The 72,089-nt window shown below is 38.3% G+C and overlaps 3 protein-coding genes and 1 pseudogene across 4 annotated transcripts; all 4 read right to left on the reverse strand.

Moving 5' to 3' along the window:
* Positions 1-21,576: 21,576 nt before the first annotated feature.
* Positions 21,577-22,152, reverse strand: LOC309808954 (NXPE family member 2-like; annotated as a pseudogene). Its single transcript has one exon. The product of its transcript is annotated as an NXPE family member 2-like (transcript).
* A 5,919-nt stretch (positions 22,153-28,071) lies between these two features.
* On the reverse strand, positions 28,072-30,663 carry LOC309808955 (NXPE family member 4-like; the record flags this gene model as incomplete). The annotated part of the gene is given in 3 exon segments (XM_082629510.1): positions 28,072-28,645; positions 28,647-28,842; positions 30,650-30,663. Coding segments are annotated over 3 exon segments (621 nt in total). The 3' UTR covers positions 28,072-28,234.
* Positions 30,664-58,721: 28,058 nt separating this feature from the next.
* On the reverse strand, positions 58,722-71,910 carry NXPE4 (neurexophilin and PC-esterase domain family member 4). The gene is given in 7 exon segments (XM_082626888.1): positions 58,722-59,277; positions 59,280-59,288; positions 61,724-61,933; positions 64,172-64,233; positions 64,738-65,228; positions 65,230-65,469; positions 71,525-71,910. Coding segments are annotated over 7 exon segments (1,743 nt in total). The 5' UTR covers positions 71,732-71,910; the 3' UTR covers positions 58,722-58,753.
* LOC309807387 (large ribosomal subunit protein P1-like) lies at positions 62,323-62,974 on the reverse strand. Its single transcript, XM_082626889.1, has one exon. It carries the CDS (start codon positions 62,721-62,723, stop codon positions 62,379-62,381), a length of 345 nt encoding a protein of 114 aa, XP_082483015.1. The 5' UTR covers positions 62,724-62,974; the 3' UTR covers positions 62,323-62,378.
* Positions 71,911-72,089: the final 179 nt, after the last annotated feature.

Genomic DNA, 72,089 nt, shown 5'->3' on the forward strand with positions numbered 1-72,089 from the left:
TAAGTAAAGTAAGTCAGAAAGAGAAGACAAATACCATATGATATCACTTATATGTGGAATCTAAAATATGACACAAATGAACTTTTATGAAATAGAAGCAGACTCACAGACATAGACAATAGACTTGTTGCCAAGGGGAGGGGTTGGGGAAGGGATGGAGTGGGAGTTTGGGATTAGCAGATGCAAACTACTATATATAGAATGGATAAACAACAAGGTCCTGCTGTATTGCCCAGGGAACTATTAATATATTCAATATCCTGTGATAAACCATAATGGAAAAGAATATAAAAAATGTGTATATATGTATAACCAAATCACTTTGCTGTACAGCAGAAGTTAACACAACATTTTAAGTCAACTATATTTCAATAAAAAAATAAATAAGAAGCTTCTTTGCAGTAGGAAGTGTGGTTGTCTTATGAGAACTGAGCATGTACAATCCACAAGGATTTTTCAGCATTCTTTCTTGGGCTCCTACCCATTCCCTGAGCCAGTTGTTAGTTGTAATCTCGCATTGCTAGATTATAATAGTTAGGTTCCTCTCACTGTTCCCAATGTCCAGCTACCAGTAATTTTACTCCTTCCTATAGTTTGTCTTTCTTTCACCAAGTTTCTATTCATAAAACCTTGCTGAACTTATTTATATTCTGTTACCTTTTTATTCTTTCATTTCCCACTACCTTAATCTATGTATTTCCTAATTGGTATATTCCCTGTTTTCCATAGTGATACAAGAAAGAGTAATGTTTACATTTTCAATAAGTAGATTTGTTCAAATGGTTTGAAAATTATTCAAGAAATAGAAACTGGCGTATCTTGAGGCAGATTGCCTTGGTTCAAACCCCAGTTCTGCCTCTTGCTGGTTGGGTTAGTCATTTATTCTGTTTCTTTAAACATCCAAAGAGTGAGTGTAATAGTGGTACACAGGTTGTATTGAGAGGGTTCTGGCATTGGGTTCAAATCTTCACTGTCACTTATTTGCTGTCTAATGTTGGTCAAATTTACTTAACCTTTCTAAGTCACAATGTGCTCTTCTGCAGTTCAAGGGTAATGATAGCACCTGCCTCTTGGGATTATTGTATGGAATATGATATGCATGTAAAGCATTGAGCACAGTGCCTGGCACACTTTAAGTGCAGAAAAACATGTTAGATATTCTTAGGAAAAACACACAGCAGGGCCAAAGGTGATAAACTAAAACTCAGATATGTAAAATAGTATATAGCTTTCTAACTTTTTTTGTGACTGGATGAATATTGTTTCTGCTGTTGAGGGGACAAAAGTGAAATTTCCCTTCACAGGTCAATGTCTCTTCTAGTATCTTTCAGATAAATGGTATCTTTCAGGTTATTTCCCCATTTTGTTGGTAAATGGACAATCTTGGAGGATTCCTCTCCCTGCCATATTCCTCTTGATTGCCCTGTCTTCCTCATTCTTTACCTCCATCTGGGCACAGAGACACTTACATGACCTGGTAGAAGGAAAGATTTCTATCCTAAGAAAGGGCTTTCTCTGCTGGTTCCCACTGAACTCTGATCCATGCGTAACTTGTGCCACTTCATCTCTGAGAGTCTGCTTCTGTCTTTTCTGCAGCTGTTGTTGATGCTTTGTGGCCAATGTAGCTTGTGTTTTCTAGTCAAGGGAAATGCAAGATGACCCACTGATTCCTGAGCTCCCACTTGACTCCTACTGATGCTGATGCCCTTATGTGACCCAGCAACATTGCTCCCTTCTCCCCTCCCCTTTCATTTTCACTCTATTATATGTTGGCACAAGGTACCTGCCAGCCATTCTTTTATCAAAGTTCCAAATGGAAAAGGAAATTCAAGTCTCCTCTTTGCTTTTGGCGTGACCTCAAACTATCTGGAGTATTTTTATTGCAAACCTTACCCAAGGTTTGACAGTGGGAGATATGGGAGGCAGGGGGACAGAATTGAGGACTCTCCTTGATAACTTCTCTCTCTCTCCTCTCCCAGCTTCTTTTCCCAGTGGCCAAAGGGCTTTCTACTTTTCCTCTCTATGTGATGAGAATGCCATATCTTCTTTCTTGCCTGTTCTATGGATTTTGTAAGACTCTGATCAAGTTGGTCAGATTTGACTCTCTTGATATATGAAAGATATTAAATACACTTTTGAGGTATTGTCCCCTCAAAAAACAAACAACCAGACCTAGCTTTCAGATCTTTTCTTGTTCCTATGTGCTAGACTTCTGGTTTGAAGATCAAACCTGAGCAATACTTCTCTGTCTCCCCAAAATGTTGAATGGATGCTGTTGCTTAGGCAGGATAACACAACATATGGGAAATGAAACTTACATCAGTTTAATATTTCAAAAATATCATCCTTATTATTTCTGTTTGTTATAGAAAGGGATCATCACAAAGTAGAAAAAAAATCATTGGTAATCCCATCTCCAGGAAATAATCACAGTTAATAATGTTTTCTAGCTGGGTGCTAACTGGGTGACTTAGAGCAAGTTACTTTACTATCTGATGCTCAGTTTTCTCCTTTGCTAAATGGGAATAACCCCTTCTCTTCCTCCCAAGTGGGTTGTTTTGATTCAAGATGGCATTTTTATCACAGAGGGAAATTATTATATACAATTGGTTCTGATTCTTTCTTTCTGTTCCTGTTGTAATACTCTATTATTGTAATTTATGTATCTTTATAGTACATTTTAACACGTGGTAAAACAAATATTATACATCTTTTATTATCTTATTACACATCTTTTAAAATAATTTCTGCCAATTATAACTTGTTTATTCTTTTAAATGAACATTGGAATTATTGTGTTAACTTCTTAAACACTTTATTGGTATTTTCATTAAGATTACCTTAATGTTTATGACATTAAACATTCAAATAAACAGATTTTCTTTTCTGGACCTTGGTAAAGTTTGGTAGTTTTCGTCATATAAGGTGTTTCACATTTCTTTTTTTTTTTTTTTTTTTTTTTTTGCGGTACGCGGGCCTCTCACTGTTGTGGCCTCTCCTGTTGCGGAGCACAGGCTCCGGACGCGCAGGTTCAGCGGCCATGGCCCACGGGACCAGCCGCTCCACGGCATGTGGGATCTTCCTGGACAGGGGCATGAACCCGTGTCCCCTGCATCGGCAGGCGGACTCTCAACCACTGCGCCACCAGGGAAGCCCCACATTTCTTATTATTAAGTTTCCTAGGCCTTTTATATTTCTGATGGTTGTTTAAAATGAGACTTTTTTCTTGTTAAATTTCTTAACTGATTACTGGTGGTATATAGAAAAAAATAATCTTGACTTTTGTATATATGTATATATTTTTAACATCTTTATTGGAGTATAATTGCTTTACAATAGTGTGTTAGTTTCTGCTGTATAAGAAAGTGAATCAGCTATACATATACATATGTCCCCATTTCTCCTCCCTCTTGCGTCTCCCTCCCACCCTCCCTATCCCACCCCTCTAGGTGGACACAAAGCACCGAGCTGAACTCCCTGTGCTATGCGGCTGCTTCCCACTAGCTATCTGTTTTACATTTGGTAGTGTATATATGTCCATGCCACCCTCTCACTTCGTCCCAGCTTACTGTTCCCCCTCCCTGTGTCCTCAAGTCCATTCTCTACATTTGCATCTTTATTCCTGTCCTGCACCTAGGTTCACCAGAACCTTTTTTTGTTTTTATAAGATTCCATATATATGTGTTGGTATATGGTATTTGTTTTTCTCTTTCTGACTTATTTCACTCTGTCTCTAGGTCCATCCACCTCACTACAAATAACTCCATTTCATTTCTTTCTTTGGCTGAGTAATATTCCATTGTACATATGTGCCACATCTTCTTTATCCATTCATCTGTCGATGGATACTTAGGTTGCTTCCATGTCCTGGCTATTGTAAATAGTGCAATGAACATTGTGGTACATGACTCTTTTTGAATTATGATTTTCTCAGGGTTCATGACCAGTAGTGGGATTGCTGAGTCATATGGTAGTTCTATTTTTAGTTTTTAAGGAACCTCCATACTGTTCTCCATAGTGGCTGTATCAATTTACATTCCCACCAATAGTGCAAGAGGGTTCCCTTTTCTCCACACCTTCTCCAGCATTTATTGTTTGTAGATTTTTTGATGATGGCCATTCTGACTGGTGTGAGGTGATATCTCATTGTAGATTGGATTTGCATGTCTCTAATGATTAGTGATGTTGAGCAAATTTTCATGTGCCTCTTGGCCATGAAATGTCTTCTGTATGTCTTCTTGGGAGAAATGTCTATTTAGGTCTTCTGCCCATTTTTGGATTGGCTTGTTTTTTTAATATTGAGCTGCATGAGCTGCTTGTATATTTTGGAGATTAATCCTTTGTCAGTTGCTTCATTTGCAAATATTTTCTCCCATTCTCAGGGTTGTCTTTTTGTCTTGTTTATGGTTTCCTTTGCAGTTCAAAAGCTTTTAAGTTCCATTAGGTCCCATTTGTTTACTCTTGATTTTATTTCTATTACTCTGGGAGGTGGGTCAAAAAGGATCTTGCTGTGATTTATGTCATAGAGTGTTCTGCCTATGTTTTCCTCTAAGAGTTTTATAGTGTCTGGCCTTACATTTAGGTCTTTAATCCATTTTGAGTTTATTTTTGTGTATGGTGTTAGGGAGTGTTGTAATTTCATTCTTTTACATGTAGCTGGCCAGTTCTCCCAGCACCACTTATTGAAGAGTCTGTCTTTTCTCCATTGTGTACTCTTGCCTCTTTATCAAAGATAAGGTGACCACATGTGTGTGGGTTTATCTCTGGGCTTTCTATCCTGTTCCATTGATCTATATATCTGTTTGTGTGCCAGTATCATACTGTCTTGATTACTGTAGCTTTGTAGTATAAGCTGAAGTCAGGGAGCCTGATACCTCCAGCTCTGTTTTTCTTTCTCAAGGTTGCTTTGCCTATTCGGGGTGTTTTGTGTTTCCATACAAATTGTGAAATTTTTTGTTTTAGTTCTGTGAAAAATGCCATTGGTAGTTTGATAAGGATTGCATTGAATCTGTAGATTGCTTTGGGTAGTATAGTCATTTTCAGAATGTTGATTCTTCCAATCAAAGAACATGGTATACTTCTCCATCTGTTTGTATCATCTTTAATTTCTTTCATCAGTGTGTTATAGTTTTCTGCATACAGGTGTTTTGTCTCCTTAGGTAGGTTTATTCCTAGGTATTTTATTCTTTTTGTTGCATTGGTAAATGGGAGTGTTTCCTTAATTTCTCTTTCATATTTTTCATCATTAGTGTATAGGAATGCAAGAGATTTCTGTGCATTAATTTGTATTCTGCTACTTTACCAAATTCATTGATCACCTGTAGTAGTTTTCTGGTAGCATCTTTAGGATTCTCTATGTATAGTATCATGTCATCTGCAAACAGTGACAGTTTTACTTCTTTTCTGATTTGGACTCCTTTTATTTCTTTTTCTTCTATGATTGCTGTGGCTAAAACTTCCAAAACTATGTTGAATAATAGTGGTGAGAGTGGGCAACCTTGTCTTGTTCCTGATCTTAGTGGAAATGGTTTCATTTTTTCACCATTGAGAACGATGTTGGCTGTGGGTTTGTCATATATGGGTTTTATTATGTTGAGGTAAGTTCCCTCTATGCCTACTTTCTGGAGGGTGTTGAACTTTGTCGAAAGCTTTTTCAGAATCTATTAAGATGATCATATGGTTTTTATCATTCAGTTTGTTAATATGGTGTTTCACATTGATGGATTTGTGTGTGTTGAATAATCCTTGCATTCCTGGGATAAACCCCACTTGATCATGGTGTATGATTCCTTTAATGTGTTGTTGGATTCTGTTTGCTAGTATTTTGTTGAGGATTTTTGCATCTATGTTCATCAGTGATATTGGCCTGTAGCTTTCTTTTTCTGTGACATCTTTGTCTGGTTTTGGTATCAGGGTGATGGTGCCTCGTAGAATGAGTTTGGGAGTGTTCCTCCCTCTGCTATATTTTGGAAGAGTTTGAGAAGGATTGGTGTTAGCTCTTCTCTAAATGTTTGCTAGAATTCACCTGTGTATCCATCTGGTTCTGGGCTTTTGTTTGCTGGAAAATTTTTAATCACAGTTTCAATTTCAGTGCTTGTGATAGGTCTGTTTATATTTTCTATTTCTTCCTGGTTCAGTCTTGGTAGGTTGTGCTTTTCTAAGAATTTGTCCATTTCTTCCAGGTTGTTCATTTTATTGGCATATAGTTGCTCTTAGTAATGTCTCATGAACCTTTGTATTTCTGCCATGTCAATTGTTACTTCTCCTTTTTCATTTCTAATTCTATTGATTTGAGTCCTCTCCCTTTTTTTCTTTATGAGTCTGGCTAATGGTTTATCAGTTTTGTTTGTATTCTCAAAGAACCAGCTTTTAGTTCTACTGGTCTTTGCTCTCGTTTCCTTCATTGCTTTTTCATTTATTTCTGATCTGATCTTTATGATTTCTTTCCTTCTGCTAACTTTGGGGGTTTTTTTGTTCTCCTTTCTCTGACTGCTTTAAGTGTAAGGTTAGGTTGTTTATTTGAGGTATTTCTTTTTTCCTGACGTAGGATTGTATTGCTATAAACTTCCCTCTTAGAGCTGCTTTTGCTGCATCCTAAAGGTTTTGGGTCATTGTGTTTTCATTGTTATTTGTTTCTAGGTATTTTTTTATTTCCTCTTTGACTTCTTCAGTGATCTCTTGGTAATTTAGTAGTGTGTTGTTTAGCCTCCATGTGTTTGTATTTTTTACAGATCTTTTCCTGTAGTTGATATCTAGTCTCATAGCGTTGTGGTTGGAAAAGATACTTGAAACGATTTCAATTTTCTTAAATTTACCAAGGCTTGATTTTTGACCCAAGATATGATCTATCCTGGAGAATGTTCCATGAGCACTTGAGAAGAAAGTGTATTCTGTTGTTTTTGGATGGAATGTCCTATAAATATCAGTTAAGTCCATCTTGTTTAATGTATCATTTAAAGCTTGTGTTTCCTTATTTATTTTCATTTTGGATGATCTGTCCATTGTGAAAGTGGGGTGTTAAAGTACCCTAGTATGATTGTGTTACTGTCAATTTCCCCTTTTATGGCTGTTAGCATTTGCCTTATGTATTGCTCCTATGTTGGTGCATAAATATTTACAATGTTATATCTTCTTCTTGGATTGATCCCTTGATCAGTATGTAGTGTCCTTCTTTGTCTCTTGTAATAGTCTTTATTTTAAGGTCTATTTTGTCTGATATGAGAATTGCTACTCCAGCTTTCTTTTGATTTCCATTTGCATGGAATATCTTTTTCCATCCCCTCACTTTCAGTCTGTATGTGTCCTTAGGTCTGAATTGGGTCTCTTGTAGACAGCATATATACGGGTCTTGTTTTTGTATCCATTCAGCCAGTCTGTATGTCATTTGATTGGAGCATTTAATCCATTTACATTTAAGGTAATTATCGATATGTGTGCTCCTATTACCATTTTCTTAATTGTTTTTGGTTTGTTGTTTTAGGTCTGTTCCTTCTCTTGTGTTTCCTGACTAGAAGAAGTTCCTTTAGCATTTGTTGTAAAGCTGGTTTGGTGGTGCTGAATTCTCTTAGCTTTTGCTTGTCTGTAAATGTTTTAATTTCTCCATCGAATCTGAATGAGGTCCTTGCTGGGTAGAGTAATCTTGATTGTAGGTTTACCCTTTCATCACTTTAAATTTGTCATGCCACTCCCTTCTGGCTTGCAGAGTTTCTGCTGAAAGATCAGCTGATAACCTTATGGGGATTCCCTTGTATGTTATTTGTTGCTTTTCCCTTGCTGCTTTTAATATTTTTTCTTTGAATTTAATTTTTGAAAGTTTGGTTAATATGTGTCTTGGCATGTTTCTCCTTGGATTTATCCTGTATGGGACTCTCTATGCTTCCTGGGCTTGATTGAATACTTCCTTTCCCATATTAGGGATGTTTTCAACTATAATCTCATCAAATATTTTCTCAGTCTCTTTCTTTTTCTCTTCTTCTTCTGGGACCCCTATAATTCGAATGTTGGTGCATTTAATGTTGTCCCAGAGGTCTCTGTGACTGTCCTCAATTCTTTTCCTTCTTTTTTCTTTATTCTGCTCTGTGGTATTTATTTCCACTATTTTGTCTTCCAGGTCACTTATGCGTTCTTCTGCCTCAGTTATTCTGCTATTGATTCCTTCTGGGGAGCTTTTAATTTCATTTATTGTGTTGTTCATCATTGTTTGCTTGCTCTTTAGTTCTTCTAGGTCCTTGTTAAACGTTTCTTGTATTTTCTGTATTCTATTTCCTAGATTTTGGATCATCTTTACTATCATGATTCTGAATTCTTTTTCAGGTAGACTGCCTATTGCCTGTTCATTTGTTTGGTCTGGTGGATTTTTACCTTGCTCCTTCATCTGCTGTGTGTTTCTCTGTCTTCTCATTTTGCTTAACTTACTGTGTTTGGGGTCTCCTTTTGGCAGCCTGCAGGTTCTTAGTTCCTGTTGTTTTTGGTGTCTGTCCCCAGTGGCTAAGGTTGGTTCAGTGGGGTGTATAGGCTTCCTGGTGGAGGGGACGACTGCCTGTGTTCTGGTGGATGAGGCTGGATCTTCTCTTTCTGGTGGGCAGGACCATGTTCAGTGGTGTGTTTTGGGGTGTTTGTGACCTTATTATGAATTTTGGTAGCCTCTCTGCTAATGGATGGGGTTGTGTTCCTGTCTTGCTAGTTGTTTGGCATAGGGTGTCCAGCACTGTAGCTTGCTGGTTGTTGAGTAGAGCTGGGTCTTAGCGTTGAGATGGAGATCTCTGGGAGAGCTCTTGCTGTTTGATATTACATGGAGCCAGGAGGTCTCTCGTGGACGAGTGTCCTGTACTCGGCTCTCCCACCTTGGAGGCTCAGGCCTGACACCTGGCCAGAGCACCAAGACCCTGTCAGCCACTCAGCCAGGTACGTGGAGAGTTTCCTGCCTTTTGGGAAGTCTGAAGTTTTCTGCCAGTGTTCAGTAGGTGTTCTTTAGGAGTTGTTCCACATGTAGATGTATTTCTGATGTATTTGTGGGGAGGAAGGTGATCTCCACGTCTTACTCCTCCACTATCTTGAAGGTCTCTAGACTTTTGTATATTTTAAAACTAATTACCTTAATGACTTCTACTAGTTTATTTTCATTTGATTTACTTAGGTTTTCCATTTAAAGAAGGATGATCTAAAAATAGAGACTAATTTGTCCCCATGTTTCTAAAATTTACCAATTAAAAGAATTCTTCTGTCCTTTATTGCATTGGCTAGAACTTCCAGGAAAGTGCTAAATAATAACCAGCACACTGCTCTTGTTGCTAAATTTAATGGGAATGGGCTCTAGTATTTCATCATTAACTCTAATATGGGCTATCTCTATGTAATAACTATTCTCTAATTGATTAAGGAGCTTTTCCTCTATTGTCAGGAAGCTTTTGTATTTATTTAATATTTCATTTATTTTGTAATCTTTGCATTTGTTAAAATAACTATTTTTTAATCTTCTGAGGTACTGAAGTGACTAATTAAATGACTGGTATATTTTACATGCTACTGGATTAGCATGTTATATAGGGAGATTAGTTTGTGATTTACATTTTTGTGCTCTATTTGTTGGACTTGGGGATTAGAGTATTGCTAGTTTGGGAAAATGAATTGGGCAGTGTGCCATCTTTTTCTGTACTCTGGAACACTTTAAGTGATATGTGAATTATCTTTCCTTGAAGATCTGCTAGAACTCACTAGTAAAATTGTCTAGACACGGTACAGCATTTGGAGTTATTCCCTAGGCAAAAATTTCCATTTCTTCCATGGTTGTTGGTATCCACATGGACTACTTTCTCAAATCATTTCTGGAAGTTTACGTGTTTTTTAGAAAATCATGTGTTTCATCCTTATTTTTGGAATTTTTAGCTTAGAGTGGTGCATTTAAATTTCTTATAGCATTACAGGGTACTTGTATATCTGTGAATAAAACCTGATTCTCATTTTTAATGATTTGAATATATTTTCTGTTGTCTAAATCTGTAAGCCTTGTCTATTTTATTGATATTTTCAAAGAAATTATTTCTCGGATTTATTTATCATATCTATTTTTGTTTTCTAATAATTTCTGCATCATTATTTTTATCCTTTTATTTTTTTATTTTTATTTTTATTTATTTTTATTATTTATTTATTTATTTATTTATTTATTTATTTTTTATTTTTATTTTTATTTTTATTTTTGGCAATATGTGGGCCTCTCGCTGTTGTGGCCTCTCCCGTTGCAGAGCACAGGCTCCGGACGTGCAGGCTCAATGGCCACGGCTCATGGGCCCAGCCGCTCCGCGGCATGTGGGATCTTCCCAGTCCAGGGCACGAATCCGTGTCCCCTGCATCAGCAGGCAGACTCTCAACCACTGCACCACCAGGGAAGCCCTACATCATTATTTTTACATCATTATTAATTCATTTCTCCTTATCTCTCAGATTTCTCTTCTTTTTTGACATTTTTTCAAATTTATTTTTAAAAATAAATATATTTAAGGCTGTGAGATTTCTTCTAAATGTAGTTGGCCTCGTCATATCAATTTTGATTTGTAGATGTTGTTGCTTTTATAGGTGTAATGTTCTATAGCTGCACGTATTTTTTTTTTTTTTTTTTTTTTTTTTTTTTTTTGCGGTATGCGGGCCTCTCACTGTTGTGGCCTCCCCCGTTGCGGAGCACAGGCTCCGGACGCGCAGGCCCAGCGGCCATGGCTCACGGGCCCAGCTGCTCCGCGGCATATGGGATCCTCCCAGACCGGGGCACGAACCCGTATCCCCTGCATCGGCAGGCGGACTCTCAACCACTGCGCCACCAGGGAGGCCCTGCTGCACGTATTTTTAACTTTTGTAAACATTGAGTATAATTTACAAACATTGAAACGCACATATTTGAATAGTACGCTTTGATAAGTTTTTTATTGAAGTAAAATTTATGTACAGTGAAATGCATTTCTTAATTGTGCAGTTTGTAGAGTTTCAACAAGTCTGTGTAACCAACACACCAAGCAAGATGCAGAACCCCTCCCTTGAGCTTTCCTTCTGCCCCCTTGCAGTCAGTCCCCCACCGGGCAACCACTGTTTGGATTTCTATCACCAGAGTCATTTTGTTGATTCTTGAACTTCATATGAATGAAATCATACAGTAGTGCTCTCTGTGTCTGAGTTCTTTCCCTCAGCATAATTATTTTTAGGTTAATCCATATTGTTGCTTGTATCAGTGGCACATTTTTTGTAAACTGAGTTTTAAAATTACTGAGTTTTAAAAATTGTATCATTTGACTGTACCACAGTTTATCCTATGTCCTCTGGATGGACTTTTGTGGTATTTCCAGTGTTGGACTATAATGAATAAAGCTGCCTGGACATTCCTGTAAAAGTCTTTTTGTGGATATGTTTTCATTTCTTTTGGGTAAATACTTAATGGTGTTACTGGGCCAAGGGGTAGATGTATGCTTAATTTTAAAGAAAGTGCCAATCTTTTTCCAGTACTTGTATCATTACAGACTCCTTCCGGAAATGCATGAGACTCCAGTTGTTCACATCCTTACTAACAATTGGTATTGTCTGTCTTTCATTTTAGTCATTTTTGGGGGTATAAAATAGAATCTCATTGTGGTTTTAATTTGTATTTCTCTGTTGTCTAATGATATTAGGCATCTTTTTGTGTGCTTCTTCTTGGCTATTTATATAGCTTCTTTTGTTAAATGTTCAAGCCTTTTGACTATTTTTAAATTGGGTTGTCTTTTTGTTATTTGAGTTGTAGGAATTCTTTATATTAATATGTTCTGGATATAAGTTCTTTGTCAGATTTATGATTCTAAATATTTTCTTCTAGTCTGTGGTTTATCTTTTCTTTGCAGTGTCTTCTGAAGAATAGGAGGTTTTAATTTAATGAATTCCCTTCTTGTAATTTTTTCTTTTATGGTTATTGTTTTTTGTGTTTCATTTAAGAAATTTTTACCTACCTGAATATTGCAAATATATTCTATATTTTCATGTAGAAGCTTTCCAGTTTTAGCTTTTTTTGATCCTATCATTCATTCCCAATTAACTTTTGGGATGAAGTGTAGCAGTCAGGATTCATTATTTTTTACCCAGTAGCTCTTTGGTTGTTCCAACACCATTTGTAGAAAAAACTATCCACTTCCTATTGAATTATCTTGGTGCCTTTGTTGAAAATCAGTTGAGGGCTTCCCTGGTGGTGCAGTGGTTAAGAATCCGCCTGCCAATGCAGGGGACATGGGTTCAAGCCCTGGTCTGGGAAGATCCCACATGCCACAGAGCAACTAAGCCTGTGCACCACAACTACTGAGCCTGCGCTCTAGAGCCTGCGAGCCATAACTACTGAGCCCGTGAGCCAAAACTACTGAAGCCCATGTACCTAGAGCCTGAGCTCCGCAACAAGAGAAGCCACCTCAGTGAGAAGCCCGCGCACCGCAACGAAGAGAAGCCCCACTCGCTGCAACTAGAGAAAGCCTGTGAGCAGCAATGAAGAACCCATGCAGCTAAAAATAAATAAAATAAATTTTAAAAAAAGAAAGAAAATCAGTTGAATGTATCTTGTAGGTCTATTTCTAGACTTTCTAGACTGTTTCTGTAGTTGCAGGTTTGGTATTCTCTTTGACCCATGAATTGCTTAGGAATATGCTGCCATCTTTAACAACAACTCTAACTTATGACCCTGAAGACCATTATGTTGGAGCCAGATCAGGAATGAGGCCGAGTAAGAATGTCATCCTCTAAAGCAGTAGTTCTAAAATTTAGCAGTGTTACACAGGGAGTTAACAAACAAGAATAGATTTTGGGACCCTATTCCAGACCTAATTTTCAGTGTAAAAACTGGGGAATTTCTCTTTTTAAAAAGCCCTCCAGGTGACTCTAAGACGTCCAGTCAATTTGAGAACCATTGCCATAAGCATCACCTCTTACAGCAAAGAGCAGACTTATAGTTACACGCTGAGATCTCAGTGGGTTCAATCTGTTCCATTATTTCAGTGTATAGACTAGACCTTCAAAAAAGGGAAACAGAAAATTAGCCTGTTACTTCTTCAGGCAGGCATTGAAATGAACATGAACCTCACATCATCTTTGAATGACCTTCTTTTTAATTTGGGAGGATGTAATATCTATTATTGTTGTGGTGTAGTTAAGAGATTTTTTTTTGTAGGAAACAATTGGATTCTGAATGACTGTTTTGCTGTTCAAGTATCGTGACTTAAAGTTTTAGGGAGAACTCTTTGGGGCATGGAGGCAGGTGCCTTATCTATTCCATGGCTAATGGATCAGGGAAGCTCCAAGAAAGCCAAGAGAGCTGTCAAATGAAGTGCATTACAGTTCAGGACCAGAGGGAAGGCTTTTGGAGAGACTTACGATCTTATTATATTGGTGAGAATATTAAAAAAGGAGCCCAGCTCCTGTGCTCCTTAGTTGTGGCATGTGAACTCTTAGCTGCACCGTGCATGTAGGATCTAGTTCCCTGACCAGGGATCGAACCTGGGTCCCCTGCATCGGGAGTACAGAGTCTTAACCACTGCACCACCAGGGAAGTCCCCTAGATGGTTTTCTTGTGTTGTTGTAAATCTGGATTGTGAATCATATTATGGTTGGTGAGATTTACCATGGGAATTCTGTGTGGTTTAGTTTGAGTGTGTGAATTCAGAAAGAGTTTGTATTTGTTTCTGTCAAGTTCCCCTAGGGAATTAGCCCCAGCTTACTTGCTTATTTATTTACTTAGTTACTGGATTGAGGTTTCCTGAATTGAACAGGTAGTATGGATTAGAATTTCAGATCTTTATCAAGGCAGGTCTGTGCTTACTAACTCATAAAGGGAGACTTCCCCTTTTCTATCAGAATCTGGGACAAGACAGACAAACTTCTTTGTCATCTTTCATGGGTATATTTTTTTCCAGTTCCCCCTTTCTCTGAGAGTAGTCCTTTGAAGGTTTAAGCTTATGCAGGGATTTCAGGCCCCTTGCCTCCTGTCTGAGTGAAAATAAGAAAGCCAGTGAGGCTGGAGGGTAATTAATGAGGGGCAATGATGGCAGGATATGAAGCCAGAGAGGTAATGAGAGGCAAGAACATGTAAGGCCTTGTGAGTCAGGACAAGATTTTTTGCTTATACTCTCAGATGAAAAATCATTGGAGGGTTTTGAGCAAAGATATGACATGCACGAATGTGATCTGATTTGTATTTTAAATGGATTTGCTGGTTGCAGTTAGAAAATAGACTATGGGACCCAAGGATGGAAGTAGGGAGACAAAGTTGAAGGATATTGCAGTATTGTGGGTGAGAGGTGATGATGGTGTACACTTAGGTGGTTATGGCGGAGGTGGTGAGAAGTGGTAAAATTCTGGGTATGGTTTGAAGGTGGAGAAAATAGGATTTGATAATAAACTGAATATTGAATATATGGGAGAGACTTCAAGGTTTTTAGACTTAGACAACTGGCAAGAACTATATTGCTATTTGCTGAGATGAGGAAGACTGGATAGACCAGTTTGGTGGAGGAAAATCAAGAATTTGGTTTTGGACACAGATTATAAGCTTGAGATGTCTGTTAAGCCATACAAATGGAGATGTAGATTGACAGTTGAATTTATGATGCTGGGAGACATGAGAGGAAATATCCACATTATATATATAAATTTGGTAATTGCCAGGTTATATATGATATGAAATTCTATGGAATTTAATAAGATTATTCATTTAAAAAAGATGTTATAAATCACCTAGAATTTCTGGGTATTTTGTAGCAGATGTATTTTTAATTAGTTAATTAATTAATTTGGCTGCCTTGGGACTTCATTGCTGCACACAGGCTTTCTCTAGTTGCGGCAAGTGGGGGCTACTCTTCGTTGCAGTGCGTGGGCTTCTCACTGAAGTGGCTTCTCTTGTGGCGGAGCACCAGCTCTAGCTGTGTAGGCTTCAGTAATTGTGGCTTATGGGCTCTAGAGCACAGGCTCAGTAGTCATGGCGCACATATGCTCCACGGCATGTGGGATCTTCCTGGACCAGGGCTTGAACCTACGTCCCTTGCATTGGCAGGCGGATTCTTAACCACTGCACCACCAGGGAAGTCCTAGCAGATGTATTTTTAGATTACATTGTCTCTACTGTGTTAGAAGAAATAAAAGTATATATATATTTTAAAATGCAGTAAAATACATATAAACATAAAATTTATCATCTTAACTGTTTTTAAGTGTACAGTTTAATAATGTTAAGTATATTCACATTGTTGTGCAACCAATCTTCAGAACTTTTTCATCTTGCAAAACTGAAACTCTATGTGCATTAATAACTATTCCCCATTCTTCTATTCCTCCCAGTCCCTGGCAACTACCATTCCACTTTCTGTTTATATGAGTTTGATTACTCTGGATACTTCATATAAGTGAAATCATACAGCATTTGTCATTTTGTGACTGGCTTATTTTACTTAGCGTAATGTCTTCAAGATTCATCCATGTTATAGCATGTGTCAGAATTTCCTTCCTTTTCAAGACTGAATAATATTCCTCTGTGTGTGTGTGTGTGTGTGTGTGTGTGTATCAATCACATTTTGTTTATCCATTCATCTGTTGATTGACATTTGGTTTGCTTTCACCTCTTGGCTGGTATGAGTAAAGCTATTATGACCATGGGTGTGCAAATTCTCTTTGACACTCTGCTTTCAATTATTTTGGGGATATATACTTAGCAGTGGTATTGCTAGGTCATTTGGTGATTCTATTTTTAATTTTTTGAGGAGCTGCCATACTGTTTTCTATGGTGGCCACACCATTTTACATTCCCACCAGTGGTGCACAAGGGTTCCAATTTTTCCATCTCCTTGTGAACATTTGTTATTTTCTGTTTTTAAAATTTTTTGTATAGCAGCCACCCTAGTGGGTGTGAGATGATATCTCATTGTGGTTTTGATTTACATTTCTTTAAATGATTAGTCATTTAAATCATTTAAATCATTTCTTTAATGATTAGTGATATTGAGCATCTTTTCTTTGCTTGTTGGCCATTTGTATATCTTTTTTGGAGAGATGTCTTTTCAAGTCCTTTGCCCATTTAAAAAATCAGGTTATTTGGATTTGTGTTGTTGAGTTGTAGAATTTCTTTAATACATCCTGGATATTAGCTCCTTATCAGGTATTTAACTTGCAATTATTTTCTTCCATTCCATAGGTTGCTTTTTCACTCTGTTGATTGTGTCTTTTGATGCACAGAAGTTTTAAATTCTGATGTAGTCACATTTACCTATTTTTGCTTTTGTTGCCTGTGCTTTGGGTGTTATATCCAAGACATCATTGCCAAATCCAATGTCATAAAGCTTTCCTTGTTTTCTTCTATGAGTTTTATAGTTTTAGGTCTTAAATTTAGGCCTTTGGTCCACTTTGAGTTAATTTTTTTCCATGGTCTAAGGTAAGGATCAAACTTCATTCTTTTTGCATATGGAATCCAGTTTTTCCAATACTTTTTGTTGAAAAGACTGTCCTTTATCCACTAAATTGTCTTGGCACCCTTGTCAAAAATCATTTGACCGTATATGTGAGGGTTAGAAATATATTCTTGTCATCTCCTCTCTGTGGATGAAAAATATTGCCTGCCATATCAGTAAACAAAGGATGTTGCCGCCATCAAGCCCTAGGCCACTGCAGCCACCCCCTACTGTGCACCCTGAGGGAAGTCAGGATGGAAAGCTGGGCACTGACCCTACCTAGATGGTTAAGGTGCATATAAAAGGAATGATTTCAATAGCCCAGACTCTTGCATCTTCCCATACACAAAAAAGCTCACTAACTTCATTAACTTGAGATATCTGGTTTTCTTTAATCAACAGTAATCTTTTGATGTTCCAACTACCTGGTTTTTGTTGCAAAAAACCCTATATATCCTCGCTCCTCCTTTACCTCTTTGGAGCTGTCCCTCAGAGCTATCTGAGAGACTGTCTTCCAAGCTTCAGTCCTCAGTTTTGTCCATCAAATAAAACATAATTCTCAACTTTTAGGTTGTGCATATTTTTTCAGTCAACATCTCCATTAAACAAGTCCATTTTTATTTTGCCTACTAAATATCTTCTGAATCTCCCTACTTCTCTTTATTTCTGCCAGTGACACCCTGGCTTATATTATCATCCTATCATCCAGGTTACAGGAATAGCCTGAAAACTTGTTTCCTTACATTTACTTTAAAAAAAAAATACCCCAACAAACCAGCTTTATTGTGATATAATTCACATAGCATAAATTTACCCATTTAAAATGTACAATTCAGTAGTTTTTAGTATATGCATCCATCTCTAAAACCTAATTGTAGAACATTTTTCTTCTATCCCAAATCACAAATACTCTTGACCCACTCTAACCTGTTATCCAATTTGCAGCTAGATTGATCTTTTTTTTTTTAAAGCTAATCTGATTATGTTCCCCTCCCCCATTTCCCTACACAAAAATCCCTTCAATGGTCTACTGTCTCCTTACAACAGACCAAAATCTTTGGTGTGGCTTTCATTCCACACTGCCTCCCGCCCTCCCCCTCCCCCTCCCCCGCCCCAATATCTCCAGCTCCATTTCACATCACTTTCTCCCATAATACGGCACTATGATATGGCCACACCATGCTTTTCCCTTCCTCATGGATTTTCAGATGCTTTTCTTTTTCTCTGCCCCATCCCCATCTCTATCACCTTCCCAACTTTTATATCTCAGCTCAAATACTGCTTGCTCAAGGAAGGCTTCCATGACTGCCCTTCCCCTTACCACACACCCAGATGAGCTTAGGGTCCCTCTGTTAGCCTCAGATTCCTCCTGTAGAATATAGGCTCCATGAGGCCAGGTGCTGGCACAATCACTGTATCCCCAGTGCCTAGCACGGTGCCTGCCACTTTGCAGACATTTCATTTGTTCAACTAATATTGGGTGCTCACTCTTTGTCAGGCACCTTTCTAAGTGAAGATATGCAAAAGAGCATGGCTGGAAGTCTGAGTCCTTGACTGTAACTACCTCCAGAAAATGCCAAACACTGGCTGTGCACTAGGTCTGGTGTGGGAAGTGGGACAGCTTTCCCCATGAGACCTGTCAGATAAAGCCTTTGCAGTTACCTACGGTCTGGCCTGAAAGATCATGTATAGGATTTTGGACAGGAGCTGGACTCCTCAGAGATTAGGGGATGTTTTTCTCTTGAGAAATTGGATGGGCCAAGAGAAAAGCTTCCAGGTACTGGTATTTGTGTGTGTGTGTGTGTGTGTGTGTGTGTGTGTCTATAGTCCACTGAATAGGCCTTTTGCCACCTCATCACTGCACAATGAGATGTTCCTGTTGATCACCCCCATCCATGTACATAGAGCATCCATGTTGATTTTCAAGTGCCCAATGAAAAGATACGAGCAGACATCTAAGGATTTCAGGTATTTGATGAATACCTCCTACTTGAAAGAGAGACTAAATAATCACACAGATAAAAGAAACTCAGAAGCAACAGGGACAATGTAAAGAATAAAATAAAATTTCAAAAAAATTATCATATCATAATAATAATCTGAATGTTTTCATCATGTAAGAGAAAATATTGCATCCAGGAAATAATGGGATGCTGTGAAAAAGAATAACCAGAGAACAATTAGGAGCTCTAAAATGAAAAAAATATATAGTGACTGAAAAAAAAAATCAACAACAGAAGTGCCAAAATATAAGATGACATAGCAAGTATTAGGGATCATAATGGCACCAAACTCTGTAGTTAGAGAAAACTGAAAAATAACGGACTTTAAAATTCTGAAGGAGAATCATTAATCAACTCAGAATTCTAAACCCAACCAAACTTTCCAAAAAGTGCCAAGGTAGAATAAAGATATTTTTAGATAAGCAAGAAGTAAAAATTAAATTTTTATTTTCTAAGAAAGTTTTTGAAAGATATGCTTAAGCCAAATGAGCAGTAAACTCAGGAGACCAGAGATGCTGTACAGGGAAGTGGTGAGGAGTTCCTAGGTCATTTTCTTCCTTGTATAGCAGATGGAAAGCAGTCATTCCCAACCGGAATAGGTGGCAAAGGGCTCTGGGCAAGAATTCTGCAGGGATAAAGATAGACTTGAAACCTTATCTGATGCCGTCAATGTTTTGGAAAATAAGAATGGAAGAATTTTGACAGTTATGATGGAGGATGTGGACAAATTAAAGATAAATACATAGAAAACGAAGCAAATGAAATTCCAGTAAAACCAAAAAAATTGTATTTTTTTGGAGGGGGGAAGGAAGGTGTACTACTTGGCTCAGCAGATAGCAAAATTTAATTAACAATGCAAAACACTACTAAGTTAACTTAGTAAAGCCCTTGTGTATAGTTAGAGAAAGTAGTAAAGGAAAATGTGGTGCAAGTGTGATGTGAGAGAATGAAATCTTTTACAACCAACCTAGGGAATTGATGTAAAATGCCAAAATGGAAAAAGGAAGACATAGCAGTGTTACAAACACTGCTAGAGACCTACCTGGGGCCCATTCTTCTCTTTCCCTTCCTAACAGAACATACGGTAGCAACATGCTTAGCAAACAAATTTTATTTCCTTGCCTTTCTTGTCAGTAAGAGTGGTCATTTTATATCAATCTGGCCAGTGATACATGTGACACATGATCAGAAGTCATTGGGTGGCAGATGCAGCTGAAATGTGTCCTTTGCCCTTCCTCTTCTTGCCTGGAATACAGTTGAGTTGCTGGAGGTACAGCATCCATCTTGAGATACTGAGGTGACAAGGATGAGAGAGGAAGTCATGTGCTAATGAGGGGAGTTAGAGCAGAAAGGTCTCAGATGGGTCTTGATGGCGTATTGGGTCGTGTGCCATCCCTGCTTTGCCTCTGGGCTTCTTTTACCTGAGAAATTCCCTGATTTGTTCAGAAAATTGAGATTTATTCAGAAAATTTAGTCAATTGTTCATAAAATTGAGATTTGTTTAGAAAATTGAGTTGATCAAGCTGCATAAGCATAATAGCTAAAAAATATGGTGGTAAATAGTGTTTAAAACAGTTAAAATAATTCAAAGTGATTGTATGGGGGGAGGGGGAGAGTGGTAGAAATTGCTGGGTTTTGGTACAATTGATGCTGTAGTGAGCTCAATTTGATGTTTTGGACAATGCATATGTATTAGTTTAATAAAATACAGATTAATAAGAAAGAAGACTATCTTCCTGCATGGAACACTTTGATATCTTCCTATTTTACTTGAAATAAAATCCAAACTCCTTTAACAGATTCTTCATGATATGGCTGGCCCTGGCCACCTTCCTTCCTCATCTTTCATCATCTTCCTCCTTGTCTAACCCCCAGCCACATTACCTTCTTTCAATTTTGTAAACACCCTTTTAGTAAATTTGCACATGAAGTTTCCTCTGGCTCATTTAGGACCCCAGGAGGAAACATGACAGGCGCAAACTTGGTGACCCAGGAGACTTTAATAAAGGCGAGATTTAAGGAAACCAACAAGGGATGATGCAGTACTTTGGGGCCTACAAGAGCAGGGAACCATCCATCCCCAGGCCTGAACCACCTGTAAGGAGAAAATCACCTGATAGAACTGTGACCTTTAGGAGAATAAAGCTGATAACCCATAGGTATTTGAACATTGAGAGTGCAGTGCTCACTGTTAATTAAAATGATTGGAGTGGTTGCTATAGGAAAATGTCTCAATGCACATTAGTTTGAAAGCTTGCTTGCGCTATGTAAAAGTCTCTACCCTTCTTGACTGAGTCTCTGGTGGTCACATGATCAGGGCCTCACAGAGCATGTGTTGAGGCCTCATATAGTAAGGCCTCTTTTTTAACAAAATTTTGTTGAAGTATAGTTGATTTACAATGTTGTGTTAATTTCTGCTATACAGCACGGTGATTCAGTTATACATATACATATATATTCTTTTTCATATTCTTTTCCATTATGGTTTATCACAGGATATTGGATATAGTTCCCTGTGCTATACAGTAGGACCTTGTTGTTTATCCATTCCATATATAATAGTTTGCATCTGCTAATCCCAGACTCCCACTCCATCTCTTCCCCAACCCCTCCCCTTGGCAACCACAAGTCTATTGTCTATGTCTGTGAGTCTGTTTCTGTTTCATAAAAGTTCATTTGTGTCATATTTTAGATTCCACATATAAGTGATATCATATGGTGTTTGTCTTCCTCTTTCTGACTTACTTCACTTAGTATGATAATCTCTAGTTCCATCCATGTTGCTGCAAATGGAATTATTTTGTTCTTTTTTGTGGCTAATATTCCATTGTGTGTGTGTGTGTGTGTGTGTGTGTATACTACATCTTCTTTATCCATTCATCTGTTGATGGACGTTTAGATGGTTTCCATGTCTTGGCTATCGTAAATAGTGCTGCTATGAACATTGAGGTGCATGTATCTTTTTGAATTATAGTTTTGTCTGGGTGTATGCCCAGGAGTGGGATTCCTGTGTCATATGGCAACTCTGAGGAACCTCCATACTGTTTTCCATAGTAGCTGTACCAATTTGCATTCCCACCAACAGTGCAGGAGTGTTCCCTTTTCTCCACACCCTCTCCAACAGTCATTATTTGTAGACTTTAGTAAAAGGCTTCTTGGTCACGAGTATCCAGGTACATAGTTCAGCACTTGAATTTAAAATGAGGACACAATCAGTATTGACATGGGAGGCGCCACTGGCAAACTGGCCTGTGAAGGTCACCCTGTCATAGCCTTGGTTCCTTGCCCTCCAGAGAGCCGACACCCCTTCACTGGGGAGGATGAGCAGGAGAGACAGAGACACCCGGCCCTCCCAGAACAGGGTGAAGCTGACAAGGTAGGTGCCATTGTTGAAGTCTGTCGCCTTTCCCGAAGCGCCTGCCTTCAGGGCTGGGGAGGACATCCTGGCCCTCAGGAGATCCCCGCCATATTCCTCCCTGCGTCCCAAGTGGTCCCTCACCTCCAGCAGGACGTCTAGCTGATCCCCCCCTGCAGTATGTGTCTTGAGGGCTGAGGAGGGTGGCTTTGCTGTGTGTGGCGCTGGTGGCGGAGCTCACGTGGGTGAAGGGTCTGGGTGGGATCAGCTGGTCTAGTTTCTCCATGATCCCCTTTATTCTCAGCTCAGTCTCTGTTGGTGAAACTGCTGGATCCAGTAGTACTTCATGGTGTAAGACCATTCTGAAGGTATTTCTCTGATGCATAAAGGGAGGCATCACTTATTCACACCAAACTTGAAATGACAAAGACTGAGACATAGTCTCTGTACACAGCTGAGCCTGTCTCTGTTAACCTTAAGGTTGGATTTATATCTTTATTAATATATTACCACCAAAGAGTCCAGTCCAGGAATTTCCATAATTAAAGTGCAGAAAGCTTTTGGTAAAACCTATGTGTCAGTTGTTCCATTACTACTTCACTACTATTCCATAGGCTATTAAAGCCCATTAAAAATATTTAAAGATATTAAAAAATATTAAAAGAATTCTTTTGATTAAGAAGTGGTTACAACAGTACATTGAAAGAATTAAATATTAAGAAATAGTTCACTATGTCTTGTCCTAATAAAATGAAAGGAAAAATCATAATAAAAAAATAAACATTTTTAACAGTGAAATGTCAAGTTTTTTTGGTAGGTACCGCATAAACAAGGTACAGAATTAAAAAGATACAAAATGGAAAGAAGTATGAAAGGAGCCTCCTTCTTTCATTCCTGTCTCCTGCCACACAGTTTTCCTCCCAGGATTAATCACTCTTATCTCTTTTATAAATATCTTTCCAGAGCCTATGTATATATACACATGTGTGTGCACATACACACACACACTACATATATTCTCTTTTCTTTTTACATAAATGGTAACATTATATGCATTGTTCTGTGCCTTGCTTTTTAATGTAAGGATGTATTCTGAATTTCTCTTAATTTTAGCACATACTGAGCTGCTTTAGTCATCCATTAAGATGGACACAAAGTATTTCATTGAATGCATGTATCATTCTTTAACAGTCACCTGTTGGTGGACATACAGATTTTCCCCATTTTCTGTTAATACGGAAATTAATAATCTTGTACATTTACTTAACTAGCTGAAAGAAGGCTGTGGCCTTTAGTCTGTGACAATGGACCCAGCTAAAATTATGGTGTTCAATTACTAAAGAGGGAGAGGGGAACGGATATTGGGAGACCACCTGCTTCACTTTCCGTGCTTAGCCCCGTGTAGGCCTTGTGGTCTCTGGTTGTCAATGTCCACATAATAGTCATCAACATGGTTGTTCTGTGCATGTAACCTTTAGACAAATGACAAAATGGTGCTGATTGCAGAACTAGAAAAGTTCTGGATTAGCTATTCCATGATGACCTGGAGGAGTTGTTAAGTCCTGGTGATTTTGGCCTGCTAAAGAGAGTTTTCATAATCCTATGAAATTCCTGTGTTGGAATTTCCATGTGACATGTTTGACCTTCTATGATGTTTGAGAGCATCACATCCTGGATGGCTGAATATCATAACCCTGGAAACTTAACATTGCTATACCCATCCTAATAATGCACTGGCATACTTTGGTGAGAAAGATAGCCTTTGAGTTTATTATTATAAACCATATCTTGTATAATATTAATGTCTCAGGGTATTCGTTTTTGCCAAGTGTCAAACTAAGCGCTCTGCAGGACTATTTCAAATATATAGCAAATTCTCTTATGATCAGTCTTACATGTTTATTTTACTTGATAATTTTAGAATAGGCTTGAATATTTTTAAGAGTATGTTAGTAATAGTTTTAAGATTCCATTGTATTTATTGATTAGTTTAGAGATTGTGGCAGGCAGACTAATCACCCTCCAAAAATATCTACTTTATAATCCCTGAGACCTGTGAATATGTTCCCTTCCATGGCAAGTGGGACTTTCCAGATATGATTAAGGGTATGGGTTTTGAGCTGGGAGATTATCCTGGATTATCTGGGTGGGACCAATCTGAATCACCTTAGTTCTCAGAAGTGGAAGAGGGAGGCAGAAAAATGGGTCAGAAAGATGTGGTGTGAGGACTTGACCCACCATTGTAGCTTTGAAAAAAGGAGGAAGGGGGCTGCGAGGAATGTGGGCAGCCTCCAGAAGCCTGAAATGACAAGGAAACTGATTCTGCCCTAGAGCCTCCAGAAAGGAATGCAGCCCTGCTACACCTTAATTTTAGCCCAGTGAGACTGATGTTGAACTACTGAACTACAGAACTGCAAGATGATACATTTTTGTTGTTCAAGATACTTTGTTACAGTAACAATAAGAAAATAATGCAGAGATGATTGACATTTTTTTCAGTATCAAGTCATCCCACCCAGAAACAAATAGTAGTTTTTCATCTATTTATATAAATTTTATTTTATATCACTTAGTAGCAATTTAAATTGTCTTTCTGTAGGTCATGCATATTTTGTTAAATTGTGAATTAGCTCTTTAAAGCACAAAGCAGATTGCATCACTCTCTTCCTTAATTGTTTTTTTGTAGCTTTCAAAAACTTACTGAATAAACACTAAAATCCTCAGCTTTGTACTTGAGAGCCTTCCATGATTCAGTTTCTTCCTTTTTTTAGCCTCATGCTTCACTACATTCCACCAAATGCTCTCACTCCTTTGGGCTGTTGACCAAAGTTCATGATGATTTTGCTCCTGAGTAGAGTTAATCAGATTTAAAAAATACAGAATACTAAATGGAATTTGAATTATTTTTAACAAGCAATAATTTTTTAGTGTCAGTATTTCTCGTGCAATATTTTCCCTTTATCTCATGTCATATGCATAAGAAATTAGGAATTACTGAAATTGAACTGATACTTTGTATTATTATTTGCTAAACCTGGCAACCTTACTCATGATCTTTATGAGTTTTCTCTTTCACCTCATTCCCTGTCTACAGATATCCTGTGGGGCTAAGTCAAATACCACCTTATCATAAGCCCTTCTGCCTTTTTACTTCCTTCATAGAATTGGTAGGTTAAATGTCTTTCAGATTGCAGCCTTGCTGAACATTTATTTTTCTCCATTTGCCCATAATGCCTCATATCTGTTAGAATCTCAATAAACATTTGCTGAATAAATGAATAAATATTAGGCAATAAATCAGTTGAGGTACATCTCAAAATGATTGTTATTGGTAAACTCTTAGGCTTTAAAGAAAGTTATTTTAAAGCTAAGTATAAACATTGTTCTTTCATAAGTAACATGGCTTTGTGCTTAACACTAAAACACATTTAATGAAATGGAAAACTCCATATAAAACTGCTAAGTGCATCCACTAAAGGTTAGGAAGGTATGCCCACAGAGAATTCAGCTAACTAAACCAAAATGTTCCTACTCTGAAGCTGTGGTATCCATCAGAGATTTGTACAGAATGTCCCTCAGACAGAATCACTGACTCTAGGAGATGCATTCCTGGGTTTAAATATGGATGTAGGATATGAATACTTTCCCCTTTGGGATAAATTGAGATGAAATCTGTTATAAAAAGAGTTTGAAATAATTTCCTTGAATTGATTTCTCTCTTTAAAATCCAAGGTGATTGACACCACAGACCCCTGCTAGGAATGGTGTTCCCAGAAAATCGTGATTGCTAGGGTTGATTCTGATAAAGTTTCCTCTGTGTCAGAATGTCTCTTAGAAGATCCATGCCAAGCACCACCTACCACAGGACAAAGCAAACTTACTGTTATATCAGGAGACATCAATATGGTTAAGATGTTTCATCATTTCAACTCCTATACTGGACCTTCAAAAAAATAAGACAACAAATTACCCTGCTGTCTGTTGACACAATACAAGTAATAGAAGCTTGTGAGTGAAGGATAATTTAAAATTTGCTACAACTGCAAGCTATTATGGTTGTTGTAAATATTGTATCTATTGGGCATTGTATATGAATTGGGATTTTTTATTGTATATCCATTGTATAAGCATTAGGAAAACTATTTACCTTTCTGGGAGCACCTTGAAGTCCAGGGCAGCTCTGCTCTTCTGTCACATGCAATCAGTGTGTCCTGGAATTTTAGTTTCAAAGTATTTATCTAATCTGAAAGTCCTCCTCTCTCTCTACTTACACATCACTTATTCAAGTTCATACAATATTTTTCTTAGATTACTGTCAGCCTCTAGCCAGGCCATCTCAATTTTATCCCATCTAAATTCTTCAACACAATTGCCAGAGCATCCTTTCTAATTGCAAATGCAACTGCATTACTGCTTAAAATCCTTTATTTTAAGGTTGTTTATTTAAAATCCCCATCACTTACCTAAGGAGTTCAGGCTTCTTAGCCTGGCATGAAGACCTCTTCTCACAGGGTTCCTGCTTCCCTCTTTATGTATGTTTTCTGCCATGTTTACCTTCCATTTTTCCTAGAAACTTGCTTTCTGAGGGTTGTAAGCTTTATGAAGGAAGGTAATGCATTTGCCTGGTCCACTGCTGTGTCCCTAATACCTCACAATGTGACTGGCAGAAAGTCATGTTCAGTCTGATGCATGAATAAATATACACTGCGTTTCTTTCCTCCAGTTGATGAAAGACTGACTATCTGACTCTCCTACTTCAAAGCTCTTACCCTCCCTTTGATTCACTCTTTGTTCCAATCCTGTGTACATGTGTAGGTAAGCGGTAGCAGGCAGAAAGGGGACACGGGTAAATGGGGACCCAGGTGCCAGGTAGTACAACAGATATAAGTGGTACCTGATTCACTGCTATGGGTGTCTCTTCAGGTTCAATCCAGAGAAAGGAAGGGATCAACACATTTTCATCCTTACTGGGACTTAGGCATAAGGACACTTAGTGGGTAGGAGGAGATTTGGTGAGGGGTACCATCAGAGATCAAAGGGAAAGAACAGAAACCCAACTGTGCTTTTACTTGTTTCAGAAGGGAATCAAAGACTATTGATCAGGAGCCAACACTTGGATAACTATGTAAGATCTGAAATGCATGTTATTTTTCCATGTTTGCTATCCATACTTTACTTCCTCTTAGCATATTTTTTGGGAGCTTAAGGGGAAAAGACTGTAAGCTTACTTAGAAAACTGCTAAGAAAGGGGTTGCTGAGAACCTAGCATTCCACTCTATGGCCAAGCTTAGGGAAAGTGAATTCCCAGGAAAAAAAATGGATCCCTAGGGGAAAGAAAAAGAATGGAAAGGGAAAAGGAAATGGACTGAGCCCCTGAGACTCACAGAAAGTTAGCAAAGTAGCCAAAGAATCTGAAACTGATAGGTTGTCTCAGGGATTGGCCCATAGGTTCTGGGATTTGTGGTGGCATCTAAGTTATCCTTTGTAAATTCCCAAAGTGACTCATGAAGTGTTTTGAAGCTTATGGTAGAGCTGGCAGACCAGGAAGTGAGTATATTTGTGAGGAATGGGAGAAAATCTTGGCATTGACACTGCCATGATTGATATGAGAAACATGCTTACACCCCAGTTTATGGAGGTCTGTTCAACTGGAGGCTTCCGAGAATCACTAGATCACAACTCAGGGAGTATGAAGGACTCCTCCAACCTGATATCTGAGAATATCTGAGAATACTTGATCTTGAGATCAATTGGAGATGACCAGTAGGAAGGAGTTGGATTGTTGGAAAGATGACTCAGGCTGCAGTGTGGACAATGGATTAGAGAGGGTAGGCTAGGCAGCAAGAAATCTGTGAAAAGTAATCTAGATGAGATGATGATGATCTGAACTCAGGTAAGAGCACTAGTCATGGAGAGAAATGGATAAATGCAAAAGATACTTAAGAGGTAGAATCTACAGAATATGATATGGGGGATGAAGAAGCATGGATATTATCATACATTTATCAAGGAATCCTTTTCTGGTGTAACATCTATTAACTAACACAGCAGAATACTTTTCCATTGAACATATTTTGTGAAACCTAGGTCTACAGTAAAAGATATGACTGAATCTGAGAATACCGGTCATCATGGAGAAGGACAGGCATATGTAATATAGTTCACCTTCGGCAGCCCTCATTTATTGAACATCTGAGTGAGAATGCCAACCCTGGTGGTAGGAGTCATGAACAGGGGGCTCAGGAAGATGCCGCATACCTGATCAGACCTTAAAGAGGCATCTGAGAGGGTCATGCTCAATATTAATAGAGGTAGGCAATGTAGCTCTGCCTGTGTGTACCTCTCAGGGTATCTAAAAGTATACTTAGCTGTGAAAAAAAGCTTCTTTCTTGACAGTAAGATAAGAAATTTCTCCATTTCTGGTGGTTATGTCAGTCAGGGCCTCACAGAGTATGTGTTGAGGTCAGAAAGTAGAATTCTTGGACACGAGTATCCAGGTTCTCACACAGTTCAGCACTTGAATTTAAAACCAGGGCACGATCAGTATTGACATGGGAGGTGCCACTGGCAAACTGGCCTGTGAAGATCACCCTGTCATAGCCTTGGTTCCTTGCCCTCCAGAGAGCCGACACCCCTTCACTGGGGAGGATGAGCAGGAGAGACAGAGACACCCGGCCCTCCCAGAACAGGGTGAAGCTGACAAGGTAGGTGCCATTGTTGAAGTCTGTCGCCTTTCCCGAAGCGCCTGCCTTCAGGGCTGGGGAGGACATCCTGGCCCTCAGGAGATCCCCGCCATATTCCTCCCTGCGTCCCAAGTGGTCCCTCACCTCCAGCAGGACGTCTAGCTGATCCCCCCCTGCAGTATGTGTCTTGAGGGCTGAGGAGGGTGGCTTTGCTGTGTGTGGCGCTGGTGGCGGAGCTCACGTGGGTGAAGGGTCTGGGTGGCATCAGCTGGTCTAGCTTCTCCATGATCCCCTTTATTCTCAGCTCAGTCTCTGTTGGTGACTTTAACAGGCTCGGTGATGTTTTAGGGTATGGGGACTTTGTGGAGCTGTTCCAGTGGCAGAGGGAAATGGGTAAGTTAGAGTGAACCAAACTGAAGGGGCAAGGAATGTGACATACTATGAAATGAACCTGTCCAAATAATTTTTACTTATTCTGTGTTTGAATATTTATTTACATATTATCATCAATTTTATTTAAACTCTGACAATTTTGAATAAAATGTATACTACACATTTATCTTTAACCTCAGTGTTTTTGATAATACCTGAACAGTTGTAGATAAATATATTAAATCCAAAATATAGAGCTCAGAGAATACTTATGAGTAATAAATTGATTCCAGTGCATTTACTCTTCCTTTTCTTATACATCTTATCACCAGTCATCATTACTTTCTGGTAGTTCTACTTATGTGTATCTTTTACCCTTATCTAATAGTCTTTTCTTCCCCAACTGTATTATAGTTCAAGTCATCATTGTTTATTTCCTGAATTGTAGAAGTCATCCCAAGGGTCAAAGCTTCAGTCCCACTTTCTCTCCAATTTTCTCCATTGTTGCTAAATCAGTCCTTCTTAAGCAAAATTCTCTTCACGTCCCTCCCTGCTTAAATCCCTTCAATGGCTTCTCATTACCCTGGGGGTAAAGTCTAATTTTAATATGGCTTTATGCTATGCCCTCTTTTTTTTTTTTTTTTTTGCGGTATGCGGGCCTCTCACTGTTGTGGCCTCTCCCACTGCGGAGCACAGGCTCCGGACGCGCAGGCTCAGCGGCCATGGCCCACAGGCCCAGCCGCTCCATGGGATCTTCCCGGACCAGGGCACGAACCCGTGGCCCCTGCATCGGCAGGTGGACTCTCAACCACTGCGCCACCAGGGAAGCCCTATGCCCTCTTTTTTAACTCTCTCGTTCCTGCCACTCCTTTTTTGCATTCTATTGATACATTTTAATGAGTAACTTTTTATTTTCTGGAGCTGACCTTCCTTTCCTTCAGCTCTCACTCTTTATTAATACACCTCTTCCAGGATGGCTGGCCACCTCCACATTTTCCCCCAAACCACCTAAATATCTGTTAACTTCTTACTGAAAAATCGTTAGAACCTTAGAGGTTCCTTTTTATCCTTTTAGCACTAGATCATGTTTTTATAGGTTCTCAAATTCAGTAATTTCCAAATCTTATTGATAGTCAGAGGTGCCTGCAAACTTTTCTAAAAATATGGATTCTCAAGCTGCAGCCCAGATCAGCTGAATCATAATCACTAAATGCCTTGCCCAAGAGTTTATGTTTTTCAAAAGCCTCACATGCAATCAAGTCAGGTAATTGTGAGAACAATGGTTATAGACTGGTGGCTGTCAACCCTTTTGTACTTTAGAACACACATAAAGCTTAAACAAAAAAATAGGTCCACTGCACCCCAGCCATAAAATCAATAAGACCCAGGTGGTTGGTACAAAGCAATAGAGTAAATCAAGAGGGACAAGAAACAAGAAAATGAGATATAATTAAAAATAAAAATTAACAGAACCCAAGTTCCTTTCAAGGTCAGGAATAAGACAAAAATGTTATCTACTTTAGAAGTCCTGAACAATAAAACAAAAGAAAACAAAACAAACAAACAAGTGTATGAGAATTGTAAGGGAAGAAACAAACTGTCTTATTTTTCATTTTTCTTTTCTTTTTTAATTTTATGTTTTGCAGATGTTGTTATTGTCCACCAAAAAACCCCACCAGAGTTAGCAAATTGTTAGCATTAACAGAGTCAGCAAGGAGCTGGATACAAAATAAACTTGTAAAGATAGCATTTATCTTTACCAGTAATAATCACCAGAAAATACAATAGAAGATAATCTCTGACCTCGTTGGAGGCATTTTGAAAACTCTTTTGAAGAACATTTTTAAAAGACCTTGAACGAAAAGCTTTAACATTTTTAAAAGTAGTAGAGCCTAATATTATAAATTTGTTAATTTTTACTCAAATAATTTAAAAATTCTATGTATTTATTTTTTTTAATTGAAGTATAGTTGATTTACAATATTGTGTCAGTTTCAGGTATACAGCAAAGTGATTAAGTTATAGCTATCTATCTACCTACATATTTCCAATTATTTTCCATTATAGGTTATCACAATGTATCAAATATTGTTTCCTATGGTATATAGTAAGTCTTTATTGCTTAGCTGTTTGATGTACAGTAGTCTGTATCTGTTAATCCCATACTCCTAATTTATACCTCCCCTGCCTCTTTTTCCCTTTTGGTAACCATAAGTTTGTTTTCTATGTCTGTGAGTCTGTTTCTGTTCTGTGTACAGATTCATTTGTATTATTTTTTAGATACCACATACAAGTGAGATCATAAATTTGTCTTTTTCTGACTTCACTAAGTATAATATTCTCTAGGTCCATCCATGTTGCTGCAAATGGCAATATTTCATTCTTTTTTATGGCTGAGTAATATTCCATATTATATACATATACCACCTCTTCTTAATCCAGTCATCTGTTGATGGGTACTTGGGTTGTTTCCATGTCTTGGCTATTGTAAATAGTGCTGCTGTGAACATTGAAGCGCATGTGTCTTTTCTAATTATAGTTTTCTCCAGATATATTCTCAGGAGTGGAGTTGCTGGATCATATGGTAGCTCTATAGTTAGCTTTTTAAGGAACCTCCATACTGTTTTCCATAGTGGCTATACCAATTTACATTCCCACCAACAGTGTAGGAGGGTTCCCTTTTCTCCACACCCTCTCCAGCATTTGTTATTTCTAGATTTTTTGATGATAGCCATTCCGATAGGTGTGAGGTGATATCTAATTGTGGTTTTGATTTGCATTTCTCTAATAATTAGTGACGTTGAGCATCTTTTCATGTGCCTGTTGGCCATCTGTATGTCTTCTTTGGAGAAATGTCTATTTAGGTGTTCTGCCCATTTTTTGGTTATGTCGTTTGTATTTTGATATTCAGTTGTATGAGCATTTGTGTATTTTAGAAATTAAGCCCTTGTCACTTGCATCGTTTGCAAGTATTTTCTCCCATTCTGTAGGTTTTCCTTTCATTTTGCTGATGGTTTTCTTTGCTGTGCAAAACCTTGTATGTTTGATTAGGTCCCATTTGTTTATTTTTGCTTTTATTTCTATTGCCTTGGGAGACTGACCTAAGAAAACATTGCTATGGCTTATATCAAAGAATGTTTTGCCTATGTTCTCATCTAGGAGTTTTATGGCATCATGTCTTATATTTAAGTCTTTAAGCCATTTTGAGTTTATTTTTGTTTATGGTGTGAGGAAGTGTTTTAACTTCATTGATTTACATGTGGCTGTATAGCTTTCCCAACAATAGTTGTTGAAGAGACTGTCTTTTCTCCATTGTATATTCTAGCCTCTTTGTTGAAGATTAATTGACCACAGGTGTGTAGATTTATTTCTGGGCTCTCTATTCTGTTCCATTGATCTATATGATGTTTTTATACTAATACCACATTGTTTCTTTTTATTTTGGCCATCCTCACAAAATGTATTTATTTATTTATTTTCTTATTAGCCATCCATTTTATACACATCAGTGTATACATGTCAATCCCAATCGCCCAATTCATCACACCCCCCACCCCCCGCTGCTTTCCCCCTTGATGTCCATACGTTTGTTCTCTACTTCTGTGTCTCAATTTCTGCTCTGCAAACCAGTTCATCTGTACCATTTTCTAGGTTCCACATATATGCGTTAATATACGATATTTGTTTTTCTCTTTCTGACTTACTCCACTCTGTATGACAGTCTCTAGATACATCCATGTCTCTACAAATGACCCTATTTTGTTCCTTTTATGGCTGAGTAATATTCCATTGTATATATGTACCACATCTTCTTTATCCATTCGTCTCTCAATGGGCATTTAGGTTGCTTCCATGACCTGACTATTGTAAATAGTGCTGCAATGAACATTGGGGTGCATGTGTCTTTTTGAATTATGTTTTTTTCTGGATTTATGCCCAGTAGTGGGATTGCTGGGTCATATGGTAATTCTATTTTTAGTTCTTTAAGGAACCTCCATACTGTTCTCCATAGTGGCTGTATCAATTTACATTCCCACCAACAGTGCAAGAGGGTTCCCTTTTCTCCACAGCCTCTCCAGCATTTGTTGTTTGTAGATTTTCTGATGATACCCATTCTAAGTGGTGTGAGGTGATACCTCATTGTAGTTTTGATTTGCATTTCTCTAATAATTAGTGATGTTGAGCAGCTTTTCATGTGCTTCTTGGCCATCTGTATGTCTTGTTTGGAGAAATGTCTATTTAGGTCTTCTTCCCATTTTTTGATTGGGTTGTTTGTTTTTTTTTAATATTGAGCTGCATGAGTGGTTTATATATTTTGGAGATTAATCCTTTGTCTGTTGATTCATTTGCAAATATTTTTTCCCATTCTGACAGTTGTCTTTTCATCTTGTTTGTAGTTTACTTTGTTTTGCAAAAGCTTTTAAGTTTCATTAGGTCCCATTTGTTTATTTTTGTTTTTATTTCCATTACTCTAGGAGGTGGATCAAAAAAGATCTTGCTGTGATTTATGTCAAAGAGTGTTCTTCCTATGTTTTCCTCTAAGAGTTTTATGGTGTCCAGTGTTACATTTAGGTCCCTAATCAATTTTGAGTTTATTTTTGTGTATAGTGTTAGGGAGTGTTCTAATTTCATTCTTTTACATTTGCTGTTCATTTTTCCCAGCACCACTTATTGAAGAGACTGTCTTTTCTCCATTGTATATCCTTGCATCCTTTGTCATAGATTAGTTGACCATATGTGTGTGGGTTTATCTCTGGGCTTTCTGTCCTGTTTTTGTGCCAGTACCATATTGTCCTGATTACTGTAGCTTTGTAGTATAGTCTGAAGTCAGGGAGCCTGATTCCTCCAGCTCCATTTTTCTCCCTCAAGACTGCTTTAGCTATTCAGGGTCTTTTGTGTCTCCATACAAATTAAAAATTTTTTTGTTCTAGTTCTGTAAAAAATGCCATTGGTAATTTGATAGGGATTGCATTGAATCTGTAGATTGCTTAGGGTAGTATAGTCATTTTCACAATATTGATTCTTCCAATCCAAGAACATGGTATATCTCTCCATTTGTTGGTATCATCTTTAATTTCTTTCAACAGTGTCTTGTAGTTTTCTGCATAAAGGTCTTTTGTCTCCCTAGGTAGGGTTTATTCCTAGGTATTTTATTCTTTTTGTTGCAATGGTGATTGGGATTGTTTCCTTAATTTCTCTTTCAGATTTTTCATCATTAGTGTATAGGAATGCAAGAGATTTCAGTGCATTAATTTTGTATCCTGCAACTTTACCAAATTCAATGATTAGCTCTAATAGTTTTCTGGTGGCATCTTTAGGATTCTCTATGTAGACCTTAGACCTGTATTGCTGTAAACTTCCCTCTTAGAAGTACTTTTGCTGCATCCATAGATTTTGGAAAGTTGTGTTTTTATTTTCATTTGTCTTGAGGTATTTTCTGATTTCCATTTTGATTCCTTCACTGACCCATGGGTTTTTTAGTAGCATTTTGTTCAGTCACCCCATGTTGTGTTTTCTCCATTTTTCTTCCTGTAGTTAATTTCTAGTTTCATGCTACTGTGATTGCAAAAAATGCTTGATATAACTTCTGTCCTCCAGAGTTTGTTGAGACTTGTTTTGTGACCTACCATGTGATCTGTCACGGAGAATGTTCCATGTGGTCTTGAAAAGAATGTGTATTCTGCTATTTTTTGATGGAAAGCCTTGTAGATGTGTATTGACTCCAATGGTCTAATGTGTCATTTAAGACTGCTGTTACCTTACTGATTTTCTGTTTGGATGGTCTAATTGGGGGTATTAAAGTCCCCTGCTATTATGCTATTATTGTCAATTTCTCCATTGTGTCTGTTAATATTTGCTTTATATATTTAGGTGGTCCATGTTAGGTTCATGTATATTAATAAGTGTTACATCTTCTTCTTGTATTCATCCCTTTATCATTACATAATTCCCTTCTTTGTCTTTTTATATAGTCTTTGTTTTTAAAGTATTTTTTGTGATACGAGTATTGCTATACCTGCTTTCTTTTTGTTTCCATTTGCATGAAATATCTTTCCCTATCCTCTTGCTTTTAGGCTGTGTGTGTCTTTAGCTCTGAAGTAAGTCTCTTGCAAGCAGCATATGCGTGAGTCTTGGTTTTTTGTTTTTTGTTGTTGTTTTTTTTTAAATTGGCCACCCTAGGTCTGTTGATTGGAACATTTAGCCCATTGAGGTTCTTTGTTTTTTTTTTTAAGATTTAATTTTATTTATTTTGGGCTGTGTTAGGTCTTCATTGCTGCACGCGGGCTTTCTCTAGTTGTGGCGAGTGGAGTTCTCATTGTGGTGGCTTCTCTTGTTGCAGAGCATGGGCTCTAGGCATACGGGCTTCAGTAGTTGTGGTGTGCAGGCTCAGTAGTTGTGGCTCATGGGCTCTAGAGCACAGACTCAGTAGTTGGGGTGCACAGGCTTAGTTGCTCCACAGCATGTGGGATCTTCCCGGACCAGGGCTCGAACCCATGTCCTCTGCATTGGCAGGCAGATTCTTAACCACTGAACCATCAGGGAAGTCCCTCCATTGACATTTAACATGATTATTGTAAGGTATGTACTTAGTGCTATATTGTTAATTCTTTTCTGGTTTTTCTTGTAATTCTTTTCTGTTCTTTTCTTCATGTTTTAGTTTATTCTCCTGTGGTTTGATGATTTTCTTTAGTGGTATCCTTGTGTTCCTTTCTGTCTAGTTTTTACATAACTATTATAGGTTTTTGGTTTGTGTTTACCATGGGGTTTAATATATATTAACCTATAACTATATCTTTTAAACTGGTAGTCATTTATGTTCAGACATATTCTATAAGATCTACAATTTTTACTCCCCCACCCATGTTTTGTGTTTTTGATGCCATATTTTATATCTTCATGTTTATCCCTTAACTCTTTATTTTAGTTATAGTTGATTTTACAAATTTTTGTCTTTTAATCTTTGTACTAACTTAAGTAATTGATCCACAGACTTTACTATATATCTGCCTTTCCTAGTGGGATTTTTCTTTTCCTATAGATTTTTTTTTGGACTGTATTAGTGAGATTTTACTTAAAGCATTTTGAAATTTTTTGTGAGGGGGCTTGAAGATGGCAGAGATAATGTTTTACAAAAGAATTTTTCCCCCATTATTTTTCTCCTGGGGAGAAACTAGCATCTTTTCAGATGGGCTCTTCCTCTTCTATCCTTGACTTAAATGTCCTTGGTGCTATAGATTCTTACTTCTAGTTGTAGCCTTTTCTTTTCCACTTAGAGACGACCCTTTAACATTTCTCTTAAGGTAGATTTAATATCAATGAACTCTTTTAGTTTTTGCTTGTCTGAGAAGTTCTTTATCTCTCCTTCAATTCTAAATAATAATATTCCTGGGTAAAGTATCCTAGATTTCAGATTTTTCCCTTTCAGCACTTTGAATATGTCATGACACTCTCTTTTGGCGTGCAATGTTTCTGCAGAAAAATCAGCTGATTTTGTATGTGACTGTTTGTTTTTCTCTTGTTACTTTTAGAATTCTTCTATTTCTTACTTTTGCCATTTTAATTATATGTTGTGTTCTGAGTTTGTTTGGGTTCATCTTGTTTGAGACCCTCTGTGCTTCCTGTACCTGGATATCTGTTTCCTTCTTCATGTTTGGGAAATTTTCAGCCATAATTTCATCAAATGCATTTTGATCCTTTTCTCTCTCTCTTCTCCTTCTGGGCCCCTTACAGTACCAGTGTTGGTGTTCTTGATGTGGCACAGGTCCCTTAAACTGTTCTCATTTTCTTAATTCTTTCTTCTCTTTGTTGTTCTGATTAGGTGATTTCCATAATTCTGTCTTCCAGATCACTTATGCATCTTCTGTATGAGGTAGTCGGCTGTTAATTCTTTCCAATGTGTTTTTCATTTCAGTTACTGTACTCTTCAGGTCTGACTGGTTCTTTTTTTATATTTTCCAATTCCTTGTTAAAATTCTCACTGTGTTCACCTATTCTTTTCCCTAATTCTGTTAGTGTTCTTATTACTAATTCTTTGAACTCCTTATCTGGTAAATTATTTCTGTTTCATTAGTGGGTTTTTTTTTAAAGGGGTTTTCTCTTGTTCTTTCATTTGAAACAAATTCCTCTGTCTTCTTATTTTGCTTAGTTTCTCTATGAAATTAGGTAAAATATTACCTGTTTTGATCTTGAACCAGTATCCTTATGTAGAAGCATCCTTACACAGTCTGTGTGTTCCCAGTGGCTTTGTTTGGAGAGCTGGATCTGGTATAAGCATGAATCATGTCTTCCTCCAGGGCATGCTGGCAGCTATCGCCTTGGTAGGAGGTGGGGCTGGAGATTGAAGGACTAGAGCTGGAGCTAGGTGTGAGCCTGGGTTTCTCCTCTTCTCAGTTGCCACCACCTCCCTATTGGGGGTTGGGTCTGTTCCCTAGTTACTAGAGCAGATGCCTTTAGGTTTGGGTCTGAGGTGGCTCCATTCCCTCTAACTGTGTGCTCTCACCACTCTCAGCAGCAACATTCTTGCCCTAGAGGTGAGCTATGCTGGAGCAAGAGGGGCTATTGTGGGTACTTGGTGTGGGTAGAGGCATGAGCTGTGGTAGTCCTGGCCTCAGTCAGAGTTCCAGACCACTTCCTATGTGCTGCCTCCACAAGTGTCAGCAATGGCCACTCTTGCCCCATTCAGATGCCATTCTGGGTCTGAGACAGCTCTGTCCCTCACAACTGCACACTCCCCTCAGCCACTACAGCTGCTGCTCTAGTGTGGAGCTTTGCCATGGGGCAAGAGTGGCTAGAGCAGGCGCACGACTCAGGCTGGGGCTTGTACTGGGGTGGTTGTGGGAAACTGGCCAGAGTCCTGGGCAGTTTCAGTCAGCTTCCTCCACCTTGTTTTGGGAGTAAGCAAGTGTGTGTGTGCTCTTCATGAGCAGAGTCTAGGTTTCTTACAGCCCTCTTGTTTGTCCCACTGATTTTCAAACCAGCTAAGGGGACTCATCTTCCTGGTGTCAAACCCCCAGGTTTGGGTTACCCAATATGTGGCTCTACCTTAGATCCTTAGATCCTCAGGGAGGATCTCTGAGCTTGTGTAATCCCCCTCCTCATCTTTGTCCCCTACCAGGGGTGCTGGTCCTGACCTGATTACTTCTCTTCCCTTCCTACCCAACTCTGTGTGGATCTTTCTTACAGCCTTGGTTGTACAAGAGTCTTTCTGCCAGTCTCCAGTTTGTTTTCAGTGAGAATTTTTCCACATGTAGATGTATTTTTGATGTGTTGGGGGGAGGTGAGCTCCACATCCTCCTACTCTGCCATCTTGATCTCCCCCTGATTGGAATTCTTAACCCTTAGAGTCCTTAAGTCCAAGTGGAAACTAAGAAGTTAGCAATTGTGGACTGTTGGTTACGCTAGCATTCTGTTGATTGCCAAATTTATAAATACATTTAATAATTTCTGGATGTATATTCTTCCTTATAGTAAAATTTTCAATGCCTCAAAAAACATGTTTACTAATAAACCCAAATATCTTTAGTTGCTCTGTAAAAGGAAGCCAAAAGTGGTTAAACGTATGTTCAGTAATTAATGTTTCAGTATTTTTTCTTAGTTGAAAATGATCTAGCTATTCAATGAATAGCCATCATTTAACTTATCTCAATATAACTTTAAGATTTCAAGTTTTTAAAAAGATTTAGAAACAATTTTTATGTAGACTTATAAAGCATAATTACTGTTGAAAAATTCATTAATAAACTTTTCTCTTATATCTAATTTACTTATTCTTCGCAATCATGTTTAGATTACTTATGAAAGCTTCATATGACATTAAATGCTAACCATCATCATATCTTTCTTGCTGACAAATTATGTAACAGAGATAATGTGAGCTTATTTAACTTTTAGTAAACCGAGGTAGAATAAAAGTTGTATATCTATATTATATTTGAATACTGAAAACTAAAGACATTCCTGTTTTAATTAAGCCAACAAACTTAAACTAGCTTTTATTTACTAAAGATTATCCTAGATCACATGAACCTGAAAAACATTTCAGTAATTTCTATATTCCTGAGAGTATATTTAATTTAAGTCAATCAAACAGAGCTCTTTACAAATTAATTTTGGCAATACCAGCCAGAGGTAGAAAAATATCACATATCTATAACATGCATACATAGACATATATAAACATACAGACAGATGCAAACAGAGATCTTACAGCTTTCATTTAAAAATTTTAGCCATGACACATATATGATAATGCAAAACTCACTAGTTTATAAAAGAACAGTTGGATCCAAATTGTGTATCTGGCAGATAGAATAAGTTCAGGTTACTTGCTCAGGTGGCTTAAACTTTTCACTAATATTGGTAGTGAAGGTTTTTAAGGTTATTTTTATTCACCTAGTTTCCAAATAGCCTTTTTTTTTCTCTCTCTCTCTTTTTTTCCCCTTCTGATAAGAATGACCTCTCTGAAGTTTGCATTTTAAAGAGATGGCCCTCAGTTCCTAGAGAAGACAGGGTAGAACATTTAAATATATCTCAAAGGCACAGAGAGAGATTACAAGTTTCTCCTAGAAGGGCTTTTGTTTCCTAAAGCCTGAGTTTTTTCAATACCTACAAGCCTTTTGAGATGAAGACCGGATGTTTGGGGATTGGTAAAAAAGGATAGCTGAGATTTTTCGTTCTTGTAAAGACTCAATTTGTAAGACAAGTTGTACAAGTTGTCTTCAGTTTGTCAGACAGTTTTTAATTCCTCAAAGATTGGGTTGAGGGACTTCCCTGGTGGTCCAGTGGTTAAGACTTTGCCTTCCAACGCAGGAGGTGTGGGTTCGATTCCTGGTTGGTGAGCTAAGATCCCACATGCCTTGAGTCCAAAAAACCAAAACATAAAACAGAAGCAATATTGTAATTGCTTCAATAAAGACTTTAAAAATGGTCCACATCAAAAAATCTTAAAAAAACAAAAAAAAAGATTGTGTTGAAAACTTAGATATATCAAGGAGCTAATCCACCATCTAAGTACATTATCTTCAATTTGCTTCTTTATATTTAGCAGAAGACTTTTACTAAGATAGAAGTGAAAAGGTTCCTAGGTTCTCTTTGGAATGTTTCAGTAAATCCTCCCACAAAGGGTTCAGAATGTTTTTCTTTCCCTCTGGGCATGTAGTTTCATTTTAGATTAGGGGCATGGCCAAAAAGGAAAGTTCCTATTAGGCTCTGAACATCAGCTTTTAATTTGGCCAAATTCTGGGAATTCCCCAGTGGTTAGGACTCCGTGCTTTCACTGCCGTGGGCCTGGATTCAGTCCCTGGTCAGGGAACTAAGATCCTGCAAGCCACGTGGTGGCTTTATTTTAAAATAAATAAAATAAAAATTGGCCAACTTCTCAACATAAAGCTACTTTAAAAAATCGTTTCAAATATCTCATTAGGCTTTAGCCAGGACAAATAATATGTACTCCTGACAGGACTGAACAACTCCATGGACGAAAGAAGTGTTCCCAAAGAGGGTGCAAAACATACTACTTTCCCCAAAGTCAAAGATAACCAAGAGAAAGAAAGACTTAGACAATTGCCCTGAGAGCTGGCAGCAGTTGGTTGTACCCTAACTGTAAATGGAGTGCAAACCCACATTTCTGTCCAGCCATGTCTAGTCAGTGGGGTGTGAGCCACAATTTTATCTGGGCATTTAAAAAAAAAATTTATTGAAGTATAGTTGATTTATGATGTGTGTTAATTACTGCTGTACAGTAAAGTGATTGAGTTATACCTATATATTATATACATTATTTTTTAATATTCTTTTGCATTATGGTTTATCATAGATTATTGAATATAGTTCTCTGTGCTATAGAGTAGGACCTTGTTGTTTATCCATTCTATATAAAAAAGCTTACATCTGCTAACCCCACCTCCCATTCCATCCCTCTCCCTTGGTAACCACCAGTCTATTCTCTATGTCTGATTCTGTTTCTGTTTCATAGATAGATTCATTTGTGTCATATTTTAGATTCCACATATAAGTGATACCATATATGTCTTTCTCTTTCTGACTTACTTCACTTAGTGTAATAATCTCTAGTTGCATCCATGCTGCTGCAAATGGCATTATTTCATTCTTTTTTATGGCTGAGTAGTATTCCATTGTATTGATATATATGTACCACTTCTTTATCCATTTATCTGTTGATGGAAGATTAAGTTTTTTCCATGTCTTGGCTATTATGAATAGTGCTGCTATGAACATAGGGGTGCATGTATCTTTTTTGTTCTGTAGTTTTTTTTTCTTTCTTTCTTAACATCTTTATTGGAGTATAATTGCTTTACAATGGTTTGTTAGTTTCTGCTTTATAAAAAAGTGAATCAGCTATACATATACATATGTCCCCATATCTCCTCCCTCTTGTGTCTCCCTCCCACCCACCCTATCCCATTCCTCTAGGTGGTCACAAAGCACTAAGCTGATCTCCCTGTCCTATGTGGCTGCTTCCCACTAGCTATCTACTTTTCATTTGTTAGTATATATTAGTCCATGCCACTCTCTCACTTCATTGCAGCTTACCTTTCCCCCACCCCATGTCCTCGAGTCCATTCTCTATGTCTGCATCTTTATTCCTGTCCTGCTCCTAGGTTCTTCAGAGCCATTTTTTTAAGATTCCATATATATGTGTTAGCATACAGTATTTGTTTTTCTCTTTCTGACTTACTTCACTCTGTATGACAGACTCTAGGTCCATCCACCTCACTACAAATAACACAATTTCCTTTCTTTTTATGGCTGAGTAATATTCCATTGTATATATGTGCCACATCTTTATGCATTCATCTGTTGCTGGACAATTAAGTTGCTTCCTTGTCCTGGCTATTGTAAATACAGCTGCAATGAACATTGTGGAACATGACTCTTTTTGAATTATGGTTTTCCAGGGTATATGCCCAGTAGTGGGATTGCTGGGTCATATGGTAGTCCTAATTTTGGTCTTTTAAGGAACCTCCATACTGTTCTCCATAGTGGCTGTATCAGTTTACATTCACACCAACAGTGCAAGAGGGTTCCCTGTTCTCCACACCCTCTCCAGCATTTATTGTGTGTAGATTTTTTCATGATGGCTATTCTGAATAGTGTGAAGTGATACCTCATTGTAGTTTTGATTTGCATTTCTCTAATGATTAGTGATGTTGAGCATCTTTTCATGTGTTTGTTGACAATCTGTATATCTTCTTAGGAGAACTGTCTGTTTAGGTCTTCTCCCCATTTTTGGATTGGGTTGTTTGTTTTTCTGATATTGAGCTGCATGAGCTGCTTGTATATTTTGGAGATTAATCCTTTGTCAGTTGTTGCATTTGCAAGTATTTTCTCCCATTCTCAGGGTTGTCTTTTCGTCTTGTTTATGGTTTCCTTTGCTGTGCAAAAGCTTTTAAGTTTCATTAGGTTCCATTTGTTTATTTTTGTTTTTATTTCCATTTCTCTAGGAGGTGGGTCAAAAAGGATCTTGCTGTGATTTATGTCATAGTGTGTTCTGCCTATGTTTTCCACTAACAGTTTTATAGTGTCTGGCCTTACATTTAGGTCTTTAATCCATTTTGAGTTTATTTTTGTGTATGACGTTAGGAAGTGTTCTAATTTCATTCTTTTACATGTAACTGTCCAGTTCTCCCAGCACCATTTAGTGAAGAGGCTGTCTTTTCTCCATTGTATACTCTTGCCTCCTTTATCAAAGATAAGGAGACCATAAGTGTGTAGGTTTATCTCTGGGCTTTCTATCGTGTTCCTTTGACCTATATTTCTGTTTTTGTGCCAGTACCATACTGTTCTGATAACTGTAGCTTTGTAGTATAGTCTGAAGTCAGGGAACCTGATTCCTCCAGCTCTGTTTTTCTTTCTCAAGATTGCTTTGGCTATTTGGGGTCTTTTGTATGAAATTTTTTGTTCTAGTTCTGTGAAAAATGCCATTGGTAGTTTGATAGGGATTACACTGAATCTGTAGATTGCTTTGGGTAGTATAGCATTTTCACAATGTTTATTCTTCCAATCCAAGAACATGGTATATCTCTCCATCTGTATCATCTTTAATTTCTTTCATCAGTGTCTTATAATTTTCTGCATACAGGTCTTTTGTCTCCTTAGTTAGGTTTATTCCCAGGTATTTTATTCTTTTTGTTGCAATGGTAAATGGGAGTGTTTCCTTAATTTTGCCTTCATATTTTTCATCATTAATGTATAGGAATGCAAGTGATTTCTGTGCATTAATTTTGTATCCTGCTACTTTACCAAATTCATTGATCACCTGTAGTAGTTTTCTGGTAGCATCTTTAGGATTCTCTATGTATAGTATCATGTCATTTGCAAACAGTGACAGTTTTATTTCTTCTTTTCTGATCTGGGTTCCTTTTATTTCTTTTTCTTCTCTGATTCCTGTGGCTAAGACTTCTAAAACTATGTTAAATAATAGTGGTGAGAGTGGGCAGCCTCGTCTTGTTCCTGATCTTAGAGGAAATGGTTTCAGTTTTCACCATTGAGAACAATGTTTGTGGTGGGTTTGTCATATATGCCATTTATTATGTTGAGGTAGGTTCCCACTCTGCCTACTTTCTGGGGAGTTTCTATCATAAATGCGTGTTGAATTTTGTTGAAAGCTTTTTCTGCATCTATTGAGATTATCATATGGTTTTTATCCTTCAATTTGTTAATGTGGTGTATAACATTGATTAACTTGTGTATACTGAATAATCCTTGCATTCCTGGGGTAAACCCCACTTGATCATGGTGTATGATCCTTTTAATGTGCTGTTGGATTCTGTTTGCTAATATTTTGTTGAAGATTTTTGCATCTGTGTTCATCAGTGATATTGGCCTGTAGTTTTCTTTTTTTGTGATACCATTGTCTGGTTTTGGTATCAGGGTGATGGTGGCTTCATAGAATGAGTTTGGGAGTGTTTCTCCCTCTGCTATGTTTTGGAAGAATTTGAGAAGAATAGGTGTTAGCTCTTCTCTAAATGTTTGATAGAATTTGCCTGTGGAGCCATCTGGTCCTGGGCTTTTGTTTGTTGGAAGATTTTTAATCACAGTCTCAATTTCAGTGCTTGTGATTGGCCTGCTTATATTTTCTGTTTCTTTCTGGTTCAGCCTCGGAAAGTTCTACTTTTCTAAGAATTTGTCCATTTCTTCCAGGTTGTCCATTTTATTGGCATATAGTTGCTTGTAGTAATCTCTCATGAGCCTTTGTATTTCTGTAGTGTCAGTTGTTACTTCTCCTTTTTATTTCTAATTTGGTTGATTGAGTCTTCTCCCTTTTTTCTTGATTAATCTGGCTAATGGTTTATCAATTTTGTTTACCTTCTCAAAGAACCAGCTTTTAGTTTTATTGATCTTTGTTATTGTTTCCTTCATTTTTCCCCCATTTATTTCTGATCTGATTTTTTGTGATTTCTTTCCCTCTGCTAACTTTGGGGGGGGTGTTCTTTTTTTCTCTAATTGCTTTAGTTGTAAGGTTAGGTTGTTTATTTGAGATTTTTCTTGTTTTTTGAGGTAGGATTGTATTGCTATAAACTTCCCTCTTAGAAGTGCTTTTGCTGCATCCCATGGTTTCTGGGTCATCGTGTTTTCATTGTCATTTTTCTCTATGTATTTTTTAATTTCCTCTTTGATTTCTTCACTGATCTCTTGGTAATTTAGTAGTGTATTGTTTAGCCTCCATGTATTTGTATTTTTTACAGTTTTTTTCCTGTAATTGATATCTAGTCTCATAGCGTTGTGGTCAGAAAAGATACTTGATATGATTTCCATTTTCTTAAATTTACCAAGGGTTGATTTGTGACCAAAGATATGGTCCCTCCTGGAGAATGTTCCATGTACACTTGAGAAGAAAGTGTATTCTGTTGTTTTTGGATGGAATCTCCTGTAAATATCAATTAAGTCCATCTTGTTTAATGTGTCATTTAAAGCATGTGTTACCTTATATATTTTCATTTTGGATGATCTGTCGATTGGTGAAAGTTGGGTGTTAAAGTCCCCTACTATGATTGTGTTACTGTGAATTTCCTGTTTTATGGCTGTTAGCATTTGCCTTATGTATTGAGGTGTTCCTATGTTGGGTGCATAAATATTTACATTTGTTATATTTACTTCTAGGATTGACCTCTTGATCATTATGTGTGTTCTTCTTTGTCTCTTGTAATAGTCTTTATTTTAGAGTCTATTTTGTCTGATATGAGAATTGCTACTCCAGCTTTCTTTTGATCTCCATTTGCATGGAATATCTTTTTCCATCCCCTCACTTTCAGTCTGTATGTGTCCCTAGGTCTGCAGTGGGTCTCTTGTAGACAGCATATATATGGGTCTTGTTTTAGTATCCAGTGAGCCAGTCTATGTCTTTTGGTTGGAGCATTTAATCCATTTACATTTAAGGTAATTATCAATATGTATGTTCCTGCTACCATTTTCTTAATTGTTTTGGGTTTGTTTTTGTAGGTCTTTACCTTCTCTTGTGTTTCCTGCCTAGAGAAGTTTCTTTAGCATTTGTTGTAAAGCTGGTTTTGTGGTGCTGAATTCTCTTACCTTTTGCTGTCTGTAAAGGTTTTTTAAATTTCTCCATCGAATCTGAATGTGATCCTTGCTAGGTAGAGTAGTCTTGGTTGTAGGTTTTTCACTTTCATCTCTTTAAATATGTCCTGCCACTCTGTTCTGGTTTGCAGAGTTTTTGCTGCAAAATCAGCTGTTAACCTTATGTGGATTGCCTTGTATGTTATTTGTTGCTTTTCCCTTGCTGCTTTCAATATTTTTCTTTGTATTTAATTTTTGATAGTTTGATTAATATATATCTTGGTGTGTTTCTCCTTGGATTTATCCTGTATGGGACTCCGTGCGCTTCCTGGATTTGATTGACTATTTCCTTTCTCATGTTAGGAAAGTTTTCAACTATACTCTCTTCCAATATTTTCTCAGACCCTTTCTTTTTCTCTTCTTCTGTGATCACTATAATTCGGATGTTGGTGTGTTTAATGTTGTCCCAGAGGTCTCTGAGACTGTCCTCAATTCTTTTCATTCTTTTTTCTTTATTGTGTTCTGCAGTACTCATTTCCACTATTTTGTCTTCCAGGTCACTTATCCATTCTTCTGCCTCAGTAATTCTGCTATTGATTCCTTCCAGAGAATTTTTAATTTCATTTATTGTGTTGTTTATCATTGTTTGTTTGCTCTTTAGTTCTTTTAGGTCCTTGTTAAACGTTTCTTGTATTTTCTCCATTCTATTTCAAAGATTTTGGATGATCTTTTTTTTTTCCTTTCCTCATTTTATTTTATTTATTTATTTATTTATTTATTTACAAATTTAATCAGTTATACATATACATATGTTCCCATATCCCCTCCCTTTTGCGTCTCCCTCCCACCCTCCCTATCCCACCCCTCCAGGCGGTCACAAAGCACCGAGCTGATCTCCCTGTGCTATGCGGCTGCTTCCCACTAGCTATCTACCTTACGTTTGGTAGTGTATATATGTCCATGCCGCTCTTTCACTTTGGATGATCTTTATATCATTACTCTGAATTGTTTTTCAGTAGGCTGCCTATTTCCTCTTCTTTTTTTTGGTCTGGTGAGTTTTTACCTTGCTCCTTCATCTGCTGCATATTTCTGTCTTCTCATTTTGTTTAACTTACTGTGTTTGGGGTCTCCTTTTTGCAGGCTGCAGGTTCATAGTTCCTGTTCTTTTTTGTGTCTGCCCCTAGTGGGTGAGGTTGATTCAGTGGGTTGTGTAGGCTTCCTTGTGGAGGGGCCTTGTGCCTGTGTTCTGGTGGGTGGGGCTGGATCTTGTCTTCCTTGTGGGCAGGGCTACGTCCAGTGGTGTGTTTTGGGGTTTCCGTGAAGTTAGTATGATTTTAGGCAGCCTCTCTGTTAATGGTGGGTTTGTGTTCCTGTCTTGCTAGTTGTTTGGCATGGGGCGTCTAGCAGTAGAGTTTGCTGGCTGTTGGGTGGCGCTGGGTCTTAGCGTTGAAACAGAGATCTCTGGGAGAGCTCACACTGATTGATATTACATGGGCCCAGGAAGTCTCTGGTGGTCCAATGTCCTGATCTTGGCTCTCCCACCTTGGAGGCTCAGGCCTGACACCAGGCCAGAGCACCAAGTCCCTGTCAGCCACGTGGGTCAGAAGATAAGGGAGAAAAAAAGAAAGAAAGAATAATAAATAAATAAATAAATAAATAATAAATTGAAAAATATTATTAAAATAAGAAAATAATAAAAAACAAAAGAAGAGAGCAACCAAACCAATAAACAAATCCACCAATTATAACAAGTGCTAAACACTAAACTAAGATAAACATAAAAATCAGAAATAAATCAGTTGCCGACAGCAAGCCCCAAGTCTACAGTTGCTTCCAAATCCACCACCACAGTTTTGGGATGATTCATTGTGTATTCAGGTATTCTGAAGATTCAGGGTACATCAAGTTGATTGGGGGATTTAATCCACTGCTCCTGAGGCTTCACAGAGAAATTTCCCTTTCTCTTCTTTGTTCACACAGCTCCTGGGGTTCAGCTTTGGTTTTGGCCCCACCTCTGCGTGTATGTTGCCCTCAAGTATCCGTTCCCCACCCAGATAGGAGGCAGTTAAAGCAGTGGCTGATTAGGGTGCTCTTGCTCATTCAGGCAGGGGGGTAGGTAGGGGTACTGTAGTTATAATTGGAATGTGGAGTGAGCCTGTGGTGGCAGAGGCTGGCATGATGTTGCAACAGCCTTGGGCATGCCGTGTGTTCTCCTGGGGAAGTTGTCCCTGGATCCTGGGACCCTGGCAGTGGTGGGTTGCACAGGCTCCTGCGGGGCAGGGTGTAGATAGTGACCTGTGCTTGCACACAGGATTCTTGGTGGCTGCAGCAGCAGTGTTAACATTTCATGCTTGTTTCTGGGGTCCAAGCTGATAGATGTGGCTCATGCCCATCTCTGAAGCTCATTTAGGTGGTGCTCTGAATCCCCTCTCCTCGTGCACCCCAAAACAATGGTCTCTTGCCTCTTAGGCAGTTCCGGACTTTTTCTTGGACTCCTTCCCGGCTAGCTGTGGCACACTAACACCCTTCAGGCTGTGTTCATGCAGCCAACCCCAGTCCTCTCCCTGGGATCTGACCTCCGAAGCCCAAGCCTTAGCTCCCAGCCCCCACCTGTCCCGGCGGGTGAGCAGACAAGCCTCTCAAGCTGGTGAGTGCTGGTCAGCACCGATTCTCTGTGCAGGAATCTCTCCATTTTGCCCTCTGCACCCCTGTTGCTGTGCTCTCTTCCGTGGCTCTGAAGCTTCCTCCCCACTACCCCCGTCTACGCCATGAAGGGACTTCCTAGTGTGTGGAAACTTTTCCCCCATCGCAGCTCCCTCCCAGAAGGGCATGTCCCGTCCCTATTCTTTTGTCTCTGTTTTTTCTTTTTTCTTTTGCCCTACCCAGGTACGTGGGAAGTTTCTTGCCTTTTGGGGGGTCTGAGGTTTTCTGACAGCATTCAGTAGGTATTCTGTAGGAGTTGTTCCACGTGTAGATGTATTTCTTATGTAGTTGTGGGGAGGAAGGTGATCTCCACATCTTCTGTGCCATCTTGAAGGTCTCCCCCAGCATTCTGTTAGTTTTTAAATGCTGGACTCAGTTTTGACTGAGTTCTGAGTAACAGTACTGATAGAGCCTTAAAAGCAGAAAAAAAAAGAACACAAAAAACTGTTCTCTCTGTATTCTAACAGTTGTGTGGCCTAGTTAAAATGATATTTATGAGATAGCTAGTGGGAAGCAGCCATATAGCACAGGGAGATCAGCTTGGTGTTTTGTGACCACCTAGTAGGGTGGGATAGGGACGGTGGGAGGGAGACACAAGAGGGAGTAGATATGGGGATATATGTATATGTATAGCAGATTCACTTTATTATAAATCACAAACTAACACACCATTGTAAAGCAATTATACTTCAATAAAAATGTTAAAATAAAAATACAGCCTAAGAGACGTGAGAGGTTCCAGTATAGGAAGTGGTCAACTGTGGTAAAAGATAATAAAAAGTCTGTTGCCTCTTCAGCAGTTCCAAACTTTTTCCCAGACTCCCTCCCGGCTAGCTGTGGCTCACTAGCCCCTTCAGGCTGTGTTCACACAGCCAACCCCAGTCCTTTCCCTGGGATCCGACCTCCGAAGCCCTAGCCTCAGCTCCCAGCCCCCACCTGTCCTGGTGGGTGAGCAGACAAACCTCTCAGGCTGGTGAGTTCTGGTCAGCACTGATCCTCTGTGTGGGAATCTCTCTGCTTTGTCCTCTGCACCCCTGTTGCTGTGCTCTCCTCCATGGCTCCGAAGCTTCCCCCCTACCCACCCTTGGTCTCTGCCAGTGAAGGGGCTTCCTAGTGTGTGGAAACTTTTCCTCCTTCACAGCTCCTTCCCAGAGATACAGGTCCTGTCACTATTCTTTTGTCTCTGTTTTTTCTTTTTTCTTTTGCCCTACCCAGGTATGTGGGTATTTTCTTGCCTTTTGGGAAGTCTGAGGTCTTCTGCCAGCATTCAGTAGGTGTTCTGTAGGAGTTGTTCCACATGTAGTTGTATTTTTGATGTATTTGTGGGGAGGAAGGTGATCTCCACGTCTCACTTCTCTGCCATCTTGAAGGTCCCCCCTGTAAGTTATTTCTGTACACGTTCTTCTCTTTGGTTGTATTGTGAGTACTTTCTGGGCAGGGATCAAATTTTATTCTTTCTTGTTTTTCTAAGTTTGTCAAACCTTTTATGGTAACCACTTGTATCAATATCATTGTTTATATTCCAAAGGAGCAAATCTTTTCTGGCAACACAAAGGGTATAACTCATATGTGCATATTCTCTTTTCCCTTTTAAGGCTGCAGTCATCAATAGATAAAGGTGAAAAATACAATCTGTGTCCCTAAATTCTTCATTTCTGAGTCAGAGCATCAAAATATTTTGGGATACACATCTCATGGCCTTTGGCAGATCGGATGAATCTTGGAGGCTCTGTGTCATATCATGGATTTATTGTCCTAAAAGAGAATATGTCTCTATTACATGCCATGTCATTTTATACATAAACCTCTTTCTAATTCTAAATAGGTGGATATTAGCAACTATTGCATCTAGCTTCCTCCCTGGCAAATGTGAAAGGAATCTTCATTTTATTCAGCACATACAGACTGAGCTATTGATATATTCTGGGCATGGTTCTAGATGCTGTGGGCAAAGCATCTAGTGAACAACACAAGGCCCTTACAGGTAGGGAGCTTAGAATCTAGCATTGAGTAGAACAGGTAAAAATCACATATATGACCTAACTTAATGAGACCATTTTGGATAGTGATACATAGTCATATGAAAAGAGAACATGGCCAAATAATTAACTAATGGAGAGATGGAGAGGCCTACTTCTATATTGTGTGGTCAGGAAGAATGATCTCTCAGGAGACAGTTGACTGGAGACTGGACTGACAAGAATACAGCCTTGTGGATCATTGGAAGGAAATTTAGAAGCCATTGAAAGATTTTACCTAAGGATATGAAATAATCTGATTTCCATTTTAAAAGATCAATCTGGCTACTTTGTAGATATTGACTTGTGAAGTGTCAAGATTATAAGCAGAAAGACCAGTCATTTCCTAAATCCAGGAAAGAAGTGGTATAGCTTGGGCTAGGATGGTGACAATGGAAGTAGATAAGAAGAGACCAACTTTCTACATATATTTTAAGAAAATATGGCAGGACTTTGGAATGAGTGAAAGAAATGGATGAATCAAGGTTAGCTTCTAATTACTGTATGGATCTTACTAACATTTTTTGAATTGGAGAAGACTGGGGACAAATGCGTTCTGGAATATAAGTCAAGAATTCCATCTTGATCATGTTGGGTTTGAGATGCCTCCTAGATAGGTAAATGGAGAATGAAGTAAGCAATGGGATATGCATGTCCTAAGCAATGGGATATGCAAGTCCTAAACTCAGTGGAGAGATCAGACCTGGAGACACATATTTAGAAGTCATTGAATACAGGTAGTATGTAAACCCGAGAGTGGATATCACCCAGAATGAGAGCATAGATAGAACAAAGCAGGTGGTAGGACTGAACCCCAGGGTATTCCAAATTTAGAGGCCAAGAGGTGGAATTAGCAAAGGAGAGTGGGAGGGAGCCTCCAGGGAGGAAGGAGGAAAACACAGAAAGAGTCATGTCTCACAAAAAAGGAAAGTGAGGGTTTAAATAAAGAAGGTTTATTCAACTTGGTTAAATTCTACTGAGAGGCTGAACTGGATGAAGATAGAGAAGTGGCCATTGGGATGGACAATATGAAGGTAACTTCAACAAGAGCAGTGTAGAACACAAGCCCAACTGGGATATGTTGTAACAGAGAAGAGGAGGTAGTGAAGACATTTTCAAGAAGGTATTGTACAAAGAGGAGAAGATATGTGTCAATATCTGAAGAGAAAAATAATATCAGGGGATATTTATAATTTCTATATATTTTTTGCTTTGTAGTCTCCTATTTATTTCATAAAATATTAGCTCTTTACCATATCATTAGAAATTTTATTTTTATTTTATTTATTAAAACTTTTTATTGCCATATAATTATATGGCAAAGTAGTGTTAGTTTCTGCTGTAAAGCAAAGTGAATCCATTATACATGCACATATATCCACTCAATTTTAGATTCTTTTCCCGTATAGGTCATTACAGAGTATTGAATAGAGTTCCCTGTCCTATACCATAGGCCCTTATTAGTTATCTATTTTATATATAGCAGTGTGTATATGTTAATCCCAATCTCCCAATTTATCCCTCCCCCTCTTATCCCCTGGTTTGTTTTCTACATCTGTGACTCTACTTCTGTTTTGTAAATAACATTTGTACCCTTTTATTTAAGATTCCACATGTAAGAGATATCATATGATATCTGTCTTTCTCTGTCTGTACTTCACTCAGTATGACAATCTCTAGGTCCATCCATGTTGCTGGAAATGGCATTATTTTGTTCTTTATTTAATGGCTGAGTAATCCATTGTATATATGTATCACATCTTCTTTATCCATTCCTCTGTTGATGGACACTTAGGTTGTTTCCTTGTCCGGCTATGGTAAATAGTGCTGCAATGAACATTGGGGTGCATGTATGTTTTCGAATTATGGTTGTCTCTAGGTATACGCCCAGGAGTGGGATTGCTGGGTCGTATGGTAGTTCTATTTTTAGTATTTTAAGGAAGCTCCATACTGTTCTCCATAGAGACTGTTACCAATTTACATTCCCACCAACAGTGCAAGAGGGTTCCCTTTTCTCCACACCCTCTCCAGCATTTATTGTTTGTAGATTTTTTGATGATGGCCATTCTGACCAGTGTGAGTTGGTACCTCATTGTGGTTTTGATTTGCATTTCTCTAATAATTAGTGATGTTGAGCATCTTTTCAGGTGTTTTTTTGGCCATCTGTATGTCTTCTTTGGAGCAATGTCTGTTTAGGTCTTCCACCCATTTTTTAATTGGGTCGTTCATTTTTTTGATATTGAGCTGCATGAGCTGTTTGTATATTTTGGAGATTAATCCCTTGTTGGTCGCTTCATTTGCAAATATAATCTCCCATTCTGAGGGTCATCTTTTTGTTTTGTTTATGGTTTCCTCTGCTGTGCAAAAGCTTTTTTTAATAAAAAATTAATTAATTAATTAATTAATTTTTGGCTGCATTGGGTCTTTGTTGCTGCACACGGGCTTTCTCTACTTGTGGTGAGTGGGGGCTACTCTTCATTGTGGTGTGCAGTCTTCTCATTGCAGTGGCTTCTTTTTGTTGTGGAGCATAGACTCCAGGTGCACGGACTTCAGTAGTTGTGGCACACAGGCTCAGTAGTTGTGGCTCATGGGCTCTAGAGAGCAGGCTCAGTAGTTGTGGCGTATGGGCTTTGTTGCTCCACAATATGTGGGATCTTCCTGGACCAGGGCTTAAAACAGTGTCCCCTGCATTGGCAGGTGGATTCTTAACCACTGTGCCACCAGAGAAGTCCCTGTGCAAAAAGCTTTTAAGTTTAATTAGATACCATTTATTTATCTTTGTTTTTATTTTCATTACTCTAGGAGGTGGCTCAGAAAAGATCTTGCTGCAGTTTATGTCAAAGAGTGTTTTGCCTATGTTTTCCTCTAAGAGTTTTATAGTGTCTGACCTTATATTTAGGTTTTAATCCATTTTGAGTTTTTTTTGTGTGTATGGTGTTTGGGAGTGTTCTAATTTCATTCTTTTACATGCAGCTGTCCAGTTTTCCCACACCACTTATTGAAGAGGCTCTCTTTTCTCCATTGTATATTCTTCTTCTTTGTCATAGATTAGGTGACCATAGGTGTGTGGGTTTATCTCTGGGCTTTCTATCCTGTTCCATTGATCTATATTTCTATTTTTGTGCCAGTACCATACTGTGTTGATTACTGTAGCTTCGCAGTATAGTCTGAAGTCTGGGAGCCTGATTCCTCCAGCTCCGTTTTTCTTTCTCCAGATTGCTTTAGCTATTCGGGGTCTTTTGTGTTTCCATACAAATTGTGAATTTTTTTGTTCTAATTCTGTGAAAAATGCCATTAGTAATTTGATAGGGATTGCATTGAATCTGTAGATTGCTTTGTGTAGCATAGTCGTTTTCACAATATTGATTCTTCCAATCCAAGAACATGGTATATCTCTTCATCCGTTTTTGTCATCTTTTATTTCTTTCATCAGTATCTTACAGTTTTCTGCATACAGGTGTTTTGTCTCCTTAGGTAGGTTTATTCCTAGGTATTTTATTTTTTTTGATGCAATGGTAATTGGGATTGTTTCCTTAACTTCTCTTTCTGATCTTTCATTGTTAGTGTATAGGAATGCAAGAGATTTCTGTGCATTAATTTTGTATCCTGCAACTTTACCAAATTCATTGATGTGAGCTAGTAGTTTTCTGGTAGCATCTTTAGGATTTTCTGTGTATAGTATCATGTCATCTGCAAATGATGACAGTTTTACTTCTTCTTTGCCAATTTGGATTCCTTCTAATTCTTTTTCTTCTCTGATTGCTGTGGCTAGGACTTCTAAAACTATGTTGAATAATAGTTGTGAGAGTGGACATTTTTGTCTTGTTCTTGATATTAGAGGAAATGCTTTCAATTTTTCACCATTGAGAATGATGTTTGCTGTGGGTTTGTCAATATATGGTCTTCATTATGCTGAAGTAGGTTCCCTCTGTGGTCAGTTTCTGGAGAGTTTTTATCATAAATAAGTGTTGAATATTGTCAAAAGCTTTTTTTGCATTTATTGAGATGATAATATGGTTTTTATTCCTCAATTTGTTAATGTTGTGTATCACATTGATTGATTTGCATATATTGAAGAATCCTTGCATTCCTGGGAGAAATCCCACTTGATCATGGTAGATAATCCTTTTAATGTGTTGTTGGATTCAGTTTGCCAGTATTTTGTTGAAGATTTTTGTGTCTATGTTCATCAGTGACATTGGCCTGTCATTTTCTTTTTTGTGTGTGATATCTTTGTCTGATTTTGGTATCAGGATGATTGTAGCCTTATAGAATGAACTTGGGAGTATTCCTTCCTCTTTAATTTTTTGGAATAATTTGAGAAGGATAGGTGTTAACTCTTCTCTAAATATTTGATAGAATTCATCTGTGAAGCCATCTAGTCCTGGACTTTTGTTTGTTGGAAGATTTTTAATCACTGTTTCAATTTCAGTACTTATGATTGTTCTGTTCATATTGTCTATTTCTCCCTGGTTCAGTCTTAGAAGGTTGTACCTTTCTAAGAATTTGTCCATTTCTTCCATGTTGTCCATTTTATTGGCATATATTTGCTTCTAGTAGTATCTTATGATCCTTTGTATTTCTGTGGTGTCTGTTGTAACTTCTCCTTTTTCATTTCTGATTTTATTGAGTTGAGTCCTCTCCCTATTTTTCTTGATGAATCTGGCTCAATGTTTATCAATTTTGTTTATGTTCTCAAAGATCCAGCTTTTAGTTTCATTGATCTTTGCTATTTTTTTCTTCATATGTATTTCATTTATAACTGCTCTGATCTTTATGATTTCTTTACTTCTACCTACTTTGGGTTTTGTTTGTTCTTCTTTCTCTAGTTGCTTTAGTTGTAAGGTTTGGTTGTTTATTTGAGATTTTCTTGTTTCTTGAGGTAAGATTGTATTACTATAAACTTCCCTCTTAGAACTGCTTTTGCTGCATCCCATAGGTTTTGGATCATCATGTTTTTGTTGTCTTTGTCTCTAGGTATTTTTGATTTCCTCTCTGATTTTTTCAGTGTTCCATTGGTTATTTAGTAACATATTGTTTAGCTTCTGTTTACTTTTTTTTAAAGATGCAAACTATCATAACTATTATTAGAGCATGGTCTTGTTGTTTCCTAAGGAAGTGGCCCAGTAAAAAGGAGTGGGTTGATGACTGTGACAGTTATCAATGCATTGCCTCTCAGCTTCAAATTCACCCATCAATATATTCTCTGCAGTGACAGACAGAATTATTTTAATTACCTCTCCTTAAGGTGAGCATGTTGTCGAGCTTTGTCATTAGAGGGCACTGGAGGGACAGTACAGGAGGAAGGTGCTATCCTCTGTCACTGCCTACAACAGTGGTGGGCATTGTGAGTATGGAGACTTCCAGTGGAGCTCTTCCTGTCTTGTTCCTAGAACCAGGCAATTTCTCAGTGACCTTGTAGGCTTGTCCTTTCCCAACAATAACTTTCCCTGGCTTTAGTACACAGAAAATGACAATCTGTGGCTTCCTGCCAGTGAAGGCCTCCTGCTTGCACAGGCCCTGATTCCCTCTGCAGGTCCCTGGGCAGGTCAGCTGTCCCGGCCCCCATCCACTTTACATGCCCCCGCCCCTGCTTGCTGATCACCTGTATTCCATCTGCACTACAGAGGGTCACTTTCTGCTTGCCCAGCAATTGCAGACCATCTGTGACCTGGACAAACCAGTGATCTTCTCCGCTGCCCAGTGGGCTGAACTACATCTTCCTCAGCAGGGTCTGAATTCTAGCCTTGGAGAGGGCCCCTTCCAAGTTGCTCCTTTCTTGGATACACTCTCTCTTCCCTAAGGGTACAATATAGAGTTTCCTTCTATCTTACAGTCACTCGTTTATCAGAGTGTAATAATTTTTTATATCAGACATCCTGTAATTTTTAATCTTCTCAGTTTCTTCTCAGTATACTCTTTAACATCCTTACCTGTTGATAATAATCATTTCCCTTGGAAATATTTACCTCTTTGTTTACTTTAGAAATATTTATCCATCTTGTCTAAGAATCCATTCTATCCAAAAGGCTGTGTGCCAGTCATTTTTACTTGTTTCTCTCATTGGAAGACCAGTTTGCAGTTGCTACAGACATACTGCGCAAGCATCTCAGACAGGAAATGTCCCACCAAACATCACGCAGACATGGCAACAGTTACTCTGTGTTTATAATGATTCATTTTGAGAAAAACTGATTCATTTTTGGGAAGAACTGAAATCATTTTGGATTTCCCCTAGAAAGTGCTAACTTCTGAGGTCTATCATTCTGAATGCATTACCCTGAGCTTGCACTTCCTCTTAGGGTTCACACATTACAAACAAATACTTCTTCTCTTTTCTTTTCTTTCAAAAAAAAAATCTCTGGGTCACATTCTAATTTTAGTTGCTCTTCTAAAATTATAGTCCTCTATGTTCTTTAAAAAAAATCTGCCCCTTTAGCAAGACCTTCAGTGACCCTGCCAACCTTACCCAATTGGAATGTGGTAATGGAAAGTCACTTTATTAATAAAAGAAAACAGATGCTCTTCCAAAGTTCCATGGTTTCACAACTCTTGTTCATTCTGACGTTAGCAACTATAGCAGTCTGTGATAATGCGAGTTATGTTACCAGTCCCTCTCTCCCTCCCTCCCTTCTTTCTTTCCTTCTTTTCTCTCTCGCTCTCCCTTTCTCTCTCTCTCTCCCTCCCTCTCCCCTTCCTCCCTCCCTATTCTTTCCCTCCCTCCCTCCCTTTATTTTCTTCCTTCTTTTTCTCCTTCTTTTCTTCCTTCTCTCCTTCTCTCTTTCCTACCCTCTCTCTTATTTTCCTTCCTTTTCTCCCTCCCTCAGTTGCCTTCCCATTATAATTAGGATAGAATTCAAACTCCTTGCCATAGACTACAAAGGCCACATGTGATCTGGCCCCTATCTTCCTCTCTAACTTCTTCTCCCTCCATATTTCTCGCACTGACAATACTCTAGTCATAATGGTCTCCTGTTCTTTAAAAAAGCCAAGCTCCATCATGTCTCAGGGGTTTGGCACTTGCCATTCTTTCTTAAGGATCGCTGTCTTCACTTTGTCTCATGGATGCCTCCTTTCCATTATTTTGATCTCCCTTTTAATGCCTTCTCCTCTGAGATGCCTTTTTGAACTGCTCTAGTCACCTCCATCACCACCATGCTGTCACTGCATCACATTACCCTATTATATAATTTGTTCATACTACTTTGGTAGTGTGGGATTATTTTATATCTTTTTTATCTTTTTCCTTTATTAGAATATAAGTTCTTTGATGGCAAAGAATTCATTTGCCTTTTGGACCACTGTATCCCTAAAGTCTCGAATAGTTCCTGACACATGATAAGGGACTTAATATTTTTGACCATCTGTTTACTGGGCACTGAACTGTGAATTGTGGTTCATGGGCAAATAAGTAGAAAAATTATTATCCCTTTCCTGGAGGAAACTGGATAAATGGATTTAAGATATTCCTATTATAATTGTCTTTTCCTAGATGGAGCAAGAGTAGGTCAGGGGCCCAGTGATATCTGGGGCATGGTTTAGAGGGAAAAATTAAGGAAGAATATTATACCAAAATACTTTATAATAATTATATCACCCTATTCAACTGAAATTCTCATATCATTCTTTTACGGTCAAATTTTGGGAAGGCCTATTACAATGCAAGTGAGCGTGATTAAAATAGTAACCCATATGTGTAGATTATAGAAACCAATGTTGTTGATTATCTACATTATGCTTTTCAAACATTTTAAGCAGTAGAACCTTTTTTTCAAATCAAAAGCCTACCCAGAAGCCCAATAAACATGGGTAAAAATGGCTGATAGTCTGGCTGAAGTGGTGTGGAAGAACTGGTACCCTGCGCACCGAGCAGTTCTCCTAACTCCTGTCCCTCCAGGCAGTACCTGCAGCAACACTCAGAGCTGCACAGAGCAAGGTTTGAAAACCACAAATCTCACACTAACTCCTTCATTTCAGAAACTGAGGCCCAGAGAGCTGAAGTGACTTATCCAAAGTTATGTAATTACTGTCAACAAAAGGACTGAAGCCCAGCTCTCTGAATCCTAGAGCACTGTGCTTTCAACTGGTATTTAGCTGGTATTCCTGAGGGATAAATTCTATAGAACAGATTAGCTCCTAGCAGTGGGAGTCCCTCTCGGGAGAGAAATGTCAGAGGCTTTCAGGATCCAGAGTGTCTTGCTTCAAATTCTGCTGCTCCTTCAGGACTGTGTACATGGAGCATTGCCTCAAAAGACTTCTCTTCCCACTAGGAAATCACCTTGAACTTGTCTCATAAATAAGGAAATGGGACTACTTTCTCCAAATATTTATTTTATAATGACTTTATTGCTCTGAATTTCCATGCATCACAGAGAACTTTTAACAATTAGGTGTCTTGACTTCCTGCTTGTGAAAATTGGCATGACTCTGATCAAGAAGGGTAGCTCCTTTTCATAAGTATTTTTGTGTTTATTTGTAAGTGGAAGCCCAAATTAGAAATAACTGATTTGGTTGAGTTGCTGGTTAATAAATCAGCCATAGTGCAGATTTTCTCTTGTTAATTGAGAGTTCAGAGCCAACAGCATCTGGCATGATAGCAAACACTTAATAGATGTCTTTAATTCAGTGAATAAATTAAAGCGATATGTTTTATCTAGCAAATAAAGTTTAACAATATATTAATCTGATTTCTGACTACAGATTGGGGCGGGTGGACATTATTTGTGCCATATGCAATTGTCATATCCCAGGCATCAATAATGCCCACAATGAGATCCTGAAAAATGTCCTTTATGGCAAGATATTGGATGTAACCGTGAAAGTCACTAAATCTCTCCACATCAGTGTGCATCTCCCTGATGTTTTCTGCCTTGATGACGACCACAGTGTCTGGGCTTCTCAGAAGAAGGCGCTGAACTGCGTCATGGATACCGAGGGCCCTTCGGATAAAAACATCAATGGGAAAGGGTCTGAAGTGCTGGCCCACAGAAATAACAATGATAGTATTTTTTTCTCCTCCAGTTCTGTCAATAACCCGAGCGATGTACTCAATCTCTTTGACTGAATAGGTCAGTGCTGTAATCAAGGGGTAACCATGCCTTTGCCACTGGATGTTGATATTCTTGTCCAAGTCCACAGCAAATTGGTTTTGAAATTTTCCAGATTCATGCAGATCACTGACTTCAGGGCTGATGACAAGTAGGCAATCCCAAAATGAAAGGAAAAAAAAGTTACAAAGGTCATAAAAATAGAAGAAAAGATTTGGTGTTTATGATTAAATAAGTTAATCCTGACTAATTTATTATAGGCTTAAATGAGAGAATAGTTTGAAAATTATTGAGCAACCAAAAGTGTTATACAAATGAGAAATTATATCTGCCCCTCTGTAGAACCATGTAGAACCACATCGACTGGCGATGGTGAGCACTGAGATCACTTCACTGGAGGATGATGGAGTCACTTTTGTGGGTATTAGTTTTGTACATTTTGCTAACTATAGACTAAGTTCATTTGAAGATAGAGAAAGATACCAATTGATGTCTTTATATTTCAAAAAACAAGTAACCCTATTTCCCCAAGTCCTCTGTAAGTTCCCTTAAGACTGGAATTATATTTTATACTTCTGTGTTTCTTTTACATATGCATGAAATGGCACTGAATACATCATCTATAATAATAATATTACTATTCATTTGTGAAGGACTTTACAGTTTACAAAGCATTTATTAGGACTGATATATTCATTTACTTCAAAGCTCAATATATATGCATATATATATTTAATTGCCATATTGTAGAAAAGAAAACCCAGAGATGAAATGACCTGTTCAAGATTACACAACTAGTAAGTGACAGAATCTGTACCTAAACTTGAAGTTTCTCCCAATTCTTGTGAAAGTAGTCTACCCAATCTTAAAACTTTTGAAAAGTATAATATGGATAGAAGAAAATGAAGTCCCTTCATTTCTCATCATATTAATTAGACCCTTGTCAAACTATCAAGGCCAGCTGCTTTGTAGCTAGAACTTCTGAGGAAAATGTGTAGTAAAGGATTATTAATGCTTTGTAACATGTATCATCTTAGAAGTAAAGGGCTGCACTTAAAAATCTTAACCAGTATGGTTTGAAAATAGTGATGCTGGAGGGTTGGGTGGAGGAAAAGGGCAGAATTTTTTCTTCATTCCGTTTCTAACATATTTCAATTTCCTTTTCCAAAGCACACTATAGCCATACAATTTAACTTTTAACAATATGTGCAACAGATGTTTTGCTACCACAACTTGAAAGGTCAGCCAAGAGGGTAGGTGACTCAATAATTTAGTACTTTCTATAAACTAAGAGACCCACAGTTATAGGATGTGATGCTAGAGGTTATCACCTCACCCTTAATTTTATAGATGAGGAAACTGAGGTCTGGCAGAGTTTAGTCATTTACCAGAGGTTACAATTTAAAACTCTCCCCTTCTGTTGGAGAGGATCCAAGGCCCTATTGATTTTCCCTTTTTACTGGGAGAATCAGCTTACACACTAAGTCGGAGATCACAAGAGTGGCGTCCTTGCAGGAAGGCCAGCAGGGAGCCACACCAGCTGCACTGTCCCCAGTGGTAAAAGCCAGGGTCCAGGACAGGCAGTGACAGTTTTCCAGGTAAGAGTGCTAAGATCTACTAGTGGATTCTGAATTAGTATTGATGCATTCTTGGTTTAGTAAAAGGAGCAACTGGACTAGGATTCTAGCAAGTGGATTCTAGCCCCAACTCTGATATGAACTAATGATAATCATTGCAATAGCTATTGTTTACTGGGCACTTTCTGAGTGTTCATGTGTCTTGCAATGTGTTAAATATGTTATAACCATTACTTCATTTACTCTTTATAACCACCGCCAGATGCTGTTGTTAGTTTTAGTTCATTGATGAGGAAAATAAGTACTACACCCAAGGTCATGGCTTCTAAGTGGCACAATCTAGGTCTGTTAGGCTCCAAAGCCCCTACTTTTAACCACTGTGCCTACCTGATGTGAAGCCATTACCTTACTTCTAGCATCTGTCCTTCCATGAAATAATAATAGTGATGACAGCTTACACCAAAGAGAACCTAGTATGTAGCAAACAGTATTCTAAATGCATTGTGTATATTACCTCATTTTACCAGGTGGGTACTATTTTCATCTCCATTTTACAGATGAGGAAACTAAGGACAAAATCACTATGTAGTTATGTAACTTGCCCAAGCCCATCCAGCTAGGACATGTAGAGGCCATCTTTTGATCCCAAGACATCTGGATTTAGAATCCACACTCTTAATCCTCATCATGCCATCTGTAGAATGTGGACAATATAATGTCTTATTATCGTCTGCTCTGTCCATGATTTTCTGAGCATGCTGGGTAAATATTGAAGTGTGAATTTTGCAGGTATAGGCATGGAGTAAACCTTTTTCTAAACTGGCTCCCTTCTAGTCAATAAATGCGTTCTTTTAAAGAAAAGACAATGATGTGAAAAGTGTTGGTGTGTTGTGATTAACAAATATGAAAAAGAAGAGGCATTTCCCATATTCATTTCTCCCCTTGAAATGAAAAAGATGTTTCTGAAAGGGATATGAGTAATAGCTTAGACAGGCATACTGTTGATACTGCTTTTGAAGTATTCCATCCACTGGCGGATCGTAGAATCTCCCATTAGATGTATGAATTTTCCTCTCAGGCATTCTTTCATTTTGATTGGAGCCAAACTACAGGAGACAGGATTCCATGTGTCTTTCCAGACATGTCCACTGGGGATTGTGGATGCCATTCCAAACTTGCATTTCTTTTTCACTGGAGCTGTCTTTTCTGCTAAAGAATCAACAAGATAGGATCTTCTAAAATATCACTTTACCCATCAGTATTTATTAAGAACCAACTGTCTTTTCTAAGTATCCTTTTTATAGGGTGTGAGGATGGAGGAAAAGCCTTATTGAAGCATCATTATCTTAATGGAATACTTATTTTTCAGAAAAAAATTTCTCTGTTAAGAATTTTCTAAATGATACCCATTAATGTTCATTATAGAGAACATGTTTTCTCCCAGGAAAAAGGCCTCCTAGGTAAAATTTAAGTATTTGTTTGCCTTCTTATGAAAGGATAGACATCAATTCTTGCTTAGTAATGAAAACTCAATTATCTTGTCATTTTATCCCACTTTACCCCCAAGTTTATCACACACTGTTCTAGTGGTTTTTTTGTTTGTTTTTTTTTTTTTAAGAGCTCAACTTTTTATTGAACGTGTTACTAAAGAGGTTTAGTCAAAAAGACCAAAGCCCATGTCATCATCAGACTCTTCAGATTCTTCTTTCTTTGCTTCCACTTTCTTCTCTTCAGCTGGGGCAGCAGTGGTGGGGCGGGCGGGACCTGCTGCTGGGGCAGCACCAGCTGCTGGGGCAGGTCCACCAGTCCCCACGTTGCAGATGAGGCTCCCGATGTTGACATTTGCCAAAGCCTTTGCAAACAAGCCTGGCCAGAAAGGTTCAACATTTACACCGGCTGCTTTAATGAGGGCATTGATCTTATCCTCCGTGACCGTCACTTCAGCGTCGTGCAGGATGAGGGCCAAGTAGATGCAGGTGAGCTCCAAGACAGAGGCCATGGTGTGGGCGAGTGCTAAATGGGGGCTGCCGGGTGTGGAGCTAGTCGCCAGATGAAGTGAGGGCCTCTCCCCAACGCGGCCTTAGCTTCCTCGGAAGGATTGAGCACCTTAGCGGCAGCTGAGGACTGTCGTAGTGTCTTAAATGCCACAATCAAACTGTAAATCCTTTAAGTGCATGGAAATATAAAAAAAATTAACAACTAATTTGGTTTGGGACCTGGACAGTCCACATGGATATGGCTGTAGGCTGGAGCAGAATCCTGGAGGTCCAGGACAGGCCAGGTATTAACCCATTACTCACTGGTTTGTGAAGAGTCTGGGAATCTGATGGACTGATGTATCTAGCCTTGGTGGTCTTGGGGCAGTGATTATTCACCAACCAAAGGAAATGGTTTAATATTTTAATAACCGGTATGAGTATCCATGTGTATCCTGGGTGAAAAATGCCATTTCTACCTGTAGGTATGTATATACACTTCAGTGTAAATGAGTCAGTAGCAATTAGCAAGCTGTTAATGTCGAACTTAAAGGGACACAAAAGTTCTTGCCTTAAATCATTTTAGATAATGATTTCCTAGGGTGTTTTGAGCCAAAAAAATTGAAGAGCAATTAATAGATATAAGTGTGGAAGTCTTATTTTACATGTTAAAATGTTTGAAAGGCGGCAAAGACAAAGAGGGGGAAATTGTAATGAACTGACTTATAGAGGGAAGGTTAGAAACCTCTAGATGGTGATTCCTGTGCCTGTAGCAATGTGGGAAGTGCTGATGGTGGTAGTTTGGGAATAAGACCTAGGTGCAAATTGGGAGAGAGTTTTGACATTTGAAGGTTGTTGTGTCTGATGGGCAGGTAATCTGTTGCCTGATAGATAATGATAAGATTGATGATGAGAGTTATACTTATTTATTTATTTTTATTATTTTTGGCTGTGTTAGTTAGGTCTTCGTTACTGCACACGGGCTTTCTCTAGTTGTGGCGAACGGGGGCTACTCTTCCTTGTGGTGCACGGGCTTCTCATTGCGGTGGCTTCTCTTGCTGTGGAGCACGGGCTCTAGGCACACAGGCTTCAGTAGTTGTGGCACGCGGGCTCAGTAGTTGTGTCTCGTGGGCTCTAGAGTGCAGGCTCAGTAGTTGTGGCTCATGGGCTTAGTTGCTCCGTGGTATGTGGGATCTTCCTGGACCAGGGCTCAAACCCATGTCCCCTGCATTGGCAGGTGGATTCTTAACCACTGCACCACCAGGGAAACCCTCATGATGAGAGTTATAAAACAGGTTTATGATTCCAGTCATTTATTCACTTAAGTAACTGGCATCTTGGCCTACCATAGACCAGCCTGATGAGCAGAGTAACAATAGGACAGGTAATAGTGAATAAGTCTGCAAAAAGAAGAAATGCTTTAAATGGGACTAGTACTAAGTACCACCCGTCAAACACAGGGAGAACTTACTGTTGCATTTGGAGACAGTAATGGCGTCAAACTTTTCCATCATCTCTATACCCACATTTGACCTTAACGAGAAAAATATAGAAATTAATTAATCTGCAGGTGGCCCCAAGATCAGGAAACACAAGAAGCCACATTACCCATTACTTCAGTTATTTCTTGTGATAATAATTGACTATTTGCCCACAGTTCCAAACCATTTATTAAATTTACATTTCTTGGTCTATTAGTCCAGGGAGTACAGATCCCCAGAAAGTGTACAAGGTAATTTTTTGAGAACAGAAAGAATATATTAGAGCCCATGCATATTCACACATATATATTTCTCCTCCTCTTTTAATTTTTATTTTATTTATATTTTTTGTTTCAATGATAAGGGTTAAATATCCAAAACCTTTAGGGACTACTGGAGAGTGGGCACTGTCCCCAAATGAATTCACAGACCTTTTCTAAAATGGCTCTTCACAGAGTCCCGAAGTTGATATACTCACAGCAGTTTCCTTTAGATCAACAGATAGGCCAAATCATTACTATATTTGCCCAGGTAGTCTCCAGAAATAATTATTTACCTTTCAAAGAGGCTTCTTTCTTGTTTGCTAAGATAAGACACGTCCTTGTTTTTGGAATGCATGTGGGTGAGTGCAGCACAGGGTATATGTGGAGGCTTCACACAGTAGAAGTCTTCTTGGTCGCGACTATCCAGGTACTCACACAGTTCAGCACTTGAATTTAAAACGAGGGCGCAATCAGTAATGACATGGGAGGCGCCACTGGCAAACTGGCCTGTGAAGGTCACCCTGTCATAGCCTTGGTTCCTTGCCCTCCAGAGAGCCGACACCCCTTCACTGGGGAGGATGAGCAGGAGAGACAGAGACACCCGGCCCTCCCAGAACAGGGTGAAGCTGACAAGGCAGGTGCCATTGTTGAAGTCTGTCACCTTTCCCGAAGCGCCTGCCTTCAGGGCTGGGGAGGACATCCTGGCCCTCAGGAGATCCCCGCCATATTCCTCCCTGCGTCCCAAGTGGTCCCTCACCTCCAGCAGGACGTCTAGCTGATCCCCCCCTGCAGTATGTGTCTTGAGGGCTGAGGAGGGTGGCTTTGCTGTGTGTGGCGCTGGTGGCGGAGCTCACGTGGGTGAAGGGTCTGGGTGGGATCAGCTGGTCTAGCTTCTCCATGATCCCCTTTATTCTCCGCTCAGTCTCTGTTGGTGAAACTGCTGGATCCAGTGGTGCTGCAGGACATGAGTTCATGATGAAATTCCAGTGAGGGAGGGAGATGGGCAACTTGGGTACAGTCCATAACTGAAATGACAAGGAATACAATAAAGAACAAAGAAAATGTGCCTATTTAATGTAATAATTTTGGTAGGTTAGCCAGCTTCTCTTTTATAAAAGGGTGGGAGGTACAAAAATTAAAAATATATTGAGATTTCACTGTCTCTGTTTTTTTTTTTTTTTTTTTGGCTGTACCACATGGCTTGCAGGATTTTAGTTCCCTGACCAGAGACTGTACTCCAGGGTCCTTGGGAGTGAAAGTGCAGAGTCCTAAGCACTGGATTTCCAGGGAATTGCCATCACTGGCTAATCTATTTTGAATGAGCCACTCCACCCTAAAGAGCCCTGGGATTTTCTTCCTTAAAGTGGTGATCATAAAATATACTTTCACTGGGCAGTTGTGGAGACCAGATGAGAAAATGCTTTTTAACTGCACAGCAGAGAACAAATGTTTATTGTTCTATTATTTTTTATCTTAAAACTAGAAGTCAGTCATTTAAATAAATCCTTAAGAAAATGTTTAAGAAGCATGGAAATTTTATGTAATATACAATTATCTATTTTTTTCTATTTCACTTTTTACACTTTCATTAAATAGCTTGTGATATTTATTAGTAATTTTCAGATTGCTTTAACTAACAGCACATAAGAAGCATAGGCTTATAAAATATTTATTTTCTAATCATAAAATAACACTGATTTATTATGAAAAATGAGAGAATGCCACAACTCTACAGGAAATAAAAGTCAGTCACAATCACACCAACCATTGATAACTACTCTTACCATTTGGGTGATTTTATCTCATCCTCTATATAACAATTTCACATGATTGTGAACAAACTGAATATTTACCAATAAATTTTGATTTTACAAAAAAATGTAATTAAAAACTTTCGGGCTTCCCTGGTGGCACAGTGGTTGAGAGTCTGCCTGCCGATGCAGGTGACATGGGTTTGTGCCCCGGTCCGGGAAGATCCCACATGCCGTGGAGCGGCTGGGCCCGTGAGCCATGGCCGCTGAGCCTGCGTGTCCGGAGCCTGTGCTCCGCAGTGGGAGAGGCTACAACAGTGAGAGGCCCGCATACCACCAAAAAAAACCCCAAAAAACAAAAAACAACTTTCCACCTTATGTCAAAGGCCCACATAATATTCCAGCCTATGGAATATTTCACCTATTCCTGTCTTTTTAGATATTTATTGCATTCAGCTTTTCTCTATTACTTATGATTCTGTAAAGAACATTTTTTGGTATAAATATTTCATAGTAATATCTCCAGATTTCCAGTAAAGGCAGAATAGCTTGTACTGGACTAAGTTACTATGATTAACATTGTTACTGTTTTATTATTTGACGTGTAGATTTTAAAAAATAAAAACATTTTAATTTATCAAATAATAGACAGTAATAGCAAACATTTAGTATGTGCCAGGTACAATGCTAAATGTTTTTCATATGTTAGCCCATTAATCCTCACAATAATATATGGGGTATTTGTTTTTATGACCCAATTTTCAGATGATGAAACTGGTTCACAGTGAAATTAAGGGACTTAGCCAAGCTTGTATAGCTAGTCAGCAACAGAGTCAGGTTTTAATCCCAGGCAAGTGTCTCTAAAAATGAGCTACCCAGTGTTGCAAACATGCAGTAAGACTAAAATTCTCTTTCACTGTTGGTTTAGGTGTGAATGGCACCACATTTCTGGTAAACAGTTCTATAGCATGTACTAAGACCTTTAACAATGTTCATTGCATTTATCAATAACTCTATTTCTGAGAACTCAGTGAATCATAGTAATATCTCCAAATTTCCAATAAAGGCAGAGTAGCTTGTATTGGACTAATTCTCCTGTAGAGAACAGTGATAAGCTCTACACCCCTACCCCCAAATCTTCTCTTTTAAAAGCACCAGAGAGTGACCACAAGCAGACAGACACTGGAGGAGAGTTGAAACTTGGAAGAAGGGACAACACTGGACTTGCATTTTAAAAAGTGCTGGGACTTCCCCAGCGGTCTAGTGGTTAAGACTCCACACTTCCACTGCAGGGGGCACAGGTTCGATACCTGGTAGGAGAACTAAGATCCCACATGCCAGCGGCAGGATCAAAAAGAAAAGAAAAAAAACAACTGCTAACTAAAGTTCTTCAAGCTGAAGTGAAATTACACCAAAAAGACACATAGATCTTCAGGAAGGAATGAAAAGTGCCAGAAATGATAAATATATGTATTAATATAAAATATTGTGTGTTTATCTCCTAGTTTCTTTAAAGTGCATATAATTATTTAAGAACTACAATTTTGTAATAATATGACAACTACAGCATAAAGAATGGGGGGGAATAAATGGAAATAAATGGTTGAAAGGTTATTACAGATTACATGAAGTAGCACAATATTAACTCTAAAAGTTAAGAATGGGTATTGTAATCTCTAGAGAAACCACTTTAGAAAGACAACTTAGAGCTATAAAAATAATAGAGAAACTGAAAGGAAATACTAAAAAAAAAAAAAAATCAACCCAAAATAAGGCAGGAAATGGGGAACAGAGGAATAAAAACCAGAATGGCTGAGCAGAAAACAAATAGCAAAATGGTGGACCTAAATCCACCCATATTAATAATTCCATTAAAAGTAAGTAGACTAAACACCTCAATAAAAGGCAGAGATAATACTCTTCCTGGGATTAAAGTAGTGTAATCAAACTCAAAAGAAAAAAAATACTGTTTTGGAATAGTTAGAGTGTGAAGATTTTTAAAAGACAGTATGTATAAATAAAATAATGTTCTGTAGTCAATGCACTCATTTATGTATATTTTAATATTTTGAAATATTTAAAATATTTTGATATTAAAAGTTATAGTTTGGCATTAAAATTTATGGTTTTATCAAATTTTGGAAGAATTTTTATTAAATGAATTTGTGATCACTGTTTCAATATTTGAGATAATTCATTTATAAAAAGGTGAAGCTGTTATATTTTCACCTATGTGATTAGTAATACATTCTAGAAAGAAAGTTTTACTAGAATGATATCTAATAAATGAAGTGTTAAATTTTTTTTAAAAGGCAGAGATAAAACAGCAAGCCCAACTATTTGCTATCTACAAGGAATGTAGTTTAAGTATAAAGATACCTATAGGTTGAAAGTGAATGGATGGAAAACAATATACCATGTAAGCATAAAATAGCTAACATTAATGCTAAAGTAGATTTCAAGACAAAGAGTATCACCAGACATAAAGATGGACATTTCTTAGTGATAACAGGGTCAATTGGTCTGAAAACATAGCAACCTTAAATGTGTACGTGCCTACATATCCATGTATTTATATGTGAAACAAAAATGGACAGAACTAAAGGGAGAAATAGAAAAATCCACAATCAGGATCAGAAATTTAAAAATCTCTTAGTAGTTGCTATAGGAACAAGATTAAAAAATGAGTAAGCACCAATGTAAAATAGCTAGTGGGAAGCAGCTGCATAGCACGCGGAGATCAGCAGGGTGAGATAAGGAGGGTGGGAGGTAGACACAAGGTAGAGGAGATATGGGGATATATGTATACATACAGATGATTCACTTTGTTATACAGCAGAAACTAACACACCATTGTAAAGCAATTATACTCCAATAAAGATGTTAAAAAAAAAAGAGTAAGTACCTAGAGGATGTGAACATTATCATAGTAACATCTTTTAACCATACAGTACATTATTAGATGTTTTTAAACTGCTACAACTTCACATGAAAATTATAAGTGATTTTCAGTATGGTAGAATAATATTCTCTGCACAATTTTTTTTTTCAGTACGCGGGCCTCTCACTGTTGTGGCCTCTCCCGCTGTGGAGCACAGGCTCCGGACGCGCAGGCTCAGCGGCCATGGCTCACGGGCCCAGCCGCTCCGCGGCATGTGGGATCTTCCCGGACCGGGGCACGAACCCGTGTCCCCTGCATCGGCAGGCAGACTCTCAACCACTGCACCACCAGGGAAGCCCTGCACAACTTTCTTTTTAGTAGAAAAATAACAGGAAAATTCTGATTCAAGGTGGAGGAGTAAGCACGTATTATAGCCTCGATTTCCCACCATAAAATTGTATAAACGGCAGAAAAGAACTTAAAATTTTCTAATTATTCTGGGAAATAGGAAGAGATACCTTATATGGACAAAAACTTATAAGCAGTCTCCTGAAGAATGAAATGCAGATGAGATTAGATCAAAGAAGGAAACCATGGCTCCAATGCATGTAGATGAGGCTTTGGCAAAAGAAGGGAGTCACTGCAGGGACATTACCAACATGGAGGAGGGTGATAACTGGAGTAAAAGGGGGTGAAGGGGAGGCTCACAGGAGGACAAACCAAGCAGGTTGACACATCCTTACTTCCCCACCCATGCCTGGGCCAGACAGCTAGAAACAGGGAGTTCTGTACTCTGGTGAGAGTAAAAACTACAGATTTTTAAGCTGGACAGGTGGGTAGGACCCAGTGTGCCTGGCAACACTTTAGAAAAATGGGGAGCATTTATTGCCCTGCAGCACTTTTTGCATCTCTGCCACAAACACGCTGGAGCAAACAGGTAACAGCACTCCAGACTGGCCACCACAGAATCTCAGGTGTAAGAAAGTACATAACCAAGAATTAGCAAAAAATTTTCATGAAAGGTAACCCATGAGAGGGACTTCCCTGGTGGTCCAGTGGTTAATACTCCATGCTTCCATTGCAGGGGGCGTGGGTTGGATCCCTGGTTGGGGAACTAAGACCCCGCAAGCCACGTGGCGTGGCCAAAAAAAAGTAACTCATGAGAGAGAGGTATCAGGTTCAACAAAGAGGAGACACCCAAGGAAACAGAATTAATAGAAAAATCAAAACACAATTTTAGAACAAGTATACTTTCTGTCCTCAGAGAGATCTAGACAATATTGGATCCGTGAAATAATGAGTCTTTCAAGATCTTGGAAAGTAAAATCCTACTGTTCCTTATGCAAAGGTCAGTAGGATTCCTTTACACCAGCAGTGAGCAATTAGAAAATGTATTTAAAAGGACACTATTCATAATAGCAACAAAAAAATTATGAAGTACCGTGGTATCACTCTAACAAAAGATGTATAAGACCTGAATGCAAAAATTATAAAATTTAGTGAAATATCTTGAAGAAGACCTGTATAGATGGAGAGAGATTACATGTTGATAAACAGCAAAATAATATTATAAACATATCAGTTTTCTCAATTTGATCTATATGGCTAATGTCATGCACTTATAATTTAAGTAGAATTTTTCACTAAATTTGACAGTCTGATTCTAAAATATATAAGAGAGAGTGAAGAGCCAAGACTGGCTGAAAACTAAAAAAGGTTTCAAAACTAATTATGAAGCTCTGTTAATTATAGCCATGTGGTATTGATACAGGGAAGACAAACTGTTCAATGGAATAGAACGAAGAGCCCACAGAGGGACCTGCATTTATTAGAGATTTTGATATATAACAAAAATGACATGATAAATCAGCTTGGAAAGGAAGGATTACAAAATAAAAAGAGCTGAAAAAGTGGTTATCCATATAGAAGTAAAAGAAAAATCAGCAAAAAAAAAAAAAAATCCAAGTACATTACAGGGCTAAATGTCTAAAGCAACCTTTAAAACTTTAAGTAGAGTATTTAGATAAATAATTTGATGTTGGCATAGGGAAGGGTTTATTAGTACTCAAGAAGTATTAATAGTAAAAAGTATTAACAGTAACAGTATTAACATAAATTTTACTACATAAACATGAAAATATTCTGTTGTTCAGAGGTTCCTTGGAGAAGGTGTAAAGGCAAGCTAAGCATTGGGAGAAGACTGTTGCAACTCAGATATAAGTGACAAAAGAAGAATGTGTGTACACACACACACACACACACACACACAATATTATCCTCTCCCATACTGCATGATTATTATCAAGTACCTTGGCTCTTAAAGGTGTGTAAGCAGTTGAAACTCCCCTACTACAATCTATAGGTCTGTTTGTTTGGACTTCCCTAGAACAGATGAAGTGTCAAGTAAAAATGTACTTTTGTAAAACACATAAAGAAAGCAGTTCCTACCTTTGTGGAGTTTGGGAAAACTGTAAAAGTGATCCAGGAGGCTAATATAAACAACAATACCAACAGTGACTTATGATTTGTTATTCTCATTGTCATGATTGGGATCCTAAAAGAGACAATACAAAAACAGGCACAAACACACAAAACAAGAAAAGAAATGCAGAAATACTTGAAAAGTTTACGCCTCCTGATTCTTTCTGTCCTCATATGAGTTACTCCCAGAATTGAAACTTGGTCCTCCTGCTGCTCTTACTGTCTCCCAGCTGCCTTTATTAGCTTGTACCTTCCAGAGAGTGCTATCCTGAGAATGGAGCTCACCATGGACTGTAAGAGATTGAGCAACTAAGGGCCTGATGGATGCAGGGTTGCTCATGCTTAGGGGACGTTTCCAGGCTGTGTGTCATCTAACACGTTTCCTATTCTCTTCTCTTAAACACAAAGAGCAGACACAAAACATCCCAATAAATACTGACTCTGATAATCACATTCTTCTGGGGCCCTTTTAATGTAGCTTGATTTTTCCAGCTTCATTTTTACTAATCTGTTAATAGGTTTCCCTTTCTTA

Source organism: Mesoplodon mirus (assembly GCF_964341445.2).
Source record: "Mesoplodon mirus genome assembly, chromosome: 7".
In the NCBI taxonomy this organism is placed as follows: domain Eukaryota; kingdom Metazoa; phylum Chordata; class Mammalia; order Artiodactyla; family Ziphiidae; genus Mesoplodon; species Mesoplodon mirus.

Coding starts and splice junctions, on each gene's coding strand:
- LOC309807387 (XM_082626889.1), bottom strand. CDS start 62,723: ATGGCCTCTGTCTTGGAGCTCACCTGCATCTACTTGGCCCTCATCCTG.